The 72,089-nt window shown below is 36.7% G+C and overlaps 5 protein-coding genes and 1 pseudogene across 7 annotated transcripts in view; 2 read left to right on the forward strand and 4 right to left on the reverse strand.

Moving 5' to 3' along the window:
• Nucleotides 1-4,149: 4,149 nt before the first annotated feature.
• LOC116141515 (pentatricopeptide repeat-containing protein At5g43790) lies at nucleotides 4,150-5,976 on the reverse strand. The gene has a single exon (XM_031427022.1). It carries the CDS (start codon nucleotides 5,974-5,976, stop codon nucleotides 4,177-4,179), a length of 1,800 nt encoding a protein of 599 aa, XP_031282882.1. The 3' UTR covers nucleotides 4,150-4,176.
• Nucleotides 5,977-11,955: 5,979 nt separating this feature from the next.
• On the forward strand, nucleotides 11,956-21,911 carry LOC116141441 (protein argonaute 10-like). Of its 3 annotated transcripts, none has more exons than XM_031426958.1 (22): nucleotides 11,956-12,055; nucleotides 13,632-14,267; nucleotides 14,550-14,758; nucleotides 15,039-15,188; nucleotides 15,282-15,415; nucleotides 15,521-15,630; nucleotides 15,729-15,835; nucleotides 16,062-16,200; nucleotides 16,300-16,416; nucleotides 16,925-17,032; nucleotides 17,125-17,196; nucleotides 17,637-17,759; nucleotides 17,851-18,010; nucleotides 18,105-18,226; nucleotides 18,529-18,666; nucleotides 18,764-18,906; nucleotides 19,037-19,099; nucleotides 19,651-19,714; nucleotides 19,798-19,933; nucleotides 20,032-20,105; nucleotides 20,787-20,913; nucleotides 21,430-21,911. In XM_031426958.1, the coding sequence occupies exons 2-22, from the start codon at nucleotides 13,779-13,781 to the stop codon at nucleotides 21,621-21,623; spliced, it is 2,979 nt and encodes a 992-aa protein (XP_031282818.1). In that variant the 5' UTR covers nucleotides 11,956-12,055; nucleotides 13,632-13,778; the 3' UTR covers nucleotides 21,624-21,911. The 3 variants fall into 3 exon arrangements, with proteins under 3 accessions (XP_031282818.1, XP_031282810.1, XP_031282804.1); XM_031426950.1 differs by lacking the exon at nucleotides 11,956-12,055 and adding an exon at nucleotides 12,578-12,673; XM_031426944.1 differs by lacking the exon at nucleotides 11,956-12,055 and adding an exon at nucleotides 12,657-12,729.
• Nucleotides 21,912-25,906: 3,995 nt separating this feature from the next.
• Nucleotides 25,907-26,998, forward strand: LOC116141401. Its single transcript, XM_031426914.1, has one exon. The coding sequence runs from the start codon at nucleotides 25,907-25,909 to the stop codon at nucleotides 26,996-26,998; it is 1,092 nt and encodes a 363-aa protein (XP_031282774.1).
• A 28,742-nt stretch (nucleotides 26,999-55,740) lies between these two features.
• On the reverse strand, nucleotides 55,741-61,596 carry LOC116141410 (the record flags this gene model as incomplete). Its single annotated transcript, XM_031426926.1, has 9 exons — nucleotides 55,741-56,326; nucleotides 56,879-56,980; nucleotides 57,774-58,124; nucleotides 58,208-58,435; nucleotides 58,834-58,996; nucleotides 59,714-59,895; nucleotides 60,003-60,432; nucleotides 60,563-61,304; nucleotides 61,416-61,596. Coding segments are annotated over 9 exons (2,610 nt in total), but the record flags the coding sequence as incomplete, so codon positions are not given.
• A 1,247-nt stretch (nucleotides 61,597-62,843) lies between these two features.
• Nucleotides 62,844-63,414, reverse strand: LOC116141418 (annotated as a pseudogene).
• Nucleotides 63,415-65,941: 2,527 nt separating this feature from the next.
• LOC116141431 overlaps nucleotides 65,942-72,089 on the reverse strand; it is a 9,172-nt gene continuing 3,024 nt past the window's right edge. Inside the window, exons 3-11 of the mRNA XM_031426941.1 lie at nucleotides 71,617-71,779; nucleotides 70,764-71,505; nucleotides 70,204-70,633; nucleotides 69,915-70,096; nucleotides 69,035-69,197; nucleotides 68,409-68,636; nucleotides 67,975-68,325; nucleotides 67,080-67,181; nucleotides 65,942-66,527 (exon numbers count right to left, since the gene is read on the reverse strand). Of these exons, the coding sequence (XP_031282801.1) occupies nucleotides 66,297-66,527; nucleotides 67,080-67,181; nucleotides 67,975-68,325; nucleotides 68,409-68,636; nucleotides 69,035-69,197; nucleotides 69,915-70,096; nucleotides 70,204-70,633; nucleotides 70,764-71,505; nucleotides 71,617-71,779 (2,592 nt within the window). The 3' untranslated portion in view covers nucleotides 65,942-66,296. The remainder of the gene's footprint in view (nucleotides 66,528-67,079; nucleotides 67,182-67,974; nucleotides 68,326-68,408; nucleotides 68,637-69,034; nucleotides 69,198-69,914; nucleotides 70,097-70,203; nucleotides 70,634-70,763; nucleotides 71,506-71,616; nucleotides 71,780-72,089) is intronic.

A 72,089-nucleotide genomic window follows, 5' to 3' on the forward strand; every position in this document is an offset into this window, starting at 1 on the left:
TGAAAAATATAATTAAACTATTATTTGAGTGAGAAAAAGTCGTTAACTCCGTTCGAATACAAAGATAATTCATCAATATGGTGAAGAGTTTATTACTAATATACTAATACCACTTTAGTTAAATTAGTATTTCAAAGATAAACTTAGGGATAATATGGTCTCTTGACCAAAACTTAGGGTTATAAATTTTTTGTAAAAATTATAATTTAATGTAGAAAAAATAAAGCCGCCCCATTTTGAACAAAGAAAAGAAAAAAGAGAAATGGGGTTGCGCATACCGTAATATGAGGTTCTAGGAATCTTCTTCATAAATTTGAAATCAAATCGTTGTATAGGAGAGGAAAGTGACCCCTTTTGTTTCGTAATAGACGTCAGGTGAACGTGCCCCATTTAAACGCTAGGTTCATTTTTGGCATCTAGAGTTGTCAAATACAAACTTTTCTTCTACTTTACATTGACACTTTGGAATAAGAGTAAACCATATTTTCTTGCTAGAATCACACTTTCCTATCTAAAAAGTTTCAAAATACAATTTTTTCACTCAAAGTTTATATTTCGTTAATACCCAAAATACACTTTACTTTCTCGGTTGAGGTTCGACGAGTTGCCAAGAGCCAGGGTACAAGGGTTTTTGTAGAGTGAAGACCGATGGATCGAATGGTGGTGACCGATTGAATATTTACTGTTGGATTCAGTCGAAGATCAACTAAGAACATGAAACCCTAACTTTGTGGTGGTCAGCAATAGACAAAAAATCAGGTATTGGGGTGAGAGAGTTTTTGTTGACAGGAGACAGGAGGTTCAAATGGTGGTGACGGAGAGAATTCTAGCCGCCATAATCGGCTTTGGATAGTAACGGAATATTAACTTTGGTTGAGAAAGTGATATTTTGAACAAATTAAGGCAAAAAATGATATTAAGGCAAACCTTGGGTGGAAAAAGGTCGTTTACTCTTGGAATAATATCATTACGAACTTTTAATTGAAGCAGGAAAGTCCAGGTACACTGCTCGTTGCTTTCCACTTTGCTTGACTTGTGCCAAACCTCCCTATTCCACTAATAATTTACCATATTTAGGTTTTTTCACTATATAATATCACTATGTAAACATTGTTATCTATCTAAAATTTTTATTTCCATTTACATGTCACCATATGCATATTATCATATCATTTATTATACCGTTACATTACTCAAAGATAAAACTAATAGCATAAATCAAACTTCTGCATATAAATCAGTGTGATATCATCCAATTAGACTATTGAAATTTTTTAATAAATAGTGGTAAATGATTTGTATAAGTTAAATTTTTGTAAGACAAGTTTCCCACCACCTGATAAATTTCTCAAAAGATTTTGAGTTCCAATTCCCATTAACTTCAGGGTCCAAAAAAAAATTAGTTGAGATGCGCACAAGTTGGTCCGAATACCCCGATACCAAAAAAAAAAAAAAAAAAAAGATAAAATTCTTGGATAAGATTATATGTATATAATATTTATTGAGATTGTTTTATTATATGGACAAGATAAAATATCATATTAATAATTTAAAAATTTTTAATTAACTACATTAAGCAAATTGAATATAATTATTATATTAAATATGTTAAAATGATTTATACTATCGTACCCAGTACACCAGAAGAAAAAAAAAAAAAAAAAACTATAAAGAGATGAAAAATCGTGTAAAAGGTATTGTTGTTAAACCGAAACCATATAATATCAGAATAATCAAATTATTATGGATGGATTTATTTTGATTTTAAAAGTCAAATATATTGAATTATTGCCCTCTAAATATGACTGGCATAGTTCGAAGAATTATACGCACGTGTCTCTTAAATTCATAAAAGATAATATAATATTAACTTCTTATGGATAATTTAATTAATTAATTTAGATAGTCAGATTTGGCGGTAAATTGACCGTCTCAGTGATTTTATAATTATTTATAAATAAAATTAGTTAATTGCGCATACTTACTGAGGTTTCAAGATGTTAACACAAATACCCCCGTCCTTTAATTTCCTTAGGATTCTTTTCACTTACACCCTCCAACATAAAAAATAAAAATTTATCCCCTATAAATCTATACAATTAGCCAGTTACACTCCTATCATCAATTTGTGGTGTTAAATGAACTGTCACAAAAATAGAGGGAGTATTGAGGAGAATTCCAGGTTAGCAAGTAGCAGCCGTTAAGCCAAGGTTGGTGGAGTCTCTGTTGGATATCATTAAATCTTTCAAAACAATGAAAACGACAACTCAAACTGAATGTTCTCTGACATCTGCAATTACGCCTTTTCATTTCTGTCTTTTACTTCCAATTTAATTATAATTAAATTACAAAGAAAATATTTTATTCATTAAATTTGTTTAAAATCACCAACTTGAAATTACACATGATTATGGTTGTCTCCCTAATCAGATAATAAAAGTATTGTGAAAAATGCGCTGAACCGCTCAATCAACGGTGGTGATTTCAAATCAAATAATCTCGTGTTTAGATTTAGCAGATAAAACATATTTTATTTCTGCCCCCACATAATAATAATTTGTTAACCAATTAAAAACACCAAGCATTTGATTAACATAATTTTTAATCAAAAACTTTGACCTTTAAAATAAATTATTTACTCATTCCACTATGCAAACAAAGATGAAAAATTATTTGTTACAAACCCGAAGAGGTTGGGCTAATCAATAAGGTTTGTCCGTCATTGACTTTTTATATTCAAATCACCTTAACGTCATCTATCATATTTGTGACTTGTTTAGAATATTGAATTTGTAAGGTGTTCGATGAATCATGAAGATTAATTAAGATACACGTAAACTAACCTGAACACTCCGATTATATATAATTAGTTTCGTACCTATTTTAATAATGGATAAATATTCATTAAATAGTATTATAAATATTTTTTAGAAGCTTTCTTAGTGATTTAATTGTTAATTATTATTCAGCTTATCTCAATAATTTAAATAAATTAGATTAGGATATGGAATAGATTTATTTTTATTTTTTAATTGAAATTCAAATTAAAAAAAAAGGTCTATCAATTATCAAAGAAAGTATAGATGTCTTTTTAACGAATGTTTTGGATTCTTTCGAAATAACCTTACTTTATTATCGGTTTTATGTTTGATCATTCATCATTATCTAACACGTGAAATTCAAACACCTCAAACTTTCTGCCAATAATTCATCTATAATTAACTGTCATAAGCTAATAATTGACATGGCCAATAGTTTCTTGTCGGAGGCGCAGAGAAAATTTATGTTAAGGGGAGTGTTTTACATCTTATATATCTTTAACACATCTTTTAAATTTTAATCACGTTTTCTATTTTTAAAATATAATATTTGGGATTTTCCTGTTATCCATCTTTGAATTTATGAACTCAATTGTAATTTTAATGGGTGTCATGAATCATATTGAAAACTGATCTTTCAGTTCTGAAACAAACTATACAACTACCGTCACCATCTCCATTATTTGAGTAGATTTTGTTGCTATATATCCATTCTATGCACTACTTTACACTTGAATACGTATATAAAAAACATCAATCCAACCTAAACAATATATTTTAATTCAGAAATCAAAGCTTACCTAACTTTAGCTTATATAGTTTCCTGCATATCCACAAACTTTATCTCCAAGCTTGTTGTTCTAGATGGAAGGCATCTATATGGTCAAGTTTTAAATTTGTTTATTTGCATTGGGAAAAGACTTGCAGCATTACCTCTTCCCTTCTAACCAGATGACAAACCCTTTAACCACTAGGATTAGCTTACACCGAAGAAGTCTTATGTTCGAGTCGCAAGAGAGGTATCTACTACATTCACATTTGTGCAATTACTTTGGTCTATTGGGTTTGTAGGGTCTTTCGTGACCCCAAGGATTAGGCAAGATCTAATGTGGGTCTGGATACTTCAGTTACCTAAAAAAAAAAAATGTGCAACATTCAAGAGCAAAAGTTTTTTTTTTCTCTCTTATTTTCTACTATTGTGAGCATTACCGAGCTGGTATGGAAATGTAGCTTACTTATGAAGAGAAAAAAAAAATGTAATGAATAAAGAAGACCAAAAACAAAATTGATGAGATGACTTTCACCGAATAATGAATGGAATAGAGTTTTTATTTATACTAGGAAGAAGATTTGATTGTTACCAATAATCCAGGCAAGAACAAGTTCCGTCCTTAAAATGATGAAACCTGTTTCGATCTCTTACTATAATCTCTCTCTGATAAATAACCGAAACAAGCTTACCACTATCATGGCAATCGCTGCAAACTCTCAAGTTTTTAATGATCCGAATAGGAACACTCGCATCAGATGCAATAAGAGCAAAGGCAATTGCTAGCCTTTCACTATGGTAAGAAAGAGAATCTTCCTTTTCTTCTTCTTCTATGTCAAACAACACTTCTTTAGTTCTTGGCTTGTGTCCATATTCTAGTAGCCTATTGTTTATCTCTTCAACCTTCAAATAAATCTCTTTTGTACATGGGTGCGTTTTATCTCCTATGAGAAACTCATGCATAGTTCCATTAATCTCAACTAAACTACTTCCTGGCATTTTGTAAATGTCATGATCTTTCATTAGTTTCCTGACCTTTTTTACGTCGTCCCATCTGTTTATTTTTGCGTACATGTTGGATAAAAGCACATAATTGCCACTTGTCTCTGGTTCTAATTCAATTAAGTGCTTTAATGCAACTTCTCCTATTGCTAAATTGCCATGAACTCTTGCTGCTCCAAGTAAAGACCTCCATAAAATAGCATTTGGCTTCATGGGCATTTTTTTAATCTTTTCTTCAGCTTCCTGGAGCCGCCCAGCTCGAGCCAGAAGATCCACTAAACACCCATAATGTTCAAGTGTTGGCTCATTTCCATAAACCTCTCTAATTGAGTCAAATATTTTGCAACCTTCCTCTACTAACCCAACATGTGAGCAGGCAAACATTGACACCACAATCGTTACATTATCAGGCAATAGCCCTTCAAGTCTCATTTTCTTATAAAGGTCAAGTGCCCGTTGACCGTAACCGTGAATTGCAAACCCTCCAATCATTGCATTGTAGCATAGTGTGTCCCTCTGACGCAAATGATCAAACGTTTGATATGCTAGATTGAGACACCCACACTTCGAGTACATGTCAATTAGAGAGGTACCCACATGGCAGTTTAACTTAAGATTGTTCTTAACTACATAGGCATGAGCCCAGATGCCTTGACTAAGAACACCCAAATCAGAACAGGCACTTAAAAGTGCCACAAGGGTAACTTCATTTGGCCTAACCAAAGAATTTTGCATTTCAGTAAACAGATACAAAACCTCTAAAGACAAACTAGAATCCCCATTAGTTATTCTACTAACACAACTAGTACTATTACTAGCATTACGTGCATAAGCAGTTAATATAGAGTTCCATGTGGCCAAATCTGGGTTGCTAATTTGATTGAACAAATACCTAGCCACATCAAATTTACCCAAATTGGCATAGAAATTGAGCAAAGAAGCTTGGACGTAATGATCACAACTGGATTCAAGGAATTTCAAGACCTGGGTATGAAGGGCTAAACCGTGGAGAACCCATGGGTGAAACCCACATGCCTTGAAGAGAGATGGGTAAGTAAAACAATTGGGTTTAAGATTTTTGTGAGTGAAAATACGGTTATAGAGGCCAAAGGCAATGTGGGTGTGGTTTTTGTGATGGGTAATTATTGATGAAATGAGAATGTTGAAAAGGAACACTGTTGGGTTTGTAATTTGGTTAAAGATGGTAAGCGCATAGGTTAAGCTTAAGGGGGAGGCCGAGAGGAGGATTCTACTAAGAGGATATGTGTGAATGTTGAGACCGGTTGTGATCATCTGGGCATGGACTTGCTTGAGTGCGTAAAGGGTCTTGCATTTTTCTAAGAGCTGTAGCGTTGGGTGGCTGCAAATTGGGTTAAACGATTTCATGAATTTGGTGTCATCTGGATTCTGGTAGTTCAAATTTATAAAGAGGGATGTCTTCCGAACGAGCATGAGTTGGGTAGCTGTGCCTGTAGCTCAATCTCAAGCTAGTTTGGATTGTGGGCTTCGGAAGAATCACACTTGAAGAAAGGCCCAATGAAAGAGACAATTTGATTTGTAAATCCAAATCCATGTTTTAAAGCAAAAGTTTGTGCTACGGGACAAGAAGCTTAAAAGACAATTAAAATAATTAACATGTGCACGTACGTAGAATTTAGAACAAAAAGTTAGAAAATTAAAGGTTAGTCTAACATGTATGGTAATGTCGGGCACGCATATATATATATATATAACAGTCAAAAAAAGGATAATGTTTTCTTTGGTCTTTAACACATCAATCAAATCTCTACTTTGGTCCCAACAACGTTCACCTTTCGTCATCTCCAATAAAATTTTTATAAAGTGAAAGCCAAACCGAAAACACTTTTTTCTAGTTTTGAAAACACTTTTGACGAAAATGATGAAACAATTTTTAACCCTCTATAATTGCAAAGCTAAAGCATTTTCCATTCCCATCATTCTCTTTTCTTCTTTCTTGTGGTTGGTGTTGAATGTGTACTTTAATCACATATATTAAGATTTTCAATTACAAAATTCTAATTATATTCTATATTTTTTTTTTCTCTTACTTGGTGTGTTAATATATTGGTTGTGTGTACTAGATATTAACCTCATTTATTATCATGAAATAATAATTCTTGGAAAATGGTAGATATAAGTTAGCAAAAATTTGTCATTCAAACCACTCTTAGATAGTTGAGTGATAGAACAAAGACTTTTAGATGTATTATTCAAGAGGTCATGAGTTTGAATCACCTCAATTGTTATATCAGTTATCAGTATATCTAATAATTAACTTGAGGGTTTAAGAACATACAAACTAGCCCAGACACTGTTGACCGTCAGAAAAATGTCATTTATGAGTTTATAATTCATAAAGAATAAAAGATTAATTGAAATCATATATAAATTACGTAACCATCAAACACCCCCTATTGCCAAAAAAATAAAAATAAATATCAAATATGAGTTTATAATTCATAAAAAATAAATATATAAATCATGTAACCATGTGAATTCGTATTATTTAACTCAAAAATATGTGAAGATGATGATATTCTTCCATTTTTTTTATACTGATTAATATCTTTATGGTTTTTTTAACAGAAAAAGGATAATATATACATATATATATATATATATATATATATGTTAGATAAGACTGGATATCTTTATAACTTTGGAGGTGAAAAGAAGAATTGATATAGACTGGTTTATTTGTATTCACTCTTTAATCTTTATCCAATTATTCGAACATTTTCAAAAAGTTTAAAGGGGTTTTTCCAATTAAAAGTATTAAATTATGTTTTCTTAAAGTAAGTTAATATATTATTTGTTTGAAGATTGGAAATATCGGTCAAAAGTAACACACTCTGACTGTACGGTCTGATTCTGCGGTTGCCGGTAGATCTTTTGGGCCCGCACAATAGTATTCATTAGGCCAATGACTTTTCATCTTTGGTGGGTCCTAATAAAACACCTACACGACAAAATCTTTTATTTTTTATTATTATTTTTTTGGGTCTTAAAAATATCGTAATAATTTTGAATATATATATAAAAATTCGGCTTGAGACAGAAAAGCCCAAAGTGGTTTTCACAGAAAAGCATATAAGAGTGGGAATGATTGAAGTATGAGATATCAAAGTACTTATGGGTTTGGGGGTTCTGACCAATTTTGCTTTTGGGTGAATGATTAAAGGTTTTTGGTGCCTCCTTTTTATGCCAGACCCGTAGACCTACACGTTGTTCTCATTTTGCTTCAGCCTCGAAAATAAATTTGTGTCAAAACGACAAAACAAGCCGTCTACATTACAATGAAAACGACAAACTCCTCTGGGTTCTTTACACCAATATTCACGACCAAAAATTTACTAAATCATATCTCCATCCATTAATTTTAACCCATTTCTTTTACACTATTATTCCCCAGAAACCCAAAAAACATAATACTTAAATTAAAAACAAATTTAATCTGATATTGCTTAAATGAATGAAAATACAATAAAATAAAATAAAATTTAACTATAGTTTTTAGAGCTTTTTTTTTTTTTTTTTGGATGTAATTTTGCTAAATGGAGGTCTGGGTAGGAGTAGGACATGGCTTTAAATCCGAGAGAGACGCCGATTTGTCAGCTCAAAAAAGGGCTTTGTGGTAGTGGGTATGGCCCAAACCCAAGTTGGGCCTGAGCTGGATCCACTATCAGAAAAGCAGAAACTTTACTGTGTCTGCCACTTAAGCCAATCCATTGGACCCCACGTGCTCAAACTTAGGATAGCGTTTGGCTTTGTATTTTTCACTTAAATTAACTTACTACTCTGAGAAAGGAGGGACAAAGTGGCCTGGTGGCGCCTCTGCTCAACCCTCTTTTCTACTGTTTAAGGAAAATAGATATAGACAGTAAAAACGACAGATTTTACTCTTTACCAATATTACCTCTTTCATGTATTCTTAATTCTGTAAATAGAAAAAGCTAACAAAACTGGTATTTGGTTAAAGAGTAAAGTTAAGGATTTACATTTACTCTACCCTTTTTCCCTTATTATATTAATTATTAATTAGATAGTGTAAAAAGATAATTCAATGTTTAATTTAGTAAAGTTGTCAGTTCATTGTTGTGAATGTTATAGTAAAATAAAAATACCCTTTAATTGTAATTTAATTTCATAAAAATCCAAGCCTGAAAGGGTCAAGAAGAAACGCTTGTAAAAAGCGCTTTAGTAAGAAAGAGAGAAAAGGCTGTGGAACCGGAACTGGAAGGCAGACTTCTTTAAAGCAAGTCGTAGAGATTGGAAGGCACATGGTATGTAATGTAATGTACATGTTACCTCATATGGGCTAGTGGTAGTACTATTGCTTTTTTTTTTTTTTTTTTTTTAATGATCGGTCAATCAACTATCCTCGGAACCCTAACCTTAGTTGGATACGAGCTCGTGGTCACCCCTTATTAGCAACCATGGAGACTCGAGTTAGGAGATCATGTTAGATCTTTCTTTTGCTCTTTTTACTCTCATGGAGACTCGAACATTATGTTAGATTCTCTTTTTATTCTTTTACCATCGAAATGACTCTAATTTGAGAGATCATGCTAGATTATTCTCTGCTCTTTTACCATCAGACCATATGGTGTTTTTAGTAGTATTGCTTTGTTTTATTATGTGTAGAGTTTTGTGTTGAGTGTTAGTGAGTTTCCTTTCCTTTCCTTTCCTTTAATGACAACTCATATTTTTGCTTTATTAGTATTCAATCCCCATTATCATTATGGACATTCATGTTTTACATATTGATATGCTCATCACCTCGCCCATCTTTGAATATGACTCATCTTTCTTTCTTCTTGTCATTTTATTATGAATAACGTTACGTTGCCCTATTTGTATTGTTTTTCTTTATTACAATTTCATCATTATTATAGTAATGGACAAACTTGTTACACATTTTTTTTTGATAATCGGAGCATTCGGGCTAACTTATATGCACCTCAACTAATCCCTATAGTTTATTAAACACCCTATAAATTTAATGGACCAGATAAGCCACAATGATATTGTGGCAGATATCCTTAAGGTTTGAACCTAGAAAATTAAAGAAGGGAGCAAACCTCTTTATCCGCCACGCCAACCTCTTGAGTTCTTGTTATAGATTTTGAATGTACTCAAACCTGAAATCATATGCTTGTTGACATTAATAGATAAATGGTAGACTTATAATTATAATGACTAATAAAATCAATCGGGAATTACTATTGGGTGATTTGAGGTAAAAGAGTAAAATAAGGTTATATAAGTTTTTGAATTTGATTCTCCATAAGTGTTAATAAGAATAGCAATTGAAAAACTTACATAACCGTTAATTTTAAAAAGATTAATTAAGTTACGAGACCGCACACCTCCTATCATCACCTAAAAAAAGTAAATTGGGGCAACATGACTCATAATAAAATCTATATTAAAAAAGGAAAAAAAAATGTGAAGTGGAATTATGGAAGGAATACTGACGCACACGCGTGCATTGGCTAGCTATATTTAAAAAAAAAAAAAAAAAAAAAAAAAATATAAAAAGGAAGAAAATCTGAATAGGATCACAAACCATAAATGGTAGGCATATGTGATTGTTATAATAGCCTCCCCTCCTTGTTTCATGATGGGGAGAATATCATGTTCATACTCTTTTTAATTTATAATTGCTTTATCCATAACCTCACCACTAGTTAATTTGACCATTTATTCCTTAGCCAAAAGCAAAACGAAAACGCAAATCTAAGGGACTTGGGGGGTTTTTAAAATTGGGTGTGTTATTAGGAACACAATGTTGAATGTCCCCAACAAACATTGAGATGGGCGGAATGGAATAATAGCAGCAATGGAGCAGTGCAAATTTCGGGATGTGTGTAAAATGGGTCTTGTGTTATGTGGAGAATTGACCCCACCACACGCACACCTCACTCAAAAAAAATCCCTTCACTTTGGCCTATAACTAAACATATACTTGGGAAACTCACTCCTCTCTTCCACTAATAACTGGTGATAAAAACTAATCCCAAGTAAAAACCCATTACAAAACAAAACCAACCCAACCCATTCCAAAACTAATTATATTATCTTCTTATGATGCGAATAGGAAACATCCAAAACAAAATATATAGCCCATACCCCACAATTATATTTACCCCTGAGGGAGAAGGGAGTCATGATTTGGAGCATTTATTGTATAATGGAACTTTGTGTGCATGCCACCCACAACCCTCCAACAAAACGCTACTTTCTTTTTTACTCACATCCTGCCATATGCTATTTATCCTTTCTTAAATTATTGATTTACTTACTCTGTGGTCCTTCTTACTTTGTGTAATTTTACGTGTCAAAATTTATGGGGGCCATATTTCGTGCAAAACAGGCTTTAAGCATGCTTAGCCGAAAACACCAGGCTTTTTTAAGTTTAGCTGCTGCAGTTTTATTTATGGGATGTCTTTCATTTCATAGACATACTTTGAGTTCGAGTTACCCTACCCTCTTAGCCTTCTTATTATTTGTTCCATTATCTTAGTGGATGTTTGAAAAATTCAAAATTGATGGTTCAAACCTGTTTTTGTTTTTTTTTATTAAAGGACGCCCAGAAAATAAATGTGTTTAATGTTGTATCAAACTAGAAAATGACTTTGTATTCGAGTGTGGAACACCGTTACTCGAGTGTGGATAACAACAGGGAAACAAAATTCTGAGAGTGTTTAAAGTGGGTCAACAAAGTAATGATCGGGTGCAGTACTGTAATCACAACCATCCAAATTAGAATAAGTAAACCATATTTGATTTCCAACAAGAAAGATGTCTTTAAGTGGGGCCGAATATCTCTCCAAGTCCAGAATCTAATTATACACAATCACTACTCCCACAGTTTCCCTCCTCTCTGTCCACCTATTAGCAGAGGCTAAATCATATGCTACTCTATTGATTATTAACCCCTCTTCATCACCATTTCTCCGCCGTCCGATTATCTCAACAACATGGGTAAGTATTAAGTAATTCGATAACTAATCCAAGGGCCTCCCATCGCTATCAGCCAGCATGGTGGCTAATCCAAAAAATTATGGACTTTTTAAGGATTATATAAAACGAGGGTACAAAACCTAGGAAACAGTGAAGATTGATAAGAGTAATATATCATAGCCGTTGACGTGGGTGAACATTTTAATATCATAGACCGGAATACAGTGGATAAAAACAAAACAAAAAAAAGTGGACCCGAAATTCTCTAATCTCTAAAATTTGTATTGACCGTTACAAGTGAATCAAGTTCAAGGTGGCAAAATTAAAAGAGTTTTGGACATGAAGTATAATAAGATAATATAATTTATACAGAGGCATAGGGAGTTGAGAGAGAGAGAGAGAGAGAGAAAAAGAAGAGAGCAGAAATGGAGAAGTCTGCAGGAGGGAGGACTGCAAGTTCGAATTATTCTTCTTCTGTGTATGATTGCTTTTATATTATCCAGTAGTTCTTTTGGACTTTATAGTTTATACTCTCTCTCTCTCTCTCTCTGTAATTCTTTAAAACAACACACAACAGACATTTATATATAATAAAAAACATTTTTATCTTAATATTTGGGGTTGGTGTGTTATGGTGTACGTCCCCGAGGCTGCGCGATCAGTCCAGAACCAAAACGTATTGTGTTTCTTTCTTTGTTATGGTGAGAGAAACAAGCGGCTTAACTTAGACTGAGCTAAAAAACTACTAAAGAAAAGAGAAGAAAGAGAGAGTAATAAAAAGCAAAGAGAAGGAGGGAGGGAGGAGAGTAGGAGACTAACAAGAAAGAAAGCCTTTTACACGTGATAAAGAAAGCACTAAAAGCATTTGCATGCGTGTATAAAGATTCATCATCATCATCATCATCTTTCCTTGGTGAATTCTGAATCTCTCTCACTCTCTCAAATTTTTGAAATAAAATAAAATTATTTTTAAAGTGAAGCCAAAAACCTCTCTTTTTTATCTCTTACTTTTTAGTTCTCCTTTATTACCAAAATCCCTTCTTTTTAAGTCCCTCACTCCCTCTCTTTCATTCTGTTACCATTTTCTTCATTCAAGGTGACTGCTTCCTTCCCTTGCTAGCTCTTTTGCTTATTGAGTTGGTTTGTTGGTTGGTGAGTTTTAATGAATTTTTTCAACACATTTAGTGGGTCATTTTCTCCATGGCAATAAATTTAAATTTTTTTTTTTTTTTAAATATTCTTCAGATAGTGATTTCGCTGCCGTTTTCAATGTTTATTCCTTCTCTTTGTATACTTGTTCTTGTTTAGTTTTGTTTTTTTCTAGGTGTTGTCATTCTCTTTCTATACTCAAAATATTATAATTATTTTTATGCACTTCTCATGTTTTCATCTTCTTGGGTTTATTCATCAACCTCTTTATGTGGATTTTCTCACTTCTGGGTATTCCCATTTATTAAGTTTTGTTTGATTATTTTATTCAATTAAACTCTGTATTCTCTCAAGTTATGCTCATTGTTGGCTTCCTGATAGAAGCATGTTCTGTGAAGTAGAAGAAAATAGAGGTTTTCGGTTTTTGATTCTGACTGGTGAGCTGAGGAAGTAGTGTTTGGGGTTTCGTGTTTTTGATTTTCTTCTTTCACATGAAAAAAATAAAAGAAACGTTTTTCTTTAACAAAATATATTACCTGTATTTTTCCTTATGTATGGTTATGTTAACAGTCTCCACTCAATGGTTCTGCAATCACCAGTGAAACAGAAACTGTTACTCTTGTTTTGTTTTTAGTTTTTAATTTTTTTTTTAATAAAATATATAGTTTTTGTGGTGTTTTATGAAACCAAGTGAATGGTTGGTTTTTCCAGTTTTGCGAAGGAATACTAATGCTTGTAGTGTGTAACAAAGGCTGAACGTTTACCCATACCGTTTTAATTTGTGTATTCAACTTTGGTGCTGTTTTAACATCTTCATTATATCTATTTCTTTACAGTTTCTGCATATTTGGTTGAGGTTACTGACATACATTTTCCTTTATTTGTTTTTTATATTTTTCCTGCAGAAATAGGTCCTTCAATTTTTTAAAGTAAAGAGTAAAGACTAGAAGAGAAGCCACTGAGATTTTGTTGTCTGTTACATTTGGGTGAAAATTGATTATCCATCTTCATTGAGTCGCTTGTGTGTTTGAAACGAAAACCAAAACAAAAGAATGCCTATAAGGCAAATGAAGGATAGCTCAGAACAACATTTAGTGATCAAGACTCACTTGCAAAATACCATGAGTCAAGCTCAAAAACAACCCAAAACTGCTCAAAATGGCAAAGGCCCTCCACATCAAGAACCCCAAAACTCAAAACCTCATAACCAAACTTCACCTCCGACTAAGAATAGAGGAAGAAGAAGAGGAAGAGGTGGTAGAAAATCTGAACAAAGTGATGTCTATATGAGACCAAGTTCAAGGCCCTGCACTGTGGCACATAAGCCAGTGAACCATGCTTGTGATATTGTGGCAAGTAATTCTGATGGGTCTGTTCAAAATGGTCATAATTTGTGTGGAACGGAGATGGGTTTTCCTACTTCAAGCAAGTCTTTGAGTTTTGCTCCAAGGCCTGGTTATGGTCAAGTTGGGACAAAGTGTATTGTTAAGGCCAACCATTTCTTTGCAGAGTTACCAGACAAGGATTTGAACCAGTATGATGTAAGTTGTATTTTCCTTGACATTTTCTGTAATGGAGCAAAAAGAATAACATTTAATTTTTGGCCGTCGGTTTGATATTGTTTTGTATCAATTGGGGCCCTTAATCTGACAATGAATATGGTTATGTTGTTGTTTCATCTTAATTTTCTCTTACATTGCAGATGAAATTGAATAGGTTTCTGTTTATGACCCTGTCCTTTTCTTGTAATGGCATTTATGAGATTTAAACTCGTGACCAGAAATTTTGGTCTTATTGTCCCGATCTGTATTCTGTTTTTGCAGGTTACCATAACTCCTGAGGTAGCATCAAGAACTGTGAACCGAGCTATTATGGCAGAGCTTGTGAGGCTGTACAAAGAATCTGACCTAGGAATGAGACTGCCTGCTTATGATGGCAGAAAGAGTCTTTACACAGCTGGTGAACTTCCTTTCGCTTGGAAGGAGTTCAAAATTAAGCTTGTAGATGATGATGATGGAATCAATGGTCCCAGGTAAGTTCTTTTGTTTCTTTTGTTTGCTTTCCCTCTTTGCATCCTACTTTTTAACTTCTTTTTCTTTTCTTTTTTCACCGAGTGGGATTTTTTCTCTCTGAGTTGGTTAAAGTTTCTTATCGTGTAACAAATTATGGAATTAACAAAATACAGTGGCAAACTCTATACACAAAATATATCTCATTTTATAATTTTTAGCTTTGATATGCATCGATTTGGCTTCACATATCTGTATTTTCTGTGGAAGTATGGTTAATTGACCTATTTGAAAAATTTTCAGAAGAGAAAGAGAATATAAAGTGGTGATTAAGTTTGTGGCTAGAGCAAACATGCATCATTTAGGCCAGTTTCTAGCTGGTAAACGAGCAGATGCTCCACAGGAAGCACTCCAAATTCTTGATATTGTATTAAGGGAGCTCTCGACAAAGAGGTATAACTTCTCAGTAGTGTTTCTGACCATGTTGAATTCTCCGTAGAGTAATGATCAACGGTTCTTATCCAACACTGTTTTTGAACATTGAAGGTACTGCCCTATTGGGAGATCCTTCTTTTCACCAGATATTAGAGCACCTCAACGGCTTGGTGATGGCTTGGAGTCCTGGTGTGGATTTTACCAAAGTATAAGGCCTACACAGATGGGACTGTCCCTGAATATTGGTATAATATTTATTACTATCAAAGAAGTTTCAAATAAAAATTAACTGACAGATTCTCAAAAATTATAATATTTCTCCCATTTCAACCTTCCAATGTTCTATGCAGATATGGCTTCAGCTGCATTCATTGAGCCTCTCCCTGTAATAGAGTTTGTTGCACAGCTTCTAGGCAAAGATGTGTTGTCTAGGACATTATCTGATTCTGATCGTGTGAAGGTACTTATTGTTATGTCGGTTGAGTTGCCTGGTTTTATTACTTGGTATTAGTTTGACTTGAAAAGTTGTTTTTTTTTCCATCATTTGCCACTTACCAGATTAAGAAGGCCCTTAGAGGAGTGAAAGTTGAAGTAACTCACCGAGGTAATGTCCGTAGAAAGTATCGTGTTTCAGGATTGACAGCTCAACCTACAAGAGAACTAGTGTAAGTTCTAATCCTCTTTTGGTTAGATTTACAGTCTGCAACCGTTTTTCATTTCAATAACTTAATAATTTTTATAAGGAAAAAATGTCAAAGTTTACTATATATTGGAGGTTAGTACGTATGACTAAGGTATAAAGAAGGTTTAATATCCCTTGTCTATTTTAAGGAATCCTGGTTTTGATATGTTTGTGCTAGTGGTGTGATTGTCAAAGTTATTCTTTTTCAGGTTTCCTGTTGATGATAATTCAACAATGAAGTCTGTGGTTGAATACTTCCAGGAGATGTATGGCTTTACCATTCAACATACACATCTACCTTGCCTGCAAGTAGGAAACCAGAAAAAGGCTAACTATTTACCCATGGAGGTAGGAAGAGGTTTGGAAACTTCTATTTTCGTGTAGCAATTGAATTATTTGTTCTGTTCCATAATGGTTTCATGGTATCTGCATTTTTTTTTTTGCCAGGCTTGCAAAATTGTTGAGGGACAGCGATATACAAAAAGGTTGAATGAGAGGCAAATTACAGCCCTCTTGAAAGTTACATGCCAAAGACCTAGGGATCGGGAAAATGACATTTTGCAGGTATTATGATATTTTAATATTGCCCTCTTGTAGAACACTTAAGGGTCGTAAATGAAAACTTTACAAGGTAGAATTAGTGGACTTAGCATGCATTAGATTTCTCCAAGTGCATGGTCACAACAAATCTTGGAAAACAGAGAAGCTTTGGAATCTTTGGGCTAAAATTTCCATCACTAAATAGTTGTAAAAACTTATTTACCTCTTCCGTTGTCTTTCTGCGGGCCAGATTGAATGTAGTTGAATTCCTAGGACCTGTAGGTTTGAGAATTTTCTGTTGCATTTATATAAAATTGAATATGGTATTAAACTGAAGACTAAATTCACTGTGCTCTGCAATCATTGGAATATTAACATATACCTTATGAGCTTGAGCCTCTAATTTTGGTTGCATTGTTTGAAATTAAGGAATCTTAAGACATTGCAAGTCCTTAACAAGAGTGCTTTTTCTGGATATCATATTTAATAAACTGTGTTCCGGTTTTGGATCTTCATTTTTCTGACCAAGCAGACAGTTCAACATAATGCTTATGATCAAGACCCTTATGCAAAGGAGTTTGGGATTAAAATCAGTGAAAAGTTAGCTTCTGTTGAGGCGCGGATCCTTCCTGCCCCTTGGGTAATACAGCCTTTCTTTATTACCTGTGAGTAGTTTAGATAAACGCAGTTGTTGTGTTCATTGTTTGCCATCTCATACATTCCTTCCTGCAGCTAAAATATCATGAAACTGGAAAGGAAAAGGATTGTTTGCCTCAAGTTGGTCAGTGGAATATGATGAACAAGGTATTCTACTTTGTGCTTTGCGATCTTACTTTTATTTTTCCACAAGTACTATTAAACAAAAAGAAGAATGCAAATTAAAAAAATTCTCATGTGATGATTCCTTAGATAGGTTTTTCATCAATTGGATTTCCAAATTTCCTGTCAAACATGTCTCATATTTAGAATGGTTAAAGAACCCTTATAAATCTAAAATTTCTGATGCCATCAACTTTAGCTACCAAAGCATCACCCTTCGCAACTTTAATCTAGCTTCTTAATTGTTAATTTCATGTTTCAATTATTCATAATGGATCAAATACTTTACCTGGCAATGAACTCCAAGGGGCATCATCATTCTTGTTTTTTGCTTAAGCCAAATTCGTTGTATTGCTTTTCTGCTTAAGCCCAATTCACTGTATGGCTGCTGATCTTTGTCGTCTGCTGCTGCTTTTGTGATGCAGAAAATGATTAACGGGATGACTGTAAGCAGGTGGGCATGCATTAACTTTTCACGAAGTGTGCAAGAGAGTGTTGCTCGTGGGTTTTGCAATGAACTTGCTCAAATGTGCCAAGTGTCCGGCATGGTAGATATCCTTTTGTATCAATTCATATTAATATCAAACTCTTCTAGTTTCCCCCCTTTCAATTGAAGTTCTGATAAGTGTTGTTTTGCAGGAATTCAATCCAGACCCTGTCATCCCAATCTACAATGCCAGACCTGAGCAAGTTGAGAAGGCGTTGAAGCATGTTTATCATGCATCAATGAACAAAACCAAAGGAAAAGAATTGGAGCTTCTATTGGCCATTTTACCTGACAACAATGGTTCCCTATATGGTAGGCCATATGTGATGACTATGAGATCAAGACTTCTTATATATGATCTTGAACTCACATCGTTGTTCTAATATGTTCTTATCTTATCTCCTAGGTGATCTCAAGCGAATATGTGAAACTGATCTTGGTTTAATATCCCAATGCTGTCTCACAAAACACGTCTTCAAGATCAGCAAGCAATACTTGGCTAATGTGTCTCTTAAAATCAATGTTAAGGTTTGATTAACACATTTGAAATCTCATGCTGCAGCATATCATTTACATTCACTTATGACACTGTCAACATACTCTAGTCCTGGGATTTGACGGTTCCATAATGACCTGATTTATGCCACAAGTACTTAGTTTGTACTATTATGAGAATGGCAAGACATTTATCATATTTATTTTTCTGAAATTCATACCATAGTTTGGCAAACATGCACATCCTAACTCTTAGAAGTTTCTCATATTTGCAGATCCTTTTTTGTCCCATGGAATTACTGAAAGTTCATTTCACCCCTTTTCTTTTTCTGCAGATGGGTGGTAGAAACACTGTTCTTCTGGATGCTATCAGTTGCCGAATTCCATTAGTTAGCGACATCCCAACCATAATATTTGGAGCAGATGTGACTCACCCAGAAAATGGGGAAGATACCAGCCCCTCAATTGCTGCTGTACGGTTATTTACCTAATTTCATGTTTCTTAGAAGCTCTTCATTCCTGCATTGTTTGTTGAGACATTGGAACTGATAGGTTTTCGTCCAACTGTAGGTAGTAGCTTCCCAGGATTGGCCTGAAGTGACAAAATATGCTGGATTAGTTTGTGCTCAAGCTCATAGACAGGAACTCATACAAGACTTGTACAAAACATGGCATGATCCTGTTCGTGGGACGGTTAGTGGCGGCATGATCAGGTAATGAAAATCGACATACTATGCAAGTTTGTTCTCACTATTGGTGGCCTTCCCCTCTCTTAATCTCCTCTCTCCACCCCTCACCGCATTTGCAAGTAGTAATGTTTATATTAAATATTCTTTTCTGCAGGGATCTTCTGATATCTTTTAGGAAGGCGACAGGGCAGAAACCATTAAGGATTATATTTTACAGGTTAGTATTCTTAATGTAATGGGTTCGTGTAGAATTATTTCTGCAACTGTTTGAACACTTTGTGACACTGGTGCTGCTTGTTGCCTCAGCAGCTAGGTTACCTAAACTTTCTTGTGATGTAGTCTCCCAGTTGCTTTATTTTCATTTGAATTTTTTCCAAATACTTATGTTGTACCAAATCAATGAGACTTTAAGCCATGACCATTTTTTTTTTCCCTGGCAAAAAATTAAGTTTCTCCTGGACCCTGCTAAGAGTGCCCCTGCATTGAGTCAAAAGTGATGGATCATAGAAAGCTTATTCTGAATTGAATTTCGAAAGCAGTGATCTTAAGCAATCAACTCAACTGATTTTGGCTTGCACTTGATGTTATCTGTGTGATTATTGCATTTCATCCAACCAATGCTATATATATGAAACTAATATGGGGGAATTAAAGTGTGCATGTTTATGTTTCTATATCATGTTACCAGATGTTTGCATATACTGCATAATATACCTTTTCATGAAGTTCTCAAACAGAAATAGAGTTCTAAAGAAATTTTTTGAACAGGGATGGAGTAAGTGAAGGGCAGTTTTATCAAGTTCTATTGTATGAGTTGGATGCAATTCGGAAGGTGAGAATTGATAATGCTCTATTTCGTTATCTATTTTGTGACTAGAAAATGTTGGTGGCTCTTACATGCAAAGTTCTTTGCAGGCTTGTGCTTCTCTAGAGCCCAACTATCAACCACCAGTGACATTCATTGTTGTACAAAAACGTCATCACACTCGATTGTTTGCTAGCAACCACAGGGATAGGAGCAGCACGGACAGGAGTGGGAACATATTGCCTGGTAATTTTTAAGTCTCCCTGAAAATAAATTGTGGTAAATTCTTGTGCAACGTTTGGTTTTGTTATTGCTCATCTAACAAAATGCAATGTGGGTCTCAGGAACTGTGGTTGATTCTAAAATATGTCATCCAACGGAATTTGATTTTTATCTCTGCAGCCATGCTGGTATTCAGGTATAATTTTCTCATATTACATATGATGTATAAGTTATAATCCTGAAACCATGGGGTTTCCATTTAGGAGCAAAAGCAAAATTTTACATGGACAATTCTTTCGATATATTTTGTGTTGACAAGCTGGGCTCCCTGTCAGTTTCCTTTAGATTTTTCAAGCTTTTTTATTTTTTATCTAGGTGATCACAGATAGAATTCTAGTTGGTCAAACCTGTCTCAAGTGAAGGACTGTGTATCGCAGGGATGTTCAGAGACTCTCTGTTATTAGTTATTTGGTTCTTTTTCAATCTCAATGATTGGGGATAGTAACTGGGTGGTCTAAACCATTCTAATTCAGATAACTTTGTTAATCATAATGTCGGTTATAAGTTGACATTGGTGCAAAACCTAAACGTTTGACCATATGTCACTGGCTATTGGAATGAACCACATTCGTATTGAAGTTTTGATCTATGTCCGACAGCCAGCTTTGTTGATTGCTGCCTATATTTTCTTATTACAGAGGCCAAAGATTAACATATTACTAATGAAATAATTTTTGACGTTTCCTAATGCTTAGTGATTTTCTATGTGCATAAAGACAAGGATGTATTTAAGATGGTCCATCTTGTAGGCATAAGAGTAGTTTTTTTCTGCATATTTGTGGAAACTTAATGATTTAATTTGTTTCTAATATGACAGGGCACAAGTCGACCGGCGCACTACCATGTTCTATGGGATGAGAACAATTTCACACCTGATGGAATCCAGTCTTTGACAAACAATCTCTGTTATACATATGCGAGATGCACACGATCTGTCTCTGTTGGTAAGATTTTCTTGGTTTCTCTTATATTACACCTGAAGAGCTTTAGTTATTCCACAAAGAATTAGAAAAGGAAAAACTATGGCTACCAATGCCACTTCCACCCATCAACAAAAGAAAAGGGGTGCATGGGGTGGGTGAAGAAAGGAATAAACAATCTCAAGCCCAAAGAATTACAACAGAAATTGATTGGAAGTTTAATGGGGCTATGATGGACTTTATTGGTGTATCTTCCAGTTTGAACTGAAATAAAATGTTCATCATTTAAAGAATGACAAAATACTCTATATGCTAAACATAAACTTTCAGAATGACTCCTAAAGCATATAGAAAATTATGATCATTTGGTTTTCGGGAGTGCAAAATTATGCTCATCATATAAAAATATAATTTTAAGCCTTATTTTTTACTATTGGGTGCACAGATAGGGAAAAATCTGGAGCCTCAACTTTGACTTCTAGTTTCAGCTTATTGTTAAAACATTTATAATGAAATGGCTGAATTGTGGTTTATGTGCAGTTCCCCCGGCGTATTATGCACATTTAGCTGCATTTCGTGCCCGATTCTACATGGAACCAGAACTGCAGGAGAATGGTTCAGTGGATGGCGGTGCAGGTCTTGCCACTAAGACTACAAGAGCTGTGGGAGAAACTGGAGTTCGGCCATTGCCAGCGTTGAAGGAGAATGTGAAGAGAGTAATGTTTTATTGTTAGAAGTGAGAGTAGGAGGAACTGTAGCCAGGAGATGCAGCAATCATGAGTTAACCTCTTTTTCATTTCTAAAATTTCTTCTCTGTAAATGTATGATGATGATTAGTTCATTGTTGCAGGCTCCACAATTTTAGATCAGTGATTATAGAATCAAATAGTTTTAGGCCATGGTTCCTTTAAATCATGTCAAGAGCAAGGAACTAACATCCATCAGCTAAGCTATCATGTGTAGAATGTTAAATTAGTGTATGTAAAGAAATGTTTTAATATGAATGAGTTCATGTGTAGGAAGTTTTGCTTCAGATTTAAATAATACCTTCTCGCTTTCATCTCTTCAATCTTGAGTAATTTTCTTGAAGCAAGGAGAAAATTCTTGCAAATATAAATTGCAATGGTGAATACCAGTTGAATAACCTGCAATATGTAATCATTCATGTGCTCATCTGTAAGTTGAACTGTAAGGCTGTCAACTCATTTTCAGCTGTGAATACAAATCAGAAATAATATCTTTCTTTGCAGACACTGTACATGTAGACGACGCGTCCTTACCTTTGTAAAAGAGTACTTCCATTTTTATCTGTGAATACCTAACAAAAATAAAATCTTTTGCAAGACAAGTCTTTTCCTCTGTAAAGAGTTGTCGTTCATACGGTACTTTAAATTATTATTTTTTAAATTCTTTATTGTAAATATATGTTGGAAACGGTTAAATATGGTTTCTGTGACCATGTGTCCATGAAGACCTTGTGGGAGTAAACAGGGATAGGGTTGACCATTCGACTAAACACGATGGATTATTTATATTTGAACAGACGACATATTCTTATCAAGGTTTAGCGAAATCTTAAGTTGACATTACCGGTTGTAATTATTCTAGACTTTCATTCTTAAAGTAATGCCGTTTCTATTATTTTAATAAATTCTCAACTTTTTATTATAACGTGACGCATGTTAGCACACTAAAGTGCATCAGCACTTTCTTTGGTAAAATATTAGCTCATATTAGCAAAAAACGGCTCACATTAGTAGCATCTAAGCTGACGGTTTTTGTTTTTTCGATCGATCCCAAAGTCCAAAATCACTTCCGAGACCACCATTGAACTCCTTGCAATCTCTTCTACAAAACCAATATCTTCACTTGTCGATCTCACTCACCGTTTCCGATTACCTTTAACAGTTACTAACAATATTAGTTTAAAAATGAGAATCCGAAATAAATGCAACTAGAGGTATCACTCTAGGATTTCGCTAAACCTCAGGATGAAAATATGTCATTTACTCTTTATATTTTCTTTGCCTTATACTGCATAAAAAATTAAAAAAAATAAAAAAATGAAAAAAGATTATACCAAATTGATGAGATTTTAAGCCAGGCCCTCTTCTTCTCCCTAGCAAAAAATTAAAGTTTCACCGGGACCCTGCTAAGAGTTCCCCTGCTTTGAGTCAAAATTGGTGGATCACAGAAAGTATAATCTATATTGAATATTTGAAAGCAGTGATCTTAAGCATCGGACGATTCAATTACCTGTGCAATTTATAGCATTTTATCTATATTTACAAAGAGATGAAACTAATGTAGAGAGATAAAAAGTGTGCATGTTTATGTTTCTGTATCTTAATTGTTACCGGATATTGAGTTACTTATCTGCAAATATTAGACAAAATACATGTTCATGAAGTTGGATCTCAAACAGAATTGAAGTTGTTAAGACATGTTTTGAGCAAGGTGGAGTTCTACTCAATCAGATTAAATGTGAAATGTCGATAAAAATTTATAAATCTTATGCACCAAACTAAATATAAGAAGAGTCATGTCTTTTACAAGAGACACAACTGATAAGGCAAGTAAGACCATAAAACAGGAAGGTCATTTGTTGTTCATGAATGCTAAATCACGCAAAAGGAGACTGCTGGTAATTCACTTAAACTGTCTTTGAAGCATTGTGTGATTGCAGAAAGTATAGTAATATTGAGTTCCGAGGGCAGTTCAACTTCATGGAGATAATAAAAAAAAGCTATCCTAACAGCTGGCTGTTATGGCCAAAAATCGTCTTTGGCCCAAATAGGTAAACAGGACTACCAGTGAAGAAAATACCAGGCCCAATCTCAAAGAGGCCCAAGCCAAATTAGTCTCATTTGATATGAGATGTGGCCTGCCCCAAACCATTTGGGCATGGGCCTCCCAGTTTCAGCTCACTTCATGGGTCTATAGGCGAGTTTAGAGCCCACGGCCCCCATTGATCACATTCCTATTCCTGATCAGTCTCCTATTCGAAGTCACTTTCCTGTTCAGATCACCTTCCTACTTAGACGCTGGTAAGATAGCTCATCGCCGCCCTAACTCTTCTAAAGTTTGCATCAGAGTCACATTAGGACTCCTACTCCTACCAGGATTGGGAGACCAGACAGTCACTATATAAACAAAGGCCAACCCTCTCACAAAGGACACATTACACTACACCTTCACACCTGAAGCTTCTACTTGAGAGCTTCACATCACTGCCGTAGTCACAGTCTCCGACTAGACTTCCGGTAACCTCTCTACTCCCTAGCCTTCACTATACTAGCCTCTTTCAGCCTTGCTGACCTGAGCATCGGAGTGCCTACGGCAAACACCACCCTAGTGTTTCCCATTCGCTTCACGCATTTGTTTCTCTACGTGCGCAGGTGCAGGGGATCGCTAGTGGCCTCAACCTCACGGGATCAGACCCCCCTTCCGTACAAGTAGATTTTTACGTCTACAGTTTGATGCCCACCGTAGGGCCTCTAGCAATCATTCGGCTCGACGAACCTTGCTACGTAGAGGAACTTTCCATGGCTGACAACTCCGACAATGCTAATCCCGGCCTCAAGGCCAAACTGGAGGTTCTGACCGCTCTCATGCAACAGAACTCGGACAAGGTAGCTGCACTGGAAGCCGAGAACAATGCAAACCAGACCGAAAACGCATCCATCAGGTCAGAAAACCAGTCTCTTAAGGAGAATGTTAGTCAATTCTATGATTTAGAGTTCTTGCCTGGCCAGACACCCCCAAATCGGTTCCGCGCCCCCGTTCCATCCATGCAACCTCTTCATATGCCAGAGCACCGACCCTCGGTCTTCAGCAAAAGACCGCGTCCGTTAAACTCATCTGTGGTTGACGATTTTGTCCTGATTCATGGAGGTAAAGATATGCCTGTAAAACATCATTCAGCCGATTCATCCCAGCGTCAAGATCAAGATGATCTAGTGGCAGAAAGCCCTCATCCACAAGACTAACCCAATCTAACCATCCCACCTTACCTCCAGTCAATCATACCAACACATACTCCCTTCAGCTCGGTCATCCTCACGGGATGAACGGCCAAACTAAACAAACCACAGCACCTGAGCTCATCCATCCTGACCAATCGAATGACTATCAGAGGACTCCCCTGACCATTCATGTAGGGCGAAACACCAGAACAGTTACCGTGGGAGTCATCCAACCGGAAGGAATGAACAAAGATCTATGCTACCAGGGAACGCACGAAGGAACAAATTGTCAGACTACCCCACGAGGGATGATCCAACGGAATGTACCAAAGACAATTGCAAAGGCTGACCCGGTCACGCGGGATGACCTAGTGGCGTCCCTTTCTCCTATGGAACAGGTACTAGCCAAGAGATTGACCGACGTGGAAGCAGTGATGCGAAACATTCCAGGAATACCGATCCCAACCAAGAAGAGCAGGCCCCATTGTTACGCGGATTCACCCTTCGTGGATGAGATCACCCTAGCCGACATGCCTCAGAAGTTTATCATCCCCAACATGAAACTATATGACGGCACAACCGATCCAGACGATCACATAACCTTGTACAAGCAGCGGATGTTCACCATCTCAATACCCCGACCACTTAAGGAAGTCTGCATGTGCAAAAGTTTCGGTTCAAGCTTATCCGGCCCAGCACTCCAATGGTACACGAATCTCCCGAACGGATCCATTGATTCATTCGCTCAACTCACCGACACATTTGCGGAACAGTTCGCCAGCAGCAAGAAACTCGAGAAGCTGTCTACCAACCTATACAGAGTATACCAGAGAAGGGGTGAGCCACTGAGAGAGTATGTCAGCAGGTTTAACAAAGAGAAGATCTTCATCCCTACATGTAACCCCGAGACAGCCGTAGATGCCTTCAGGAAGGGTCTCCTCCCAGACGGAGAGCTATACAAAGAACTTACAAAGCTAGGTTGCACCACAATGGAAGACGCCCTGGCCCGGGCAGTGATCCAAATAAGATGGGAGGAGGATGAGATAAACTGAATGATTCACTCCAAATACGATTCAAGGCGGAATGACAGGAAGCCAGAGCACAGGCCAACGAAGCACCGCTACCAACCCCCAGCACACAATTCGAGCAGAGTCAAGAAGCCGTATGATCGCCAGTCGATAAGAACCGACAGCAGACAGTTCAGATCAAACCGGTACAAAATACTGGAATACAGCCTCAATGTTAAGCCAACACAGGTCGTCGCGATTATGAAGGGAATGGGATCCACTGTTAAGTGGCCAGGCAAGCTCAATCCTGAGACAAGGAGAGACAAGACCAAATGGTGCGAGTTCCACGGCGATCATAGGTACAACACCATAGACTGCATCGCCTTACGACTAGAGGTCGCTATACTTCTAAAGAGGGGACACCTCCGGGATCTGCTAACCGATAAGGGGAAGAACACCATTAGCCATAAAAGTTCAAAAGAACCATCACCACCTCGGCGAGAACCTATACTAAAAGGTTTCTGTTCGTTCATCTCCGAAGGATCAAAGATCAGTGGGGTAAGTTACTCATCAGCCAAGCGATATGCCAGAGCCAACCACCACCATGAAGTCCAGTCCATCCATCCGGTCTCACGATCACACACTCATCAGGTAATTCAATTTGAAGATGACGAGCCGGTCACCTTGGCCGTTCCTCATCACGATGCCCTAGTCATCTCCCTGCAGGTCACCAACATCCTAGTGAAAAGAGTATTCGTAGATGAAGGCTCTTCAGCAAACATCCTATTCCTCGAAACAGTGAAGGCTATGGGACTAGAAGAGGCAAACATCAACAGGCGGCTAACGCTGTTAGTTGGTTTCAGCTCTGAGCAGAAGTATACTATCGGGGAGATCATCCTCCCAATCTATGCTGGCGGAGTGAACAAACAGACCATTTTTCTAGTAATTGACTGCCCCTTGCCATACAACATCATCTTGGGCCAACCTTGGAGCCACGACATGCGAGCGATCCCATCTACCTTCCACCAGACTATCAGATTTCCAATCAAGTGGGGGGTACGAGAGATCAAGGGTGACCTTAAAACTTCCAAGGATTGCTACAAGAATGCCTTCAAAGGCAAGGGTAACTCTTCATAGCAATTATAGATTCATCCGACCCCACCAACTGAGCCGGATCAACCATCTATGGAAGAGTTGGATGAAGTACAGATACATCCGGACGATCCCGACAGAAAGACACACATAGGGTCCCGCCTCAAGCCTGAGACAAGAGAGAAGCTGATAGAATTCCTCAAACAGAACCAAGACTGTTTTGCCTGGTCCCACGCCGACATGACCGAAGTCAGTCCGGAAGCAATGGTCCACCAGCTCAAGGTAGACCCATATCACCCACCAATGAAATAGAAGAGAAGGAAATTCGCACCAGAGCATAACCGAATTGTTAACGAAGAGATCAAGAAGCTCCTGAACAATGGCATGATCAAAGAGGTCCACTACCCCGAATGGCTGGCGAATGTCATAGTCGTAAAGAAAAAGAACGAGAAATGGAGAGTGTGCATCGACTTTACAGACTTGAACAAAGCCTACCCTAAGGATTCCTTCCCGTTCCCACATATCGACATGATGGTCGATGCTACCGCAGGTCACGAGCTCCTTAGTTTCATGGATGCTTTCTCAGGGTACAACCAGATCTTGATGCACCCGGACGACCAAGAGAAGACAACCTTCATCACGGAAAGGGGAACCTATTGCTATAAGGTGATGCCATTCGACTTGAAAAACGTTGGGGCCACCTACCAGCGGCTGGTCAACAAGATGTTTACCGAGTACCTCGGAGACACCATGGAGGTATACATTGACGACATACTCGTCAAGTCACTGATGGCCGAACAGCACCTCGACCACCTCAAGCAGGCATTCGCCGTCCTCAGGAAGTACAACATGAAGCTAAATCCAGCCAAGTGCTCATTCGGGGTCTCGTCAGGTAAATTCTTAGGCTACATGGTGACTCAGCGAGGGATAGAAGCCAACCCAGACCAAATCAGAGCAATCCTTAGTATACCGTCTCCAATTTGCCTCAAAAACGTCCAGCGCCTTGCAGGACAGGTAGCCGCCTTGAGCCGCTTCATTTCCAGGTCAGCCGATAAGTGCCACCTCTTCTTCTATGCTCTCAACAAGTCCAAGAAGTTCGAGTGGACCGTCTCCTGTGAAGAAGCCTTGCAACAGCTGAAGAGGTACCTGACCTCCCCTCTGCTCCTTTCCAAACCTATGGACGGGGAGAAGCTCTACTCTTACCTAGCGGTCTCAGAGATAGCCATCTCAGCAGTATTGGTTCGGGAAGAAGAAACGAAGCAGTTGCTGGTCTATTATGTAAGCAAGTCACTCCTTGACGCGGAAACACGATACAGTCAGCTGGAAAAATTAGTCCTCGCCCTCATCCATGCATCCAGAAAGCTCAGGCCATACTTTCAGTGCCACTCAATAGTTGTACTCACCTTCTTCCCACTCAAGAAGATACTGCACAAACCAGAGCTATCAGGCCGACTCATGCAGTGGACAGTAGAGCTCAGTGAGTTCGACATAAAATACCAGTCTCGCACCACCGTCAAATCCCAGGCCTTAGCTGACTTTATTGTTGACTTCACCTCGAATACCACCACTCAAGCAGAAAGTGAGTTGTTATGCATGAACGGCGGATCACCTTCCAAGTGGACCCTCTTAGTGGACAGCTCGAGTAACGTAAATAGAAGCAGACTTGGAGTGGTACTGATTGTGCTAGAATGAGACATCATCCAATGGATAATACGGTGTGGGTTCAAGTGCATGAACAACGAAGCCGAATATGAGGCCCTCATAGCTGGACTTTCCTTAGCCAAAGAAATTAGAACAAAGAAACTAGAGGTGAAGTTTGATTCCCAGCTCATGGTCAATCAACTGCAAGGTACGTATCAAGCACGCAACTCGAAGATGACATCCTACTTAAGCATGGTCAAGGAAATGCAGGCCCAATTCGATGAGAACTCCCATGCTGATGCCCTTGCCAATCTCGGCTTGGCCCTCAAATGCTCTTCCCAGTCATCCATCCCTCTATTATTCATGCAGTGGCCCGCCAACTGGGAGGGACAATAACTAAAAGAGCTGCCTGAGGAAGCCATGGTGTTGAACTAGCCGACTGCTGGATGACTCCGATAGTGAGATACTTGGAAAATGACGAACTCACAGCTGACAAGAACGAGGCACGACGACTAAAAGCAAGAGCCACCAGATTCACCATACATGAGGGCCAACTCCTTAGAAAATCATCATCGGGCCTCTACCTCAAGTGCACAAGCCCAGAGGAGGCCTAACGTGTCCTTGCCGAGTTACATGAAGGCGAATGTGGAAATCATGCTGGGGGGACGCAACCTTGCACATTGGGTGATCATTGTTGGATATTACTGGCCGACCATAATCACTGATTTGGCCGCTTATGTGAAGAAGTGCAACAGTTGTCAGAGGTTTGCTCATGTCTCACACCTCCCACCAGAGCGGGTCCATTCCATCCTCACACCCTGGCCCTTTATGAAGTGGGGAATGGACATCGTGGGAAAACTAACGACTACACTCGGACAACGAGTCTTCATATTTGCTGTGATAGACTACTTTACCAAGTGGATTAAAGCCGAAGTCGAAGCCTTTGCACAAGTCAGAGACCGAGAGGTAAAAGCCTTCATCTGGAAGAATGTCATCTACAGGTTTGGCATACCGAAGGAGATCGTCACCGACAATGGATCCCAGTTCATCAGTTCAGGCTTCAGGGATTTCTGTGACTTGTGGGGAATAAAATTGAGCTTCTCAACCCCCCGCAACCCCCAGTCTAACGGCCAGGCCGAGTCGTCAAACAAGACCATCGTTCAGAAACTAAAGAAGCGGTTACAAAAAGCCAAGGGTGCATGGGCAGATGAGCTATCCGGAGTCCTCTGAGCATACCGAACCACGGCTCGCTCGTCAACGGGCGAGACCCTCTTCTCCCTCACATACGGTTTTGAAGCAGTCATCCCAACCAAAGTATCAGTCCTGTCCACCAAGCACCAATGGGCGACCGAGGAATCAAATGACCAGAACCTTTACTAGAACCTAGACACTATCGACGAGCTATGCAAACGGGCAAGCATCCGTAACGCAGTCTATCAGCAACAGGCTGCCTGACATTACAACTACAACGTAAGGATCCGAACTTTCAAGACAGGCGACTAGGTCCTCCGTAGGGTCTTTCAAAACACCAAGGAGATCAACTCTTGCAAACTCAGCCCCACCTGGGAAATCCCCTACAAGATAACCAAAGAAGCAGGGAAGGGTGCTTAAAAACTCCAAACCCCCGAGGGCAAAGACATCAGTAGCAGTTGGAATGTCCTTCACCTTAAACGCTACTTCTTCTAGGTGAACTTATCTTTTTCAGTTTTCCTTATTTATTTTAAAAAGGATGAGTGGGCCTATCCACCTCCTCTTAGACAATCGGCCTCATGGCCAAATATTAATGAAGTATTATTCAGAAATTTTTCATCTCCTAATCGACTCCGGTCGATCAATTATTGTTAACACCTTCAGATCGGCCATGCTCGATCCACGAAATTGCACCTTCGAATCGACCCTGCTCGATTCATGATTACACCTTCAAATCGGCCATGCCCGATCCACGAAATCGCATCTTCAAATCGACCCTGCTCGATTCACGATTACACCTTCAAATCGGCCATGCTCGATCCATGAAATCGCATCTTCAAATCGACCCTGCTCGATTCACGATTACACCTTCAAATCGGCCACGCCCGATCCACAAAATTACACCTTCGAATCGACCCTACTCGATTCACGATTACACTTTCAAATTGGCCTTGTTCGATCCATGATTTCGTACTTTCGAATCAACCCTGCCCGATCTGCCAATAACACCTTCGAATTGATCCCGCTCGATTCATGATAACACCTTCAAATCGACCCCACTCGGTTCACGGAATCATCTTCGGTCGACCCTGCCCGATCCACGAAGGGATGTCGTCAAATTGGCTCAGCTCAACCTACTATTCACACCTTCAAGTTGGATTCACACCTCCGGATTGACTTCACCCAGTCCAAGAGACTTCGTACTCGGTCGGCCAGACCAAATGAATGGTTCTTACACCGGCAATAAGCAAAGCACCAAACTAGCCCAACATAAGACTTACATGCCTTAGCCACTGGGCAGCCACACTAAAGTAATAAACACGACTTGGTGCATCTACAAGTAAAGAAACAATGAACAACTCATTCATCCATGAAGAAAGCATCAGAAGTTAGAACAACCGAGTATAATATAGATAGCCTCAAACGGCTCAATTCAAAATACAAAAAAAGGGCACATGCCAAGAAAAAGGGCATCGCAGGCCCCAAAATACAAGGAAAAACTAAGCTAACTATCCTCAGTACAAGTCGCCTCCTGCATCTCCAACTCGATCATCATGTCTGCACCGCCAGCACTTGTCCTAGCAGCCCGGTCGCTTGCATCCCCAACATCCGACAGCCCCGACTGAATAGCAAGGTCAGACATTTGTTCCTCGTCTTGCCCCTCCGGATGACCGACTCCCTCTTCCAACAACTCCCGCATGAGCTGGATGTTTTCGTTCGGATCCCAGTAAGAAGTCTTTCCTTCCTTGAACTCAAGCATGAGTTCACCATGAGCCTTGATGATAGCGTCATCAACGATGGAAATACACTGCTCCCTAAGAGACTCGATCTCTGCGGTCTTCTCAGCCAACTCACGCCTCAACTGCTCCAACTCACGCTTGCTATCTCTCAGACGCTGCTGAAAATCTTGCTCGACCTTCCGGGCTGCTGCCTCTCTTTGGCGCAAGCTGGTGTTGGCCTTCGAGACATCCTATATCCGTTTCTCCTGCGCCACGACAGACTTCCTCAGATGAAGACTGCTAGTGAGTACCTGCACAATAAAACATTATCATCAGAACGAAATTCAGGAACAAAATCATCAAATACTACTGTCATACCTGAACGGCATGGGCTACACCCCAATCAATCGTAGTAACTGCACCTATCTGGTTCAGACGTGCCTCGTCTGTCGAGAACAAAAATGAGTCGGCCAACTTACTCATGATAGTCGCATCAGAGTAAGTTGATGCATTAGCCGGAATCATGATCGTAATCGTCCCGACCTCCTCATCCATGACTACGGTCTGAGACGACCTAGCTCCAGCTACAGGCTGCTGACTCAGCGACATCGCTAACACATCCTCTGCTCTCCTATCCTCCCTGGCCAAGGACTCCCTCCTCCTCTTCTCTCGACGTCGGGCAATAGATTCGCTCGCACTCGGGACGGTCAACTTCTTCATCAGTGATTCTGCAAGTGCAAACTCTCCAACGATTAGTGGGTTCAGCCCGAACTCACCAAAAATGATATAGTTGCAGTATCAACTCAGAAGCACATCCTAAGTCTATTTCAGCGAGGGGAAGGGAGTACCTCTCTGTATCGCCTCTACTTTGGCCCAAAGAATGCTAGTCCTCAGGTTGGACTCTGCTAGCACTACTCGCCGATCCCTCTGCTCCAATGGGATGGCTAACACTTTCTGAGTCGCAACGTCCAAGCCGTCTCCGCTCTGCCTAGCCCGATTGAACTCAAGCTCTGCAAACAAAAAACATAATCAAGATTTAATAATCAAAAGTACAAAAGAAACAACTAAGTTCTCACCAGTAGCTCGCTAGCCGATCGGGATCTCTCCCTGACCTCTCTCTCCAAAAACAACCTGACCCCACAGGAAGAAGTATCGGTCCTTCCAGTTCTTATCACTGGACCGCAGGTCGGTCACCAGGTGAGACCGATCATGCCTCAAGTTCAACAGATACCGACCTTTCTCCTTCAAAAAGTATGAGTACAGCAGCTCGTACAGCCCGAACCTCACTTGATTCTGAACACAGAGGTCCTCCAAAGCCATCAGCAATCTCCAAGCATTAGGCATAAGCTGAGATGGGGCAATCATGAAGTGGTTCAATACCTCCTAGACGAGGCGAGGGACGAGTAGCCTCAACCCATCATGAAACCACTTTTCGTAAACCCTAGTCCAACCTTGTGCCTCCCAATTGACCCGCTCGTACGATCTCGGCGTCCGGATATCAACCGAACTCATAATGTGATACAGGTCTGGATGCGTCACACATCACTATCCTTCAGCACGGGCGGATAATCTCTAGTCAAAATCTCGCTGCTCTATTGGCTCGGCTCTTCCTTAGAGCTACTACTAGACGAGGATGGACTACCAACTCCTTCGGAGTCTTCCCCACTTCCCCCATGCATGCACGAACCACTCGGGCCGGGAGTACTCGTACCTGGGCCAGCTACACTAACTTCAGTCGGTACCCCAATCGGGACACCCTCTTCGGGCATCATCACTATAGTCGGGGCACGCTGATACTCATCCCCAGTGTTTACCACCAATTCACTCGAGCTAGCCGATTCAGAATCTGACATGTTGGCTTGATCGCCCAACCCGACCGACCGATTCAAGCCTTGATCCTGACTCCCAAAAATTCAAAGTGCTAAGTGACCACTAGGCCTGAGCTATCGACCATAGAAGCCCACAAACACAGTAATCACTCGCCCTTCAGTACCGGTCAACCTACCCGGAAACTTCACTCCTAAACTCTGGTCGACCCTACCTGCCGACTGACACGGTCCTAGTTCAAGTCTTCGTTCGCTCGCCCTATTTGACTGACTCGCCTTCAATCCAACACTGAGCCTATCCGCCCTTGCTCACCGATTCACCAACTCAAAATCATCCGCTCGGTCCGGACGACCGACCACCCTTTTTCTACGCACGCCCCCTCTCCACTCAGTCGGATGGACTTGATGACCTATCTCCCCTACAACTCCCCAAGCTGTCACCCTATTCGGTTAGGCAGACCGACCGAACCAAATTATACTTAACTCGACTTCTCCTTCCCCATTTTGTCCAAAACACGCGGAAAAACACCAAAAACCAACCAACTTGCCGGAAAATCACCAGGAATACCAAAATCCATGCCTATTCTAAAAATCTATACTCTAAACTCCTCAAAACCAGTCAAAACTATTCAAAGTTTAAAAACTTCATCCTATTTTTCCAAGACATCAGCCAACAACCAAGACAAACACAAAGAAGAAACAAAAAGACGTTGTGAAAGAAGATTGTTTACCGTGAAAGAGCCGGAGTCTACTGAGAGAAGCTGTCGTCGCTAAAATGAAACTGAAAACGTAGAAGAAAAAACTTTGGTTCGGTAGACAAACAGAGGAAAATTGCAAATGGGAGATGAACAGTCTGTTCATTCATTTTTAAAAGGAAAAACTGACTGGCTAAAACACGTGGCGACCCACGATTGGCTACGAGCCAGAATGCCTTTTCATTTTCCTACCTCGAAAATCAGGATTTGATCTCCGCCGAACATGTGGCATGCATCTGTGGCACCTAGGAAACTGCAACGGCGTATAGAAGTCTGGATCGACCGCCCTAACCTCCCGACCGAGCCAACACTCGCCCGCCAATGGACCCAACATGCCCCCGCGATCCACAAGCTCAAGAGGTCCTCCCGACTGGTCAATTAGATTCGAACAGCACGGCTCGAGCTGTCAGATGAAAAAAAGTAGGGGCCTCGCCCATTCGTTCTTCCATAGCGGACGAGTGGGTAACAAATATCGAAGCTCTCCTCTTCCAATCCATTGCTCGATCCTCCCGACCGACTCAACCCTTGACTTCCAAAGGCATTCAAAATATCCCATGCTTCACCGGCCCGACAAGTCTGGCCGACCGGTCGATCAGCTTGGAACGGCCCAGTGCAAGCCCTCTTTAGAAGAACAAGGCAGGAGGCCTCGACCGTTCGCCCTTCCAAAGCGGACGATTGGAAAGTCTTTGATTGAGGTCCACTATCTCGTCCACCCGATCACCCATGTACTCCGATCGAGTGAACCTTCATTTCAATATTATCCTTAATTCAGTCGACCAGGCATGACGAGCGAACACCCCAACTATTCTACTGCAGCTCACCTCTCTAGTTGGCTAGACATACCGAACAAGCGCATAAGCCCCCGGGGCCTGGTTGTCTCTTCCCCTTCGGCCCTTCACAATGATTAGGCGCACTACTTTGCAATGATGGCATACTCCAGATCAGGAATGGATACCGAACGACGTCTAACCAAGAATCACCTGTAACAGTCAGATCATCCATGCCAACAATCATTCGTCCACGAAGGAAGACCGAGCTCGCCTCGATCGCTACTTACTCTCTAACTTAAGAAACTGTTAACTCAAAGAGTGGGGGACAAACTGTTAGGGTCAAAAATCACCCTTGGCCCAAATAGGCAAATAGGACTACCAGTGAAGAAAAGACCAGGCCCAATCTCAAAGAGGCCCAAGCCAAATTAGTCCCATTTGATATGAGATGCGGCCTGCCCCAAACCATCTGGGCATGGGCCTCCCAATTCCAGCTCACTTCATGGGTCTATAGGCGAGATCAGAGCCCACGGCCCCTACTGATCACATTCTTATTCCTGATCAGTTCCTATTCGAAGTCACTTTCCTGTTCATATCACCTTCCTTCTCGGACGCTGGTAAGACAGCTCATCGCCGCCCTAACTTTTCTAGGGTTTGCATCAGAGTCACATTAGGACTCCTACTCCTACCAGGATTGGGAGACCAGATAGTCACTATATAAACGAAGGTCAGCCCTCTCACAAAGGACACATTACACTACACCTTCACACCCGAAGCTTCTACTTGAGAGCTTCACATCACTGCCGTAGTCACAGTCTCCGACTAGACTTCCGGTAACCTCTCTACTCCCTAGCCTTCACTATACTAGCCTCTTTCAGCCTTGCTGACTTGAGCGTTGGAGTGCCTACGGCAAACACCACCCCGGTGTTTCTCATTCGCTTCACGCATTTGTTTCTCTACGTGCGTAGGTGCAGCAAATCGCTAGTGGCCTCAACCTCACGGGATCAGACTCCCCTTCCGTATAGGTAGATTTTTACGTCTACACTGGCCAATTGGGCTTGTTCACTTATAAGGGAGGGTGAAACCCAGTCAAATTCTGATACATATGAACAAGGGCAGATAATTATAGTTTCCTCGACTTCATTTAGATGGTGGAGCTTCAAAAGTTTTGATTGGAGTGAGTGAAGGTATAAACTTCTATTATTTTCTTATTTCTTTTGCAAGAATGAAAAATTCTAGTTGCTGTGAAAACCTTTTATCCCCAAGAGAAGACGACCAAAGTGAAGATAAAAAAACTGTTGGAGATCCTATATCGACTAGGCACGGTCAAGCCAATAGGATTATAAAAGTGGGTAATCCTCTCACTCAATAAGGCTTTTTGGGTGAGGAGTTAGGCTCAAAAACTAACAAGTGGAATCAGAGGCAGCCCTATTTGAGCTGAGTGATTGACCAACGGTGGGCTGTCAAACTACATCCATTCATAGGCAAGTGGATCATATAGGCTTGACTGTGAGAAGGAGTGTTGGAGATCTCATATCGACTAGGCACACTTCAGCTAATGAGTTTATAAGAGTGAACAATCCTCTCACTCAATAAGGCCTTTTGGGTGAGGAGTTAGGTCTAAAAACCAACAAAAACTCCCTTAATTGAGAGCAAACAGATGAAATAGAGTAGTATTGTAGTATTGGTGCTTTTAATGCAGAATATGATATGTAAAAAAGGATGAAACAAATTAATATAGTTTAGATTGTGAATGTGTTTCACAATGAATGAATGCCATTACCATTCATCATTTCATTTCATGAGATAAAAATCAAACAGGGTAGTTGGCCACATCATTTCCCACACCTCAAACCCTACTTTGCAGACTTCATTATTTCACTTCACTATTCACTTATCTTCCAACTTTCACTTTGAAGATTGGTTTTTTTCAACTTTACGGAACTTGAGAATTAATTATAAAATTTCAAAAGAGACATCGTATTACATAAGGATACATATGAATATCGATGGCCCAAAAAAGTTTTACTAGTTTTTACTCATAAACTGAAGTTACCCCAATGTCTTTGTGAAATTAAAATTATATTTTGGCAAAAAGCATTAATGACTCTATTGCAAACATTCAACAAATTTGTTCATCTAATATGTATAATTCATCCAATTGTAATTAGCATTATATTCCATTTTTTTTCACAACAATTGTAATATACTTAAACAATCATTCATCGCAAATATGACCAAAGAAAACATTGGTCAAGTACAACTACAATTACTTCACCAATATTCATAAGAGTCATGTATATAAATTGTAAGCTGCAGTATGCCATAAATCCAACCCCTACACAGGAAGCACATTCATTTGCATTACATTTCATTTATTTCTTTGTGGGTTTGTACTCTTTCTTTTGAGATTGTATATATTTATAAAAAACGAACAATAATTATGAAACTCACCTTGATAAAATAATATTTTTATTGAAAACAAAACAAAACGATGCACTCATTTCTCACATACACACTATTCATGCATCTTCATCGCTTTCATATTATGTTAAAACTTAAAAACTTATCTCATATCTTCCATTAATGCTAGTAGATTCTTGACAAATTTGAAAGAACAATCAGAAGCCTAGATGATAAACCACATCACACTACAAGAAATTAAAAAAAAAAATGTAAAGAAAGTGAAAAATTCGTTCTAAAAAGTAATGCGGAATGACAGACCAAATCGTCTCCAAAGCCTCATTAACAAAGGGTAATGCCCACGAAAAATTTGCTGTCGTGTCATATCCACGTGCATAAGTTCATACAAACAAGAAACTATGTATAATACTTAGGCACAGATAAGCATAAAGTTAAAACTTATACTCAAAACACTTCATCAAATTATAGTTCAACATACTATATTTGGGTTTTGTGATTTACTCAAACCGAATGCTAAAAAATATTTAACAAGATAATCACACATAAGAGCTCCGTTCTTATGTTAGTTTCATACTAGCCTTTCTCATCCTTAATTTCTTTGTTCTTTGCGATGCAAAACAGCTTCTATATTGAATTCTGAGGTTAATTCAATCCCAGTTATGCATCAAGCTGAGGAAAAAGCAAATCACGGCAAACAAATACACTCAACATGGAGAACACGGACAATATTTAAAGTATTTAGAAAGGAAAAGCAAAGCAACGTTTAATATGAGTACTACGTGTCAATTATTCACCAATATTACACAAGTTAGCGATAACTATCAAGTAACAGAGCATAGTTATATCGCAAAAGGAAATTTATTCTCCCATACCAACTGCCTTTAATACAATAAACTCAAAACTGGACTAATTTTTTACTGATATCTGCCTTTCGTACATTGAATCTGAAACACAACAAAGTCATGATAATGCCAAGACCTAACAACAATATTGATCTTCCCAATAACATCCTTAAATAGCATGAAACAAGCTTTCATATTTGAATCCTCAACCATTCAACAACCTGAGCTCCTTCATGAATGATTTCTGACAAACCCAAACCCTAGAAAGCGCAAGTGAATCAAAAGTATGGTGGTGTTTATCATTGGATACCTGAAAAAAGGATAGCTACATATATGGAATCTTGTCCACATGGAGCTTGTTAACAAAGTCCATCAACTCAGCTAGAGACAAAGCAGAGTTCTCAGTGAGAGAAAGAGATAATTTGAAAAGAAAATAAAAATGAGCTTAAATACTGATCACATACTATTGTTTAATTCACAGTTTCTGAAAATTTCATGCTGACCATTCATTATATTACAAGATAAAACGAAACAAAGACATATTTTACACAAATTATTTATTTAATGGCCTGTAGGTTATCTTAACTCAAATGGCTTGCTCTTTTGTTACCATGTTGAGTATCTCCAAATCTTCTCCGGGTTTGAGAAAATAAACAGGTGTACTGAAAGGAATCTCTAAAGAGCAGTACATATCCGTGCTTCTATCACAAATAAACCTAAGCCAAAAGGGAAAAAGATTTTCGCTAGATGCTTGATTGAGAAATAAAAATCACCAAATTGGACAAACCCACTATTTCATTGCTTTGGTCATTTCAGATTCCCTACATCTCTAGCATTTTCTCTATATTGCTATTTTCATGAACGGACTCATTACTTGAGAAGAAAAAAAAGCACAGAGATCTTTATTTTGACAACAGTTCAACTGATATCTGACAAACTCAATTATTATTATTGTTTATTTAAGGAAATATGATCTGTCTCACTTGTCAGAAGCGTGAATTGGAATCAAAACCACCCTTGTCAAACCTGTGAATGAGTCAATAAATCCAACAACTATATGATAGAAGTAAATGCAAGGTCTCAAAAACTGGGGGACAAATATGCCAAACTTTATATTTTCTTTCTCCCTTTTTATCTGATTCATAAGATTTTGAAGTTGAACCAGTGTGGATTCAAGAGTATATGTCATAACCCTAAACTTAATTTCAGAGAAACCAAAAGAAAAATGCAAGTCTCAAAAAACTTCATAGGCAAAGTAGGGTGAAACTCAAGATCAAGATCTTTCCCTCTCTCATTTAATTTCTACTTCTATTACAGTCGGATTAGAATGAAACCCACTTCGTTAAAACCCTAGCTAGATTAAAAAAAAAAGGGAGGTTTAATACCAAATCGACAACAGTGAGAAATTCCATATAGAAATGAGAGGTTCATCGATAATCATACTCCAAAAGAGCAGTTGATAATATAGTGAAATTCGTTGCTAAAAAATTAAGCCAGGGTTCTATTTTATATTGTGATAACCCTATAATAAAACAGATATGAGATTAGTACATCATACACACAAAAAGAAAAGCATACCCGATTTAACCAACAAAAAAACATCACCGCAGGTTATGAACGTTAAAGCTCAATCACCGAAGCACAAGAAGGGATCTTGAGATCTTCGAACTGCACCGAGACGCAAAAATATTATCACCCAAAACTCCAACAAATCTGAGGACTGCGTAGGTTTCACATAATAAAAGAGGAAATAACACGAGAATCAATAAAACATTATTCAGAAAAGAAGCAAATATCTGTAAAAAAAATATATAAAAATCTATATGTAGAAAAGCTAATCCCAGAAACCCAGATGAACCAAAATCATATACGAGATATGATCACATACCTTTTCTAGGGATTAAACAAGAAAAACCCTCATGGCCGTGTAAGCAAATTAAACAACAGAAAATTTAAGGGTTTGTTTCATGTAAATTTAGGGTTTTTTCGTGATACCAACAACGGGTGAAGCTGCCAGATGATCTGATCTTTCCTCAGGAAAGGAGAAAAGTTAAGATCATGCTGGCAGCTTCATCTGATAGTGGCGCACGATAAGAGAAATGTGCAACCTACAAAGAGTCTACACACTACAAACACAAACTACTTCTTTAGAGAAGATGAAGATGAAGATGATGAAAGGATAGAGGGGGGTATAAATAGATGGATGAAGAGAGGATTGAAGGGTAATTATCAAATTGAATTGAAATTCGATGGAATATAGGGGACTGAAAAAGATAAAAATAAAATTAAAAAAATTATTAAATAAGAACAAAATAAAAGATGTAAGCGTGGTCCCAAGTGATGCAAATTGAATATTGTCACGCCAAGACTACAACCATGCAGTTTGCAGACAGGTTAGTGAGTGTTTCTATATATACTGTAAGAGCATTAATAACTTTTAGGTTGGGGCCTGAAGAGAGTGGGGGACCTTTTAACCCCTTCTCTCTAAAGGAATCAACCATAAGCCAAAAGAGTTTATAAACCCTACAGGTTCATTGAGGGGACCATATAATTTTTGCATGGTTTCATTATAATTTTTGCATATATAAGGTTCACATATTAAGAAGAAAGAAGAAAGTATCTCAACCGAACAATCTCTTTGTGTTTATGATATTATCATCAGTTGAGCGCAATAAATCCCTATTCCATTTAAGTATCTTTTCTTTGTTCACTCAAAATAGCCTTTTCTGTGCAAACTTTTCCATTTGTTAGATAGATGTTACTTCTTCATCTTATTGGTGCCAGCTACACAACATCTGATATGGACACTCAGGAAAATGACTTGTTTTTTATTTGTTTATTTGAAAAACTTTTTTCATTTCTGGGTTTGTTCTTTAGCATCGATCTCACTTGGTGCATGTGATGATGGAAACAAACAACAAATGCAACCCTCTCTCCCCCAATAATACATATGTGATAGGATGGATGATCAGGTAATAATTTAGTATTCTAAAATCTCGATAGATTTGCCTAACCTTTTGAGATTTTGGTTGTTGATTTTCGAAAGCAGCATGGAATTTGGAATACTTTTTCTTTCATATATATATATATAAACAAACTATTCTACTTCTCTCTCTTAAATTTACATTACTTATGTTTATATATAATTTAATAGATATATGTAATCTTTTCCCGTTAATGGAACATATTCGTTTGGTTGTTTTATTCTTCAATATATACCAGGAAAGTTCTGTGAATCCGAGTGCAGTGGGCCAATGAATACTCGACACTAAAAGTAAAAATCATAATAAAGACCTAGGTTATATATTCTAAGCTTCGCCTAGGGTTTATGGCTTATATTCTCCACATATTTATCTTCACTATTCATCATATGACCAAAATTTAAATTTTTTTATTAGTGTTTAAATAATCTTTCAATCTCTTAAAGTAACCTTTCATATTATATCACTGTTGAGCATGGATCAACAAAGTAAAATATATAGACTTGTACTTGTTAGAGTTCCACACTGACTAAGCACGCTCAAATCTACTAGTTTATAAGAGGAGGTAATCCTTCCATTCAACAAAGCCTTATTGGGTAAGGAGTCAGACCCATCTCAAATTTTATCATGGTATCAGAGTCCAGGTTTAGTTGAGCTAAGTGCTTGACCAGCGGGTGAGGAGTTAGAGCCAACAACTACCTTCACCAACAGGCACGACCTTACATATGGGCTTGACCGTGAGGGAGAATGTTAGAGTCTCACATGGACTAAGCATGCTCAAGCCTACTAACCGTAAGGGAGAGTGTTCGAGTCTCATACAGACTAGACGGTAATCTTCCCATTCAACAAGGCTTTATTGGATGAGGAGTCAAGCACACTTCAAATTCTATTATGATATCAGAGTCGGGTTCAGTTGAGTACGCTCAAGCTTACTGGATTATAAGAGAAGGTAATCTTCTCATTCAACAAGGCTTTATTAGATGAGGAGTCAAACTCACCTCAAATTCTATCAATACTCCCTGATGGGTGGTAATTAAATGTTCATTTATTGTATTTCCAATGGGAAAAATCTAGAATATTATGAGAGTATTATTGCATCAACTATACTATAGACCAATGAATTCAATCCACACATGATTTTTATTCTTCCATCTAACTTTATAATTAATATTATAGAGTAAAGTGACACAAAATATATGAAAAAAGCGAATATATACCAAAAAAACAAAAAAAATGCTTGATAAACGGCTAATAAATAATAATTAAATAATGATAAATGATGATATTATATAAAAGAGTAATATAGATTATATCACTTTGTATACAACACACACACACACACACACATATATATATATATAAGCAAATATTTTTAAACTAAATTTCTATATGACATACATACATTGACTTAATAATATCATTAATATCATATCACATGATACCAAATACTCTCTAAATGAAAGCTGTGATAATTTATGGTACAGTAGGACATAGAAAGATAAGAGTAGTAAGTAATACAGCACAAACCATCTATTCAAATTCTTTTATTTTATAAATAGATTTTGCACATTGTTACACGATTTCATGTATTAATATTTCACATTTATTTTTAAATTTGTATGTATGTAAGTTACACTCTATCTAAGTTGATGAACTCCCGATTTCTAATCCAGAGCTGTATTTGTATCTACTTTCTTATAAAGCCACTCATTATATATGTTTGATATAAGTTTAATAACCAATGAAAAATGCAGCTTTTCCTTCAAAAATCTTAGCCAAAAGGGATACCTTTTTGNTTGAAATAATCTTTCAATCTCTTAAAGTAACCTTTCATATTATATCACTGTTGAGCATGGATCAACAAAGTAAAATATATAGACTTGTACTTGTTAGAGTTCCACACTGATTAAGCACTCTCAAACCTACTAGTTTATAAAAGGAGGTAATCCTCCCATTCAACAAGGCCTTATTAGATGAGGAGTCAGACTCATCTTAAATTCTATCATAGTATTCAGAGTCCAGGTTCAGTTGAGCTGAGTGTTTGACTAGCGGGTGAGGAATTAGAGCCAACAATTATCCCCATCAATAGGCATGACCCAACATATAGGTTTGACCGTGAGGAGGAGTGTTGGAGTCCCATACCGACTAAGCACGCTCAAGCCTACTAACCGTGAGGGAGATTGTTGGAGTCCCACACAGACCAGGCGGTAATCCTTCCATTCAACAAGACTTTATTAGGTGAGGAGTTAGGCACACCTCAAATTCTATCATGCTATCAGAGTCAGGTTCTGTTGAACATCTTTCCATTCAACAAGGCCTTATTGGGTGAGGAGTTAGACCCACCTCAAATTCTATCAGTACTCCCTAATGAGTGGTATTAAATGTTCACTTATTGTATTTCGAACGGGAATCTAGAATATTATGAGTATTATTGCATCAATTATACTATAGACGAATGAATTCAATCCACACATGATTTTTATTCTTCCATCTAACTTTAAAATTAATATTATAGAGTAAAGTGACACAAAATATATGAAAAAAAAAAAAAATTGGTTGATAAACGCCTAATAAATAATAATTAAATAAAGATAAATGATGATATTATATAAAAGAGTAATATAGATTATATCACTTTGTATACAACATAATGGGTGGTAATTAAATGCTCACTTATTGTATTTCGAATGGGAAAAATCTAGAATATTATGAGAGTATTATTGCATCAATTATACTATAGACCAATGAATTCAATCCACACATGATTTTTATTCTTCCATCTAACTTTAAAATTAATATTATAGAGTAAAGTGACACAAAATATATGAAAAAAGCGAATATATACCAAAAAAACAAAAAAAATGCTTGATAAACGGCTAATAAATAATAATTAAATAACGATAAATGATGATATTATATAAAAGAGTAATATAGATTATATCACTTTGTATACAACACACACACACACACACACATATATATATATATAAGCAAATATTTTTAAACTAAATTTCTATATGACATACATACATTGACTTAATAATATCATTAATATCATATCGCATGATATCAAATACTCTCTAAATGAAAGCTGTGATAATTTATGGTACAGTAGGACATAGAAAGATAAGAGTAGTAAGTAATACAGCACAAACCATCTATTCAAATTCTTTTATTTTATAAATAGATTTTGCACATTTTTACACGAGTTTATGTATTAATATTTCACATTTATTTTTAAATTTGTATGTATGTAAGTTACACTCTATCTAAGTTGATGAACTCCCGATTTCTAATCGAGAGCTGTATTTGTATCTACTTTCTTATAAAGCCACTCATTATATATGTTTGATATAAGTTTAATAACCAATGAAAAATGCAGCTTTTCCTTCAAAAATCTTAGCCAAAAGGGATACCTTTTTGTCCCTAAGCAGGAGCTTTTGCCATTTGCCAATGAATATGATAAATTATCCTAAACACAAGTGTTACGTCCACAAATTGTGATGCGGGAGTGGGAACAAGATATAGCTGTTATTCCAGATATCGAATACGTAAATCTCCATATTAATTCATCCAAAATAAGTATACTTAGTGTCAGTGATAGAGGATCGTTTTATTTTTGTTATCCTATTATCCAATATCAATTAGATGTCATTCACCTAGTTACCAAAGAATCGATAGAAGACGATTGTCTATTTTTTATTAATCTGATTGTATAAATCAATTAGTGGCATCTATTCTAAAGTGAATGACTGCCCCGCCAAACTATAACGTCTCTACCAATAAATTATGAGTGTTTCCTTGATTCGATGTCATGCTTTGCTTTGTTTGATCTAATATTTATGTTCCTTCACTATGTCTATGGTATATTTCTATATAATAATACATTTCAAATGATCTCCAAGATCCGCAAATTGAGATTTTAAATAAATACATATATCCCTAGAATTTGTACTCATCATAGAGCCTACCACGTACATTTATGTGGAGAATAATGACACAATTCTCTTACTACGTACCACTGCCTATTATGTCATATCATCGTATTTTTTTTTTTTAATAATCAGGATATTTGAGCCAGCTTATGTGTATCTCAACTAATCCTCGAGACCCTAGAAATACTGGATGGATAAGAGATTTAGAGGCCACCCCTATTAGCAACCGAGGAGGAACTCGAACTCAATACCTCCTAGATAATTCACCCAAGAATCTCTATCGAATCACTTGATCACTTAAGGGTTGGTTGATATTACCATATATTTCTCACAGCTTCAATTGGCTGAATTCTTTTTAATGAAGATGACTAAGGGGAGACGATACATACAGGCATTGTTTTGTAAATTAGGCTCTTAATTAACAAATAAAGTGGGGTTAAAAGCTCTTAAAGACCCTAAGTTTAGGCTTAGTTGTAAAGGGATTAAGTTGGTTAGTTTTGCAGTTCAAATTCATTAATTAACAACCCAAGTTAAAAATTTGATAATCGAAGGCAACTTGCAGGCATTGTTTCCATTTTCGTCGAAGGTAATGCCATGCAATGCAAGGCAAAATTTAGAGTCTGATAAGATGAGACTTGTGCATATATTGTTATATAAACACTAAGATATGCAACCATCATTGTCAATTTCCTGGCTCATGTTTTGGCTGAGTACGGCAATTGTGTGGCTTAATATTGCAACCGCGTTTGAGGACAACTGGCTTACTAAAGTTTTAACCAAAGAAACATGTATAATGCATAACTTTTACTTTTCTTTTTCTAGCTGGGAATAGGATCATAAATAATTCTATTTGGTGAATGGACCATGTAAACCAAACACTGATCAAATTGCTCTTACTAGTACTAGATAAAAGAGTTTGGTTGTTCATGTTTCATAATTATAAACGTATGCTTCAGCGTCCTTTTAATGATTAAGCAATTCACAATATTAATTAAAGCTCTCTAAGTTCACAGTTGATGTATCTTCCTCTTAACAGAAGGTAGCCACAGGACCACGCCTTATGTTAATGATACTAGAATGGAATTGGCCTTCTACAGATTTCTTGATGTGGTCCAAATTGCTGCGCAGAGGCGTGCTTATCACCAGCAGCTAGCCAGCAGGTTTTTATAGTGACATCACTATTATATATGGAAGCCAACACAAAAATATTTATATTTGAAGACGGAGGTGTCCGGGTTAGCTTATGCGTGTTTCAACTAATCCCCCTAGACCCTGAAATTACCAGTTAAATAAAAGCTTTAGTGATTATCTTTTTTAAGTTATTAATAATCGAGGAAGGACTCAAACTCAGGATTTATACACCTAAGAGCCTCTATCGAACCATTCGACTATCCAGAAGTAGTTAAGCCATCGCAAAATTTTGCCGCTCTCACTTCCTTCAATTCCTTTTAATTCGCAAAACTTGCAACGTTACCATGGCTCATAATGTATATAGCCCTTCCGTCTAGAAACAGATGTAGGGAAAATAGTGTTAAATTAGGATTTAATTTTGTTTTCCTTTCTTTATTTGATTTTCTTATTTATTTAGGGTTTCATATTAGGAATTCAAGTAGTTTTCTATTTTAATTAGGAGTTTAGTTGATTTAGGAAGTTTTAATTTAGTTAAATTTTACTTTCTTATTTTATAATTAGTCAACAGTTGAGATTTATTGTTTTAGTTAGTTTTGGTGTTTAAGTAGGATTTTATTTCCTTGTTTAATTAGAGTCTTGTTAGGTTTGGTTGTAACCACCCTATATAAACATTTTATTTGTTTCTTTTGAGAATATAGAATATTCAATAAATTATTCAGATTTTAAAGTTTAAGTTTCTGGATTAAAACTTATGTTATCGTTTTAAAGGTGTAGACGAGTGCTAGCCTTATTTTATCACGCTAACTCGCTGCGTCAATTGGTATCAAAGCAAGCAAAATTCGTCTGATCTAATGGCAGGTGATGAAGTTGTAGGTGGTGACAGTTCTCATGACGAAGATCAAGGAGCTGAGACCTCGCAAGGGGTGACAGTTCTCATGACAGTTCTAGTGTTAAATTAGGATTTAATTAGGATTTAATTTTTTTTTTCCTTTCTTTATTTGATTTTCTTATTTATTTAGGGTTTCATATTAAGAATTCAAGTATTTTTATATTTTAAATAGGAGTTTAATTGATTTAGGAAGTTTTAATTTAGTTAAATTTTATTTTCTTATTTTATAATTAGTCAACGGTTGAAATTTCTTGTTTTAATTAGTTTTGGTGTTTAAGTAGGATTTTATTTTTTTGTTTAATTAACGTTTTGTTGGAGTTGGCTATAACCACCATATATAAACATAGTATATGTTTCTTTTGAGAATATAAAATATTCAATAAATTACTCAGATTTTAAGGTTTAACTTTCTTGATTGAAACTTGTGTTATGATATAACCGAGTGTTAGCCTTGTTTTATCACGACTAACTCGTTGGGTCAGAAACTGCCGCATTCCATTGTTAAAACCACGAAATTATTAGATTCTAAATCATCTATAATAAAATCCTTAACTGCTAGTCTGTATAGTACGGAATAAACTACTTGTGCAGTAAAAGGTCCTTACAAATAAAAAAAAATATAAATTTTTTAAAATACTACACGAATATTCTGTCATATCATCATCTATATATATATATATATATATATATATAATATATATATATATATAATATATATATTTTTTTTTTTTTTTGTTTTATAACCAAGGGTTCAGACCAGCTTTCTGGGTTTGTTCTTTAGCATCGATCTCACTTGGTGCATGTGATGATGGAAACAAACAACAAATGCAACCCTCTCTCCCCCAATAATACATATGTGATAGGATGGATGATCAGGTAATAATTTAGTATTCTAAAATCTCGATAGATTTGCCTAACCTTTTGAGATTTTGGTTGTTGATTTTCGAAAGCAGCATGGAATTTGGAATACTTTTTCTTTCATATATATATATATAAACAAACTATTCTACTTCTCTCTCTTAAATTTACATTACTTATGTTTATATATAATTTAATAGATATATGTAATCTTTTCCCGTTAATGGAACATATTCGTTTGGTTGTTTTATTCTTCAATATATACCAGGAAAGTTCTGTGAATCCGAGTGCAGTGGGCCAATGAATACTCGACACTAAAAGTAAAAATCATAATAAAGACCTAGGTTATATATTCTAAGCTTCGCCTAGGGTTTATGGCTTATATTCTCCACATATTTATCTTCACTATTCATCATATGACCAAAATTTAAATTTTTTTATTAGTGTTTAAATAATCTTTCAATCTCTTAAAGTAACCTTTCATATTATATCACTGTTGAGCATGGATCAACAAAGTAAAATATATAGACTTGTACTTGTTAGAGTTCCACACTGACTAAGCACGCTCAAATCTACTAGTTTATAAGAGGAGGTAATCCTTCCATTCAACAAAGCCTTATTGGGTAAGGAGTCAGACCCATCTCAAATTTTATCATGGTATCAGAGTCCAGGTTTAGTTGAGCTAAGTGCTTGACCAGCGGGTGAGGAGTTAGAGCCAACAACTACCTTCACCAACAGGCACGACCTTACATATGGGCTTGACCGTGAGGGAGAATGTTAGAGTCTCACATGGACTAAGCATGCTCAAGCCTACTAACCGTAAGGGAGAGTGTTCGAGTCTCATACAGACTAGACGGTAATCTTCCCATTCAACAAGGCTTTATTGGATGAGGAGTCAAGCACACTTCAAATTCTATTATGATATCAGAGTCGGGTTCAGTTGAGTACGCTCAAGCTTACTGGATTATAAGAGAAGGTAATCTTCTCATTCAACAAGGCTTTATTAGATGAGGAGTCAAACTCACCTCAAATTCTATCAATACTCCCTGATGGGTGGTAATTAAATGTTCATTTATTGTATTTCCAATGGGAAAAATCTAGAATATTATGAGAGTATTATTGCATCAACTATACTATAGACCAATGAATTCAATCCACACATGATTTTTATTCTTCCATCTAACTTTAAAATTAATATTATAGAGTAAAGTGACACAAAATATATGAAAAAAGCGAATATATACCAAAAAAACAAAAAAAATGCTTGATAAACGGCTAATAAATAATAATTAAATAACGATAAATGATGATATTATATAAAAGAGTAATATAGATTATATCACTTTGTATACAACACACACACACACACACACATATATATATATATAAGCAAATATTTTTAAACTAAATTTCTATATGACATACATACATTGACTTAATAATATCATTAATATCATATCGCATGATATCAAATACTCTCTAAATGAAAGCTGTGATAATTTATGGTACAGTAGGACATAGAAAGATAAGAGTAGTAAGTAATACAGCACAAACCATCTATTCAAATTCTTTTATTTTATAAATAGATTTTGCACATTTTTACACGAGTTTATGTATTAATATTTCACATTTATTTTTAAATTTGTATGTATGTAAGTTACACTCTATCTAAGTTGATGAACTCCCGATTTCTAATCGAGAGCTGTATTTGTATCTACTTTCTTATAAAGCCACTCATTATATATGTTTGATATAAGTTTAATAACCAATGAAAAATGCAGCTTTTCCTTCAAAAATCTTAGCCAAAAGGGATACCTTTTTGTCCCTAAGCAGGAGCTTTTGCCATTTGCCAATGAATATGATAAATTATCCTAAACACAAGTGTTACGTCCACAAATTGTGATGCGGGAGTGGGAACAAGATATAGCTGTTATTCCAGATATCGAATACGTAAATCTCCATATTAATTCATCCAAAATAAGTATACTTAGTGTCAGTGATAGAGGATCGTTTTATTTTTGTTATCCTATTATCCAATATCAATTAGATGTCATTCACCTAGTTACCAAAGAATCGATAGAAGACGATTGTCTATTTTTTATTAATCTGATTGTATAAATCAATTAGTGGCATCTATTCTAAAGTGAATGACTGCCCCGCCAAACTATAACGTCTCTACCAATAAATTATGAGTGTTTCCTTGATTCGATGTCATGCTTTGCTTTGTTTGATCTAATATTTATGTTCCTTCACTATGTCTATGGTATATTTCTATATAATAATACATTTCAAATGATCTCCAAGATCCGCAAATTGAGATTTTAAATAAATACATATATCCCTAGAATTTGTACTCATCATAGAGCCTACCACGTACATTTATGTGGAGAATAATGACACAATTCTCTTACTACGTACCACTGCCTATTATGTCATATCATCGTATTTTTTTTTTTTAATAATCAGGATATTTGAGCCAGCTTATGTGTATCTCAACTAATCCTCGAGACCCTAGAAATACTGGATGGATAAGAGATTTAGAGGCCACCCCTATTAGCAACCGAGGAGGAACTCGAACTCAATACCTCCTAGATAATTCACCCAAGAATCTCTATCGAATCACTTGATCACTTAAGGGTTGGTTGATATTACCATATATTTCTCACAGCTTCAATTGGCTGAATTCTTTTTAATGAAGATGACTAAGGGGAGACGATACATACAGGCATTGTTTTGTAAATTAGGCTCTTAATTAACAAATAAAGTGGGGTTAAAAGCTCTTAAAGACCCTAAGTTTAGGCTTAGTTGTAAAGGGATTAAGTTGGTTAGTTTTGCAGTTCAAATTCATTAATTAACAACCCAAGTTAAAAATTTGATAATCGAAGGCAACTTGCAGGCATTGTTTCCATTTTCGTCGAAGGTAATGCCATGCAATGCAAGGCAAAATTTAGAGTCTGATAAGATGAGACTTGTGCATATATTGTTATATAAACACTAAGATAAGCAACCATCATTGTCAATTTCCTGGCTCATGTTTTGGCTGAGTACGGCAATTGTGTCACTTAGTATTGCAACCGCGTTTAAGGACAACTGGCTTACTAAAGTTTTAACCAAAGAAACATGTATAATGCATAACTTTTACTTTTCTTTTTCTAGCTGGGAATAGGATCATAAATAATTCTATTTGGTGAATGGACCATGTAAACCAAACACTGATAAAATTGCTCTTACTAGTACTAGATAAAATAGTTTGGTTGTTCTTGTTTCATAATTATAAACATATGCTTCAGCGTCCTTTTAATGATTAAGCAATTCACAATATTAATTAAAGCTCTCTAAGTTCACAGTTGATATATCTTCCTCTTAACAGAAGGTAGCCACAGGACCACGCCTTATGTTAATGATACTAGAATGGAATTGGCCTTCTAAAGATTTCTTGATGTGGTCCAAATTGCTGCGCAGAGGCGTGCTTATCACCAGCAGCTAGCCGGCAGGTTTTTATAATGACATCACTATCATATATGGAAGCCTATCACAAAAAAATTTATATTTGAAGACGGGGGTGTCTAGGTCAGCTTATGCCCCTTCAACTAATCCCTATAGACCTTAAAATTACCGGTCAGATAAAAACTCCAGTGATTATCCCCTATTAAGTTATTAACAATCGAAGAATGATTCAAACTTAGGATTTATACATCTAAGAGTTCCTATCGAACCACTCGACCATCCAGAGATAGTTAAGCCATCACAAAATTTTGCCGCTCTCACTTCCTTTAATTTCTTTTAATTCGCAAAACTTGCAACGTTACCATGGCTCATAATATATATAGCCCTTCCGTCTAGAAACCAACATAGGGAAAATAGTATTAAATTAGGATTTAATTTTGTTTTCCTTTCTTTAGTTTATTTATTTATGTATTTATTTAAGGTTTCATATTAGGAATTCAAGTAGTTTTCTATTTTAATTAGGAGTTTAGTTGATTTAGGAAGTTTTAATTTAGTTAAATTTTACTTTCTTATTTTATAATTAGTCAACAGTTGAGATGTCTTGTTTTAATTAGTTTTGGTGTTTAAGTAGGATTTTATTTCCTTGTTTAATTAGAGTCTTGTTAGGGTTGGTTATAACCACCCTATATAAACATATTATTTGTTTCTTTTGAGAATATAGAACATTCAATAAATTATTCAAATTTTAAGATTTAAGTTTCTAGATTGAAACTTATGTTATCATTTTAAAGGTATAGCTGAGTGCTAGCCTTGTTTTATCACGCTAACTCGCTGCGTCAATTGGTATCAGAGCAAGCAAAATTCGTCTGATCTAATGGTAGCTGATGAAGTTTTAGGAGGTGACGGTTCTCATGACGAAGATTAAGGAGCTGAGACCTTGCAAGGGGTGGCGTTGAGAGTTTTGAAGCAATGAATCAATTTTAGATTCCAGTGTTTGGAACAATGCTTTGAAGAAATTGCAGATCGACTTGATGCTTTGAGCGTAGATGCCAACAGAAATAGGAATGATGAAAGGCAACGCACCGAGGATGATGCCACTCACAGACGGCCTATTGGCAGACCTATTTTTGCAAATAGAAGTAGACAGCCAGTTCATGTGGAAGAGTCAGACGAAGAAGATGATTATTATGAAGAACCTAAAAGGAACATGGGGTATGGCAGAAATCAGTATGGTGACAGAGAATCTAACAAATTCAAATTAAAGGTAGATATCCCTTGCTTTAGAGGAAATTTAGATATTGAGGAATTTTTGGATTGGATTGCGGAAATAGACAGGTTTTTCGAATATATGGAGATTCCAGAAGGAAGAAAGGTGAGACTTATTGCGTGCAGATTGAAAGGTGGAACTTCTGCATGGTGGGAAGGATTACAGTCTAGAAGATAACGTGAGGAGAAAGCACCAGTTAGAACCTGGTACAGGATGAAGCAGTTGTTACAAAAGGATTCTCTTCCTCCTGACTATGAGCAGATCTTGTTCCAGCAGTACCAGGGATGCCATCAGGGTCAGAGATTTGTCCGAAAATATATTGCTGAATATTGACGGTTGTTACTCCACCTCGACTATAATGAACATCTATATAGAGTAGCTTTAAGATTTTTTAATGGGTTAAATGTAAACATACGAGCTCAAATTGATTTACGACCTAACCATACATTGCTTGATGTTCTTCAACTAGCCTTTGATGTAGAATCACAATTAAGAATTAAAAAATGAATTCTTCTTCAAAGAACACATCCCTCACCAGTTATGGAAGAAGACAAGAAGCATAAACCACTTCCTAAAGAAATTCTTATAGCTAACGAAGATCATGAGATGTTACAAATTGAGGATCACACATCAAATGAGGTTGAGCATGAAGTCGACATAGAAGCTAAACAAGTTCTCCAAGAAGAGAAGATTGAACAAGAGCAAAAGCAAGTTGTCCTAAAGGAGAAGCTTGAGCAAGAAGAACACATTCAAGTTAAGGATCAAAAGGATGAAACATTAGTGACATTCGATTGTGACTTGAAGACTAGTACATGACAACGCTCCAAGGAAGATCATTGACAAAGGATATTTATTTGCTCCAAAAGAGGACTTATTACTCTACTTTAAGTATCACCCACCAGATTGAAACTCAATGACGAGTTTATTTTTTAAGAGAGGGAGTATGATGTAGGGAAAATAGTGTTAAATTAGGATTTAATTTTGTTTTCCTTTCTTCATTTGATTTTCTTATTTATTTAGGGTTTCATATTAGGAATTCAAGTAGTTTTCTATTTTAATTAGGAGTTTAGTTGATTTAGGAAGTTTTAATTTAGTTAAATTCTACTTTCTTATTTTATAATTAGTCAATGGTTGAAATTTCTTGTTTTAATTAGTTTTGGTGTTTAAGTAGGATTTTATTTCCTTGTTTAATTAGAGTTTTGTTAGGGTTGGTTATAGCAACCATATATAATTATAATATTTGTTTCTTTTGAGAATATAGAATATTCAATAAATTATTCAGATTTTACTTTCGATTTTAAGGTTTAAGTTTCTTGATTGAAACTTGTGTTATCAATTCTAAAAGTATAATCGAGTGCTAGCTTTGTTTTATCACGACTAACTTGTTAGTCAGAAACTGCTGCATTCCATTGTTAAAAACCACGAAATTATTAGATTCTAAATCATCTATAATAAAATCCTTAATTGCTAGACTGTATAGTACGCAATAAACTACTTGTGCAGTAAAAGGCTTCAGCTGTAACAGTTGATGTGAGCAAGGACAATTTGAGGAACAGAATTCTCTGAATCTTTTGTACACATAAAGTTGAACATGTCTGCCCTTTTTATGATCATCACACAGTAGGTTTGGTCAAACACTTCGGTAATATATGTCTTATGTCTGAGTCATTTACCAGATTATGTAAAAACAATAGATCTTAGTCAAAACACATTGGTAAAATTTGTTAGAGAAAGATATATTATTCACTAGAAAGAATTTTGATATAATACAAAGAGGAAGTGGGGCACAAAGCATAGTGCCAAGAGATGTGTTAAAACACGCGTGTAAACAGCCGCATGTAGAATTTTGAGAGTGGAGGTTGGAGCTTATTGCTGAGTCTGATCATCTCTTCTGGCAGAGTTGTCAGTGAGTGATGTGTCTTGAATCTTGATGTGTGAACCCTAGCTTAGCTCTATGGCCTCAGATTATATATTAAAAACTTGGGTTATGATTCATCTTCAAAGATGGCAGATTTAGGGGTAAGCACTACACTAGGGTGGTCCTGCTCCCTTAACTACTGTTATACAGTAGCCATTAAAACATCATTTACTCTCTTGCTTTCTCTCTCTCTCTCAAGGACAATTGCACATATATAACACAGTATATTACATTATATTGTTACAAAACAGGTAAACACTGCAGGCCAGTAGGAGGGAGGGAGGATAAAGCACCTGCATCTCAATTAATTGGCTACATTTATGGAAGGGTATCTCACGCAAATCCAATTCAAGCTCATAGTCCCACTAACACAGACACAGACAGGGACAGCGGGAGAGGTTGCGACAAATATTTTATTTGGGATGGGATCCCTTTCCAATCAAATCTCACTTTTCTATTGTGTTATGTTCTCAAGACAAGAAGGTCATCTGTTTCTCTCCTCTCATTTTATCACAGTAATAATAATGTGAAAAGAAAAGAAGGTGAGGGTGATGATTACTACGTCTGAGCTAATGACAATAAGTCAACTACAAAGACAAAGTCAGTGTGAGCGTGAGCGTGAGGGTGAGGGAGAGAGGGTTTCAGCAGCAAGTGTTAATGCTTCTGAATCTGCATGGTATGACCACACCACACATTTCCAAATATCACATAGAGTAAGTACTTCCTCACAGACATTAACTTCTTCCATTAGGAGAGCATATTATCGGGAGAGATGGATATATTTCTTTAAAAAATGATACAAAACATTATCTTGTAGGATAGTGCACCTTAGACTCTCCATGTGGAATTTTCAGATTAGTTTAATAACGTCATAAAACAAACTTTTATTCCCTTTAGCAGGAAAAACCATCAACAGCTAATTGGGTTAGCAGAAATAGGAAACAATGATTAGCACCGAAAGAGACAGGAAAAAAACAGTACACCAAAGAGCATGAATTGAATGATGTGCCCGTACAGCCCAACTGTGGTTAGATGCATATAAAATGCTTGTTGAATTTGGTTGAACAGTTCAATTTTATCCTACTAGATTAACAAAGATCAAGAACAAAATTGACGGAGTTTGATTACCGAAATTGTCACTGTAAAATCAATTTCTCAGCGTGACTAAATAAGTCATGCAACACTGGCCTAAATAAGTGTCGGATCAAAAGGGAACCCAGAAATCTTGAAGAGAAACTGGGAGTGGTTTAATAGCTTAATCAGGTCAGTTTATAAGTTGGACCAAATACAGTGTGATGCCTAAGCAATTAACAGCTAGACCAAGAGAAAACTACCCACAAAATTTACAGATGTCAGTCAGAGTACAGACACATAAGAGTTACATTTAATGTTACTCGACTTTACTCATACAGAAGATGTTAACCAAATAATTGATCCCGGAAAGAATTTTATAATTTATATAAGTTATAGCAAGACATCTTATGGTGTACCAAAATTTGGGATTGGGGCGGATTATTACCTATTTGAAAATCTACACTAGTTCCTAACTTCTTTAACTTATTAATTTGTTTGTGCGTGCAATCAATGTTTCGTAGAGGTCTCTGGCTGTAGGACGGTCTGTTGGATTTTCCTCAGTACAATGGCGGAACAACTGAACAAGAAATCTCAATATATCTACTTCCGAATCTGGTTTCTCAAGCCCTGCACCCAACTCAGCCCTTGTGTGTTCATTAGCTGATCCGAGAGACTCCAGCTCTTCAGTTAACCTTGGTCGCTTGCCCATCTGCACAAATCAGAGCTATTATAAGTATATTGATAACAAGTTTATATATAAAAGCAACCACTCATTTATTAATGAGTTCAGTTAGAAACGTCTGCAGTAAAAGTAAACAAGTTTTGTCTTTCCATCCAATAATCAGCGTGAAGGTTCAAAAATAGGTGGCGGATCATATCAACCCAAACTACTATTCTTTATGCCTTTTCTTTATTTTCAGTATAATTTTCTATAAAGATTAAAAAATAAGTCACTCAAACTTACACCACTTCAACTAAAGACCAGAGATGCGAGAATCACTTATCCCACCCAGTGAAGGGCTTATTCCAAATTTCATATTTTCATTCTTCACCAGGTATTCCAACACCTATAGTATTTGTATATTATGATTACAAACCTCCTAAAGAAGAATACTTAAGAATTACTCAGAATATTTTGTGATTACATAACTCTGCATATGTAACAACACTCCTTTCATCGAATCCTTTGTGAGAAGACCGAGTTCACAGTATATTCCACAATTTTACAAAATTGTAAATTTTGAGAAAGAGAGAGAGAAACCTGAAGAAGATCGTGTATTTCTAATTCAGATGATGCGAAATAAGGAACTTGCAGAGTCAGCAACTCAAAAAGAATGCACCCATATGACCATATGTCCACTTCCTGCAACAAGATTGAAAAGACTTTAGACTCCAGATAAAAATATTCAGGATATTAATTATGAGAACAAAAGTTGAATGCAGAAATAAGGTCAAATCCTTGGGTATATTTGGATTCCCATTAACTACAGAGATAGTTTGTGTTGATTGTATGCAAATTTATGCACAAAAAACATATCAAATAGGACCAATGTCAACTGTTGTGCACAAAAACACAACTGGGTATGACGAATTAATAGCCACCATAGATTCATGACAGATGTTATGAATATTTAGGCAATTGTCATTCAGAACAATATGATTTTATAAAATAATTACTGACAGTTGTGCCTGACATGACTATTAAATAGACAAAGAAGCAAATGCCAGTATACGTAATGGTTGTACATGAAATAATACAAATCAGCATATAGAGGCAGGACCAGCGACCCTTTTATTTTATAAAAATTTTCACATCAATTTCTAACCCCGAGATTAGAAAGCAATCAATAGCTAAGATGATTTTATGTATGTTCTTCAATTAACTAATAGCTCTATTGGGAATAAATCACAATTAATTCTCTCTTTTAAACAATCATATCTTCTCTTGTACATCATCTCTTTATTTTCGTTAATATTATACCAATCTATAGTTTTGCAGATATGCTTCTTTTATAAATCTTCTACACTTTTCGGTTTCTCAATAGCAATGCACAGGTAATAAAGTGGTTATGTATGCATGTACATTAATTTCTAAGAACCATATAGTCTATATTATCAAATTAAAATCTCGAAATCACTGACAGGAGGAAACTTACCAGTCCATATCTATTACGTTTATGCATTGCCTGCAGAACCTCTGGTGCCATCCAGCGTGGTGTTCCAACACAAACATCAGTCGGAGGTATCCCCATATGAGCAATACAGCACGTATGCAAAAAAGAGCGGAGAGGCACAGCTCTGTCGAAGTCACAGAGTTTCACAACAGGAGTTCCATCAGCTTTCTTCCTATCCAAATCAATCAATACATTTTCACTTTTTATGTCACGATGCATAATGTGCTTTGAATGAAGCTCCACCAATGCTGATGCAACATCTTGAGCAATAAATAATGCCAGCTCCAATGGTGCATGCTTCTCACCGGCTTTTGATAGCTTCTCTAAATAATTCTGTTAACCACCACTAAGTATCAATCAAAAGTTGCTGAAACAAATTCTAAGGTAACATAAAGCAAATTAAAAATTTCTATTACCTTCAGTGATCCCCCTTTTACATACTCCATGAAAATAGCAGATTGTATTACACGACGCTCAGGATTTCCGTCCACTGAAGGGAGCCACCTGGAACAAATCTGATGTCCATACATTTCTACTATGCAGGAATGTTTCAAAGCACCCAATATTCGAACTTCTCCTAGACAACTATACTCGAAATTCTTGATATCTTCAATTGAACTCCCACCCAACTCTAAGTTACGCACCTGAAACATTAAACAAGGTAGAATAAACAAATGTTTAGACGATACTAATCGTGTTTCAGAATAACATGTCAAATCAACTTAAAAAGCAAGATAATATCATGAGAGGTTATTTTGAATAAATGAGTCTCAAGTCAAGTCGAAGTAGGTGAAGAAAATCTTCAAGCTTGTGCGTCTGTCTGTATGCATGATTTCCAGGACAACTGACATTTGGGATAACTTATTTGCAGAAAAATAACAGGTTAAACACTTAATAATATAAGCCCATGACCCAACTACTTTTTGAATTAACAAACAATCTATACCATTAACAACTGTAAGGTAAAAAGAAATAAGGATGAACACTAAACTTTCTACTAGATTATAATATAAGTGTGACTAGACTTTTTAAGGGAGCAAACCTTTGCTGCAGCATCAAGCGATCCGAATTTGCATTGACGAAGAGAACTTGAAGTTACTTTTTCAATTTCATCACACGTGCTCAAGGAAGGAAATGAGCAAGGACTGGGACAGGGGTCACCTTCAGTTGAAAGAGAAACTGTAGTTCTACATAGAGGAATGTACCTGAAACAACATGCATATCCATCAGAGTTGATAGCAAAAATACAACATTCCAGCAGCAAGCTATCTGTGTTTCACAACAAGTAATTAAGTCAGATACACAAGTCAAGCAAGGACTGGAAAGTAGTTTAATGGTTTTAAAATAAAAATTATCAATTAGACATAAACACACAAAATAAGCATGGTTTTCTTCTTAATTCATTTTGATATGTACACATTTGTAGACCAATGGTTCTCATTTTAGAGGCCTCAAAACTAGAGTAGATTTAGTTATGACAGCAAACTGTCCCATTAGCGCTAGAAGTATAACAGAACTCATAAAGTAGATAATCACTTAAGAACCAATAATATAGATGAAGCGTTTGGAAATACAAGCCATAATTCAGCATGAATGATCTAAATCATATCACAGAATGCAATAACTTGGTTAAGTGCCCACAGACACAACTAATCAAACTGGAAGCAATCATGCATATTTCTGAACAGTTTAAGGAATACATACACTAAAACACAGCTAGAATAAACTTAAATGCACAAAATAGCGGGATAAAATTAGTTTGGTAGTCATCATGCACGAAGACCAGCACGTGGAAGAGTCAGAATGTCAAGTCAAACTCCATGTTCTGAGACTAAGAAAATTATCATGCAACAGAGGAAATGCAAAAAGATCTACAGAGTGGGTCAATTAACAAGAAAATTCATAATAAACAGAGCACTTACCTACAAAAATATTCTGGATCTGTCTCTTCTCTTATATCATGTGGATGACATGCATCAACCACCATCCGAACCCACGAATCCCCCCTTTTGACAAGGATGGTATTCCAAGCATGTGGTTGGAAATCCAAGTAACCCCTAACAAGCTCACAAGGAACAGGTGGCTCAACCCGATCACAAAGATACTACAGCAATAGAATTTGTATCAGATCATGAGGACTAAAAGCTGAAACAATAACATACAGATTTGAAACATAAAAAAGTTGAAACCAAAACGAAGACAAATAATTACCTTCAGAAGCAATGCTCTGTGTCTACACACACCAAACTGCAGTGTACCTAAAGGAACTATGATGGAATTTCGCCTTGACTTAATAGAACGCAAGTATTTTTCACAGAGATCAGCAAAAGCAATATCTTCTCCAGAATCCAAAGCCTGTCTGGAGGATGGGCTAATACTGTCACTGTGTCCAGTTGAGCAAGTACAAACAAAAGGCTGCCGGTAATTTGAACCAGATACACTTCTGCGAGTCCTTGCAACAATATCACTTCTATCACTCCCTCCAAAATGATCTGATACAAAAAGAGCAAGTAATGAAGCAACCTGCAGGTTACCAACAGGTTCAATAACCCTATCTTTGGCTAAACCATTCATTTGCTTCAAATGCTGTACAAAAGTTTGAGCAGAGAGCAAAATTGCATCCAACTCTTCATCACTTTTCCTGATGGGAAGAAGAAAAAATCAGAGTCATTATATTAGAGAAGAATTATGGTACGTCCACACATTAACAATAAAAGGAAAAAACCATATATATACGCCTACCAACATAAAACACATGTATTAAAATTAACCTGTCCACAAGAATGACTTCACGCGAATCAGGATGCAAAGTTTGTTCATAACTCCTCAACGACTTAAAGGGCCGGTCGCGTCCTGCATCATAAAAACCATCTGGTAGATGATCCTCAATGCTGCAAAATGAGAGGTTGCTATATTTCTGTGATATATTGGAGCTATCTTCAATTGATTTTCGAGACTTGCATGGTTTGGGGTTATCGAGATCCCTTTCAGAATGCCTCTTTATCGTAGAAGCAGCTTTGGATATATCTGAAGATGAAACTTCATCCTGCTTAGCAGCTTCATTTTGTATAGATGTTACATCAGAGGTAGAGCATTCATCTTCTCTGCCTTCACCTATAGGCTCAAGCTCAACACATAAGCAACTATCTTCGCATGATCCCTTACTGGAACTAATTTTATTGTTTTCAACATTTGGAAGGAAATCACTTTCAGCTTCTGCTGAAAGTGATTGCTTATTGTCGCCATCATCATCCAGGCCTATGATTTCCAATGCTCTTTCTGTCCTTCCAGGGGTAAAAACGTCTAAAATGACTGGTTTACAATTTTCTCCTGCCTTCACATGCAATGCTTGAGCATGTCCTTCACCTTTCCACTTCCTGCTGTTGTTTAGACGTTCTTGTCGAGCTCTTTGTTGCAAGTAATGTTGTCGCTTCCACCGCTTACTAGACCTCTGAGGTGTATAACATCTATTGTTAGACACAGCTAATATGCTTGACGGCGGATGATTAGAGCCTGCATCCAGTTATGTAAATATGAAGTCAATTTCACACACATATCAAGTCAAGACAGTATTTGATAATGCTAAAAGATTGGGAAAAAACTGAAGAACTCCAGAGGTCTCACCATTGTCAGAAACATTTCCATCAATCTCCTGAATGACAGTTTCATAAACATCCATCTCTACTGAAGAACTGATGAAATCATCATTCGATGAGTCTTTTCCATTCCCTTCCAAATTACAGCATATCCATGCAGGTACTTGACAATAACTTAGAAGCTTATTGTACTTGAACAGAAGTGAAAAACAATAGTAAGTATTAGATATAGAAAGTCAAACAATCATATGAAAGAAGTATCTGCAAAATCAGAAAAAAAATTAGAAGACCATGTATTTCCACAAGAAATTTGCAAAGAAAGAACTCGTGAAACAAAAATATATATCAATAGAAGTACAAAGTGAATCAAAGCAGTAAAAATAAACATTTTCATCATCATTTCTCCATATTATGTGCGCCACATGCAAACATCAATTTAAGTAATAATATCAGTGTCATTAATAGAAAAAAGAGGTGATGTAGCAAAATATGTCAACTAACCACTAAATATTTCATGCACCAAAATATAAAAGGAAAATTACATTAAACCCCTAAATATTTCATGCACCAAAATATAAAAGGAAAAATTACATTAAACCCCCGGTTAGGCTTGATGTTTAGTGTTTTTTTTGTAATTTCGTATTTCCATTAATATTTAAAAGAGTTCAAATTGTTTTCTCTTTTACCCCTCACTATTATAACTAAGAGAAATTACTAATGCATTGGACCTAGGGTATACCTCAAGGGTTCAAGACAACTTCCAAATATAAAAAAACAATAAGGTTGATGCAGAAATAAGGTCAAATCCTTGGGTATATTTGGATTCCCATTAACTACAGAGATAGTTTGTGTTGATTGTATGCAAATTTATGCACAAAACATTCAAATAGGCCATGTCAACTGTTGTGCACAAAAACAAATGGGTATGACGAATTAATAGCACCATAGATTCATGACAGATGTTATGAATATTTAGGCAAATTGTCATTCAGACAATATGATTTATAAAAATAATATGACAGTTGTGCCTGACATGACTATTAAATAGACAAAGAAGCAAATGCCAGTAACGTAATGGTTGTACATGAAATAATAAAATCAGCATATAGAGGCAGGACCAGCTACCCTTTTTTATAAAATTTTCACATCAATTCTAACCCGAGATTAGAAAGCATCAATAGCTAAGATGATTTTATGTATGTTCTTCAATTAACTAATAGCTCTATTGGAATAAATCACAAATAATCTCTCTTTTCGCTCATCTATCTTAAACATATCATATCCTCTCTTGTACATCATCTTTATTTTCGTTAATATTATACCAACTATAGTTTTACAGATATGCTTCTTTATAAATTTCTACACTTTTCGGTTTCTCATAGCAATGCACAGGTAATAAAGTGGTTATGTATGCATGTACATTAATTTCTAGAAACCATATGTCTATATTATCAAATTAAAATCTCGAAATCACTGACAGGAGGAAACTACCAGTCCATACTATTACGTTTATGCATTGCCGCAGAACCTCTGGTGCCATCCAGCGTGTGTTCCAACACAAAACAAGTCGGAGGTATCCCATATGAGCAATACAGCACGTATGCAAAAAAGAGCGGAGAGGCACAGCTTGTCGAAGTCACAGAGTTTCACAACAGGAGTTCCATCAGCTTTCTCCTATCCAAATCAATCAATACATTTTCACTTTTTATGTCACGATGCATAATGTGCTTTGAATGAAGCTCCACCAATGCTGATGCAACATCTTGAGCATAAATAATGCCCGCTCCAATGGTGCATGCTTCTCACCGGCTTTTGATAGCTTCTCTAAATAATTCGTTAACCACCACTAAGTATCAATCAAAAGTTGCTGAAACAAATTCTAAGGTAACATAAAGCAAATTAAAAATTTCTATTACCTTCAGTGATCCCCCTTTTACATACTCCATGAAAATAGCAGATTGTATTACACGACGCTCAGGATTTCCATCCACTGAAGGGAGCCACCTGGACAAATGATGTCCATACATTTCTACTATGCAGGAATGTTTCAAAGCACCCAATATTCGAACTTCTCCTAGACAACATACTCGAAATTCTGATATCTTCAATTGAACTCCCACCCAATCTAAAGTACGCACTGAAACATTAAACAAGGTAGAATAAACAAATGTTTAGACGATACTAATCGTGTCAGAATAACATGTTAAATCAACTTAAAAAGCAAGATAATATCATGAGAGGTTATTTTGAATAAATGAGTCTCAAGTCAAGTCGAAGTAGGTGAAGAAAATCTTCAAGCTTGTGTGTCTGTCTGTGTGCATGATTTCCAGGACAGCTGACATTTGGGATAAATTATTTGCAGAAAATAAAAGGTTTAACACTTAATAATATAAGCCCATGAAACTACTTTTTGAATTAACAGACAATCTATACCAATTAACAACTGTAAGGTAAAAAGAAATAAGGTGAACACAAACTTTCTACTAGATTATAATATAAGTGTGACTAGACTTTTTAAGGGAGCAAACCTTTGCTGCAGCATCAAGCGATCCGAATTTGCATTGACGAAGAGAACTTGAAGTTATTTTCAATTCATCACACGTGCTCAAGGAAGGAAATGAGCAAGGACTGGGACAGGGGTCACCTTCAGTTGAAAGAGAAACTGTAGTTCACATAGAGGAATGTACCTGAAACAACATGCATATCCATCAGAAATGATAGCAAAAATACAACATTCCAGCAGCAAGCTATCGTGTTTCACACAAAGTAATTAAGTCAAGATACACAAGTCAAGCAAGGACTGGAAAGTAGTTTAATGGTTTAAAATAAAATTATCAATTAGACATAACACCACAAAATAAGCATGGTTTCTCTCTTAATTCATTTTGATAGTACACATTTGTAGACCAATGGTTCTCATTTTAGAGGTCTCAAAACTAGAGTAGATTTAGTTATGACAGCAAACTGTCCCATTAGCGCTAGAAGTATAACAGAACTATAAAGTAGATAATCACTTAAGAACCAATATATAGATGAAGCGTTTGGAAATACAAGCCATAATTCAGCATGAATGATCTAAATCATATCACAGAATGCAATAACTTGGTTAAGTGCCCACAGACACAACTAATCAAACTGGAAGCAATCATGCATATTTCTGAACAGTTTAAGGAATACATAAACTAAAACACAGCTAGAATAAACTTAAATGCACAAAATAGCGGGATAAAATTAGTTTGGTAGTCATCATGCACGAAGACCAGCACGTGGAAGAGTCAGAATGTCAAGTCAAACTCCATGTTCTGAGACTAAGAAAAATATCATGCAACAGAGGACATGCAAAAGATACAGCAGTGGGTCAACTGAATCTTGATGTGTGAACCCTAGCTTAGCTCTATGGCCTCAGATTATATATTAAAAACTTGGGTTATGATTCATCTTCAAAGATGGCAGATTTAGGGGTAAGCACTACACTAGGGTGGTCCTGCTCCCTTAACTACTGTTATACAGTAGCCATTAAAACATCATTTACTCTCTTGCTTTCTCTCTCTCTCTCAAGGACAATTGCACATATATAACACAGTATATTACATTATATTGTTACAAAACAGGTAAACACTGCAGGTCCAGTAGGAGGGAAGATAAAGCACCTGCATCTCAATTTATTGGCTACATTTATGGAAGGGTATCTCACGCAAATCCAATTCAAGCTCATAGTCCCACTAACACAGACACAGACAGGGACAGCGGGAGAGGTTGCGACAAATATTTTATTTGGGATGGGATCCCTTTCCAATCAAATCTCACTTTTCTATTGTGTTATGTTCTCAAGACAAGAAGGTCATCTGTTTCTCTCCTCTCATTTTATCACAGTAATAATAATGTGAAAAGAAAAGAAGGTGAGGGTGATGATTACTACGTCTGAGCTAATGACAATAAGTCAACTACAAAGACAAAGTCAGTGTGAGCGTGAGCGTGAGGGTGAGGGAGAGAGGGTTTCAGCAGCAAGTGTTAATGCTTCTGAATCTGCATGGTATGACCACACCACACATTTCCAAATATCACATAGAGTAAGTACTTCCTCACAGACATTAACTTCTTCCATTAGGAGAGCATATTATCGGGAGAGATGGATATATTTCTTTAAAAAATGATACAAAACATTATCTTGTAGGATAGTGCACCTTAGACTCTCCATGTGGAATTTTCAGATTAGTTTAATAACGTCATAAAACAAACTTTTATTCCCTTTAGCAGGAAAAACCATCAACAGCTAATTGGGTTAGCAGAAATAGGAAACAATGATTAGCACCGAAAGAGACAGGAAAAAAACAGTACACCAAAGAGCATGAATTGAATGATGTGCCCGTACAGCCCAACTGTGGTTAGATGCATATAAAATGCTTGTTGAATTTGGTTGAACAGTTCAATTTTATCCTACTAGATTAACAAAGATCAAGAACAAAATTGACGGAGTTTGATTACCGAAATTGTCACTGTAAAATCAATTTCTCAGCGTGACTAAATAAGTCATGCAACACTGGCCTAAATAAGTGTCGGATCAAAAGGGAACCCAGAAATCTTGAAGAGAAACTGGGAGTGGTTTAATAGCTTAATCAGGTCAGTTTATAAGTTGGACCAAATACAGTGTGATGCCTAAGCAATTAACAGCTAGACCAAGAGAAAACTACCCACAAAATTTACAGATGTCAGTCAGAGTACAGACACATAAGAGTTACATTTAATGTTACTCGACTTTACTCATACAGAAGATGTTAACCAAATAATTGATCCCGGAAAGAATTTTATAATTTATATAAGTTATAGCAAGACATCTTATGGTGTACCAAAATTTGGGATTGGGGCGGATTATTACCTATTTGAAAATCTACACTAGTTCCTAACTTCTTTAACTTATTAATTTGTTTGTGCGTGCAATCAATGTTTCGTAGAGGTCTCTGGCTGTAGGACGGTCTGTTGGATTTTCCTCAGTACAATGGCGGAACAACTGAACAAGAAATCTCAATATATCTACTTCCGAATCTGGTTTCTCAAGCCCTGCACCCAACTCAGCCCTTGTGTGTTCATTAGCTGATCCGAGAGACTCCAGCTCTTCAGTTAACCTTGGTCGCTTGCCCATCTGCACAAATCAGAGCTATTATAAGTATATTGATAACAAGTTTATATATAAAAGCAACCACTCATTTATTAATGAGTTCAGTTAGAAACGTCTGCAGTAAAAGTAAACAAGTTTTGTCTTTCCATCCAATAATCAGCGTGAAGGTTCAAAAATAGGTGGCGGATCATATCAACCCAAACTACTATTCTTTATGCCTTTTCTTTATTTTCAGTATAATTTTCTATAAAGATTAAAAAATAAGTCACTCAAACTTACACCACTTCAACTAAAGACCAGAGATGCGAGAATCACTTATCCCACCCAGTGAAGGGCTTATTCCAAATTTCATATTTTCATTCTTCACCAGGTATTCCAACACCTATAGTATTTGTATATTATGATTACAAACCTCCTAAAGAAGAATACTTAAGAATTACTCAGAATATTTTGTGATTACATAACTCTGCATATGTAACAACACTCCTTTCATCGAATCCTTTGTGAGAAGACCGAGTTCACAGTATATTCCACAATTTTACAAAATTGTAAATTTTGAGAAAGAGAGAGAGAAACCTGAAGAAGATCGTGTATTTCTAATTCAGATGATGCGAAATAAGGAACTTGCAGAGTCAGCAACTCAAAAAGAATGCACCCATATGACCATATGTCCACTTCCTGCAACAAGATTGAAAAGACTTTAGACTCCAGATAAAAATATTCAGGATATTAATTATGAGAACAAAAGTTGAATGCAGAAATAAGGTCAAATCCTTGGGTATATTTGGATTCCCATTAACTACAGAGATAGTTTGTGTTGATTGTATGCAAATTTATGCACAAAAAACATATCAAATAGGACCAATGTCAACTGTTGTGCACAAAAACACAACTGGGTATGACGAATTAATAGCCACCATAGATTCATGACAGATGTTATGAATATTTAGGCAATTGTCATTCAGAACAATATGATTTTATAAAATAATTACTGACAGTTGTGCCTGACATGACTATTAAATAGACAAAGAAGCAAATGCCAGTATACGTAATGGTTGTACATGAAATAATACAAATCAGCATATAGAGGCAGGACCAGCGACCCTTTTATTTTATAAAAATTTTCACATCAATTTCTAACCCCGAGATTAGAAAGCAATCAATAGCTAAGATGATTTTATGTATGTTCTTCAATTAACTAATAGCTCTATTGGGAATAAATCACAATTAATTCTCTCTTTTAAACAATCATATCTTCTCTTGTACATCATCTCTTTATTTTCGTTAATATTATACCAATCTATAGTTTTGCAGATATGCTTCTTTTATAAATCTTCTACACTTTTCGGTTTCTCAATAGCAATGCACAGGTAATAAAGTGGTTATGTATGCATGTACATTAATTTCTAAGAACCATATAGTCTATATTATCAAATTAAAATCTCGAAATCACTGACAGGAGGAAACTTACCAGTCCATATCTATTACGTTTATGCATTGCCTGCAGAACCTCTGGTGCCATCCAGCGTGGTGTTCCAACACAAACATCAGTCGGAGGTATCCCCATATGAGCAATACAGCACGTATGCAAAAAAGAGCGGAGAGGCACAGCTCTGTCGAAGTCACAGAGTTTCACAACAGGAGTTCCATCAGCTTTCTTCCTATCCAAATCAATCAATACATTTTCACTTTTTATGTCACGATGCATAATGTGCTTTGAATGAAGCTCCACCAATGCTGATGCAACATCTTGAGCAATAAATAATGCCAGCTCCAATGGTGCATGCTTCTCACCGGCTTTTGATAGCTTCTCTAAATAATTCTGTTAACCACCACTAAGTATCAATCAAAAGTTGCTGAAACAAATTCTAAGGTAACATAAAGCAAATTAAAAATTTCTATTACCTTCAGTGATCCCCCTTTTACATACTCCATGAAAATAGCAGATTGTATTACACGACGCTCAGGATTTCCGTCCACTGAAGGGAGCCACCTGGAACAAATCTGATGTCCATACATTTCTACTATGCAGGAATGTTTCAAAGCACCCAATATTCGAACTTCTCCTAGACAACTATACTCGAAATTCTTGATATCTTCAATTGAACTCCCACCCAACTCTAAGTTACGCACCTGAAACATTAAACAAGGTAGAATAAACAAATGTTTAGACGATACTAATCGTGTTTCAGAATAACATGTCAAATCAACTTAAAAAGCAAGATAATATCATGAGAGGTTATTTTGAATAAATGAGTCTCAAGTCAAGTCGAAGTAGGTGAAGAAAATCTTCAAGCTTGTGCGTCTGTCTGTATGCATGATTTCCAGGACAACTGACATTTGGGATAACTTATTTGCAGAAAAATAACAGGTTAAACACTTAATAATATAAGCCCATGACCCAACTACTTTTTGAATTAACAAACAATCTATACCATTAACAACTGTAAGGTAAAAAGAAATAAGGATGAACACTAAACTTTCTACTAGATTATAATATAAGTGTGACTAGACTTTTTAAGGGAGCAAACCTTTGCTGCAGCATCAAGCGATCCGAATTTGCATTGACGAAGAGAACTTGAAGTTACTTTTTCAATTTCATCACACGTGCTCAAGGAAGGAAATGAGCAAGGACTGGGACAGGGGTCACCTTCAGTTGAAAGAGAAACTGTAGTTCTACATAGAGGAATGTACCTGAAACAACATGCATATCCATCAGAGTTGATAGCAAAAATACAACATTCCAGCAGCAAGCTATCTGTGTTTCACAACAAGTAATTAAGTCAGATACACAAGTCAAGCAAGGACTGGAAAGTAGTTTAATGGTTTTAAAATAAAAATTATCAATTAGACATAAACACACAAAATAAGCATGGTTTTCTTCTTAATTCATTTTGATATGTACACATTTGTAGACCAATGGTTCTCATTTTAGAGGCCTCAAAACTAGAGTAGATTTAGTTATGACAGCAAACTGTCCCATTAGCGCTAGAAGTATAACAGAACTCATAAAGTAGATAATCACTTAAGAACCAATAATATAGATGAAGCGTTTGGAAATACAAGCCATAATTCAGCATGAATGATCTAAATCATATCACAGAATGCAATAACTTGGTTAAGTGCCCACAGACACAACTAATCAAACTGGAAGCAATCATGCATATTTCTGAACAGTTTAAGGAATACATACACTAAAACACAGCTAGAATAAACTTAAATGCACAAAATAGCGGGATAAAATTAGTTTGGTAGTCATCATGCACGAAGACCAGCACGTGGAAGAGTCAGAATGTCAAGTCAAACTCCATGTTCTGAGACTAAGAAAATTATCATGCAACAGAGGAAATGCAAAAAGATCTACAGAGTGGGTCAATTAACAAGAAAATTCATAATAAACAGAGCACTTACCTACAAAAATATTCTGGATCTGTCTCTTCTCTTATATCATGTGGATGACATGCATCAACCACCATCCGAACCCACGAATCCCCCCTTTTGACAAGGATGGTATTCCAAGCATGTGGTTGGAAATCCAAGTAACCCCTAACAAGCTCACAAGGAACAGGTGGCTCAACCCGATCACAAAGATACTACAGCAATAGAATTTGTATCAGATCATGAGGACTAAAAGCTGAAACAATAACATACAGATTTGAAACATAAAAAAGTTGAAACCAAAACGAAGACAAATAATTACCTTCAGAAGCAATGCTCTGTGTCTACACACACCAAACTGCAGTGTACCTAAAGGAACTATGATGGAATTTCGCCTTGACTTAATAGAACGCAAGTATTTTTCACAGAGATCAGCAAAAGCAATATCTTCTCCAGAATCCAAAGCCTGTCTGGAGGATGGGCTAATACTGTCACTGTGTCCAGTTGAGCAAGTACAAACAAAAGGCTGCCGGTAATTTGAACCAGATACACTTCTGCGAGTCCTTGCAACAATATCACTTCTATCACTCCCTCCAAAATGATCTGATACAAAAAGAGCAAGTAATGAAGCAACCTGCAGGTTACCAACAGGTTCAATAACCCTATCTTTGGCTAAACCATTCATTTGCTTCAAATGCTGTACAAAAGTTTGAGCAGAGAGCAAAATTGCATCCAACTCTTCATCACTTTTCCTGATGGGAAGAAGAAAAAATCAGAGTCATTATATTAGAGAAGAATTATGGTACGTCCACACATTAACAATAAAAGGAAAAAACCATATATATACGCCTACCAACATAAAACACATGTATTAAAATTAACCTGTCCACAAGAATGACTTCACGCGAATCAGGATGCAAAGTTTGTTCATAACTCCTCAACGACTTAAAGGGCCGGTCGCGTCCTGCATCATAAAAACCATCTGGTAGATGATCCTCAATGCTGCAAAATGAGAGGTTGCTATATTTCTGTGATATATTGGAGCTATCTTCAATTGATTTTCGAGACTTGCATGGTTTGGGGTTATCGAGATCCCTTTCAGAATGCCTCTTTATCGTAGAAGCAGCTTTGGATATATCTGAAGATGAAACTTCATCCTGCTTAGCAGCTTCATTTTGTATAGATGTTACATCAGAGGTAGAGCATTCATCTTCTCTGCCTTCACCTATAGGCTCAAGCTCAACACATAAGCAACTATCTTCGCATGATCCCTTACTGGAACTAATTTTATTGTTTTCAACATTTGGAAGGAAATCACTTTCAGCTTCTGCTGAAAGTGATTGCTTATTGTCGCCATCATCATCCAGGCCTATGATTTCCAATGCTCTTTCTGTCCTTCCAGGGGTAAAAACGTCTAAAATGACTGGTTTACAATTTTCTCCTGCCTTCACATGCAATGCTTGAGCATGTCCTTCACCTTTCCACTTCCTGCTGTTGTTTAGACGTTCTTGTCGAGCTCTTTGTTGCAAGTAATGTTGTCGCTTCCACCGCTTACTAGACCTCTGAGGTGTATAACATCTATTGTTAGACACAGCTAATATGCTTGACGGCGGATGATTAGAGCCTGCATCCAGTTATGTAAATATGAAGTCAATTTCACACACATATCAAGTCAAGACAGTATTTGATAATGCTAAAAGATTGGGAAAAAACTGAAGAACTCCAGAGGTCTCACCATTGTCAGAAACATTTCCATCAATCTCCTGAATGACAGTTTCATAAACATCCATCTCTACTGAAGAACTGATGAAATCATCATTCGATGAGTCTTTTCCATTCCCTTCCAAATTACAGCATATCCATGCAGGTACTTGACAATAACTTAGAAGCTTATTGTACTTGAACAGAAGTGAAAAACAATAGTAAGTATTAGATATAGAAAGTCAAACAATCATATGAAAGAAGTATCTGCAAAATCAGAAAAAAAATTAGAAGACCATGTATTTCCACAAGAAATTTGCAAAGAAAGAACTCGTGAAACAAAAATATATATCAATAGAAGTACAAAGTGAATCAAAGCAGTAAAAATAAACATTTTCATCATCATTTCTCCATATTATGTGCGCCACATGCAAACATCAATTTAAGTAATAATATCAGTGTCATTAATAGAAAAAAGAGGTGATGTAGCAAAATATGTCAACTAAC

This window comes from Pistacia vera, unplaced genomic scaffold, assembly GCF_008641045.1.
Source record: "Pistacia vera cultivar Batoury unplaced genomic scaffold, PisVer_v2 Contig1114, whole genome shotgun sequence".
Lineage (NCBI taxonomy): Eukaryota > Viridiplantae > Streptophyta > Magnoliopsida > Sapindales > Anacardiaceae > Pistacia > Pistacia vera.

Bases quoted from the DNA above. Each gene is read 5' to 3' on its own strand.
- LOC116141515 (XM_031427022.1), bottom strand. From the start codon at position 5,976: ATGAAATCGTTTAACCCAATTTGCAGCCACCCAACGCTACAGCTCTTA.
- LOC116141441 (XM_031426958.1), top strand. From the start codon at position 13,779: ATGCCTATAAGGCAAATGAAGGATAGCTCAGAACAACATTTAGTGATC. The intron at 16,201-16,299 runs GTAGGAAGAGGT...TTTTTTTGCCAG, and splicing joins CTAACTATTTACCCATGGAG to GCTTGCAAAATTGTTGAGGG. The intron at 17,033-17,124 runs GTAATACAGCCT...TCCTTCCTGCAG, and splicing joins GGATCCTTCCTGCCCCTTGG to CTAAAATATCATGAAACTGG.
- LOC116141401 (XM_031426914.1), top strand. From the start codon at position 25,907: ATGATTCACTCCAAATACGATTCAAGGCGGAATGACAGGAAGCCAGAG.